This window comes from Zea mays, chromosome 8, assembly GCF_902167145.1.
Source record: "Zea mays cultivar B73 chromosome 8, Zm-B73-REFERENCE-NAM-5.0, whole genome shotgun sequence".
Taxonomy (NCBI): Eukaryota; Viridiplantae; Streptophyta; class Magnoliopsida; order Poales; family Poaceae; genus Zea; species Zea mays.
The window spans coordinates 22,938,121-22,999,068 of record NC_050103.1 but is presented as its reverse complement, the minus strand read 5'-3'; the positions used below and the strand labels follow the sequence as shown (position 1 = coordinate 22,999,068).

General features: G+C 50.3%; 1 protein-coding gene across 2 annotated transcripts; it reads left to right on the top strand.

Moving 5' to 3' along the window:
- The first annotated feature begins 356 nt into the window (after positions 1–356).
- Positions 357–15,521, top strand: LOC103634938 (casein kinase 1-like protein HD16). 2 transcript variants are annotated; one of them, XR_002264153.3, is made up of 17 exons: positions 357–840; positions 8,736–8,870; positions 8,952–9,025; positions 9,132–9,201; positions 9,343–9,398; positions 9,482–9,553; positions 9,642–9,736; positions 9,834–9,900; positions 9,990–10,119; positions 10,229–10,447; positions 10,965–11,107; positions 11,182–11,356; positions 11,691–11,781; positions 14,039–14,196; positions 14,378–14,566; positions 14,665–14,850; positions 15,235–15,521. XR_002264153.3 is itself a non-coding variant. In XM_020542546.3 (16 exons), the coding sequence occupies exons 1-16, from the start codon at positions 733–735 to the stop codon at positions 14,722–14,724; spliced, it is 1,842 nt and encodes a 613-aa protein (XP_020398135.2). In that variant the 5' UTR covers positions 360–732; the 3' UTR covers positions 14,725–15,060. The 2 variants fall into 2 exon arrangements, 1 of the variants encoding a protein (XP_020398135.2); XM_020542546.3 differs by lacking the exon at positions 15,235–15,521 and having other exon boundaries at positions 360–840; positions 14,665–15,060.
- Positions 15,522–60,948: the final 45,427 nt, after the last annotated feature.

Genomic DNA, 60,948 nt, shown 5'->3' with positions numbered 1-60,948 from the left:
TCGCGAGCCGCTCCGAGCTCGAGCCGGCTCGCGAGCCTCGAGCTAATTTTCCAGCCCTAGTCCGAACAACTGTCTTTAAAGCGATCAACGATGTTTTATTTAAGAGTCTTATTTTATATCATTCTACTAATCTATATCTACAGCTATAGCAATATAAATATTTATTTCTATATTCATATCTGTACCTATAACTTTGACAATCTTAAAAAAAAGGAAAGAACGACGATAACTCGACAAATCATGGACCTGCGGAAGTAAATCTTACAAGTAGACGTAAATTTTGTATCATACGTAAGCTCTTGGGTCAGGCGGAATCACAAAAAGCACGAAACAGGGCGTGGAATAGTAGGAGACTAGGAGGCGAGAAATATTTTTTCCCGTTCCCCTTGCTGCTGTCTGCGTGCCGTGAGCTCTCCTCGTCCTCGACCACCGTCCCCGAGGCCCCCCTCCCGCCGACCGCCCCATCCGCCGCCGGGGACCAATCCTAACCCAGCGCGCTCGCGTCTCTCCCGGTATCCGCTCGCCGCCCGTCCCGATCTTCTCTCCGGACGCGGGCCGGCCCTGGAGCTGAGTCCGTGACGGATGCCAGCGCCCCGCGGTTGCGCGCGACGAGGCCGTGGAGGTGGAGGGCGCCAGCAGCGGAATCCAGTAGCCGGACCGTGACCTGCGTGGTGTCTGGTGCTGTAGCAGTAGCAGTCGCAGCGACAGTAGCGGGAGGAAGGGGAGGGAGGCATGGACGAGTTCGACAGCGGCGGCCGGAGCGGGGACAGGGCGGCCGCCGCCGCCGCCGCCGCCGCCGCCGGGGGCGACGACGGGGCCGCTCCGCCGTTGCCTCAGACGGTAAGCCCAAGATGTCTCCTGGTCTCTCCCTTCGTAGTTTAGATGCTTATTAAGTTATTTTGGAAATTTCTGGGCCCTTAGTGTCCTGTTGCTTGATTAAACGTTGCCGGCCGTGGACTGCAGCCGAATTCGGTTCAATTGATAACCCAATGATGATGAGATAGTATGTTTGTTGCACACTGAGTTGGTTAGTGGTTGTTGCTAGGCAAATTAGCACCTATGAGAATCTGAGAGCCTAAAAAGGATCAACAAATGTATATACTATGTACAATCTCTCCAACTGGTTTTATCCTAGATGGAACAATTCTAAAGTTAGGGTACGTTTGAAGTTTCTAAACTGTCCTAGAGATCTGACTGGTGAGCTATATATATGGTGTATCATGAGAGTTGCAATTTTAACTGCTGGATTTGGCACGGAATGTGTTCGCTAGTTTGAAGTGGTTACTTGTCACTATATATGATGTCTGGCCAGTTGCAGTAGTTGTAGGATATGTTACTCACGTGGATGGAATTTATTGAATCCGTTATTTTGGAAGCGGTTATGTATGATGCATGCATTATTTTGGAAGCGGTTATGTATGATGCATGTACCTTTTTGTCATTGCTTGTTTCTTTTAGTTTGTCTCAAGTCAAGTGGGACAAATTCTGCTTCATCATGTCCCAATATGTCATTCTTTTAGTAGCATCTGCTTGCTGCTTTCTATGGACATACATGTATTGTGGAGTTTACTATTGATCATGACTTTGAAGGAGATGATTGGCTATTAACTAGTAGACTTGGGAGGGGGGGGGGGTAGTAAGGTCCTAACAATAAACCTTATTATTTGTAGTTTCAGAACCTTTTCCATGCCAGGAATGGATAAATGGCCATGCTGTCAGATATACTGATCCTGCTGTATAGGTGTTGGTAGTGAGTGAAATTGGATCATCTTTATCTTTTTGATTTTTGTTTCTTTGCACTCTTTCTTCTATGTTTGGCTGGGCTCACACATCTCTGTAGTCTGTAAAACTAAAGTGGTTAAATGAACAGTCTAGATTGCCATGCATGCCAATGTTAGCAGCATTTATAGTTTTATGCAACATCCATAATGTATTTTTCCACATGCCATTTGGCATTGATTGTATTTAACACTTTAGGAAACAAAAACAGCGAGACGGCTATGTGTTGGACATCATTTTGTTTGCAGGATAAGCTTTTGAAAATTTGTTAATGTGCACTACTATCACAATATATAAGCAATTTGCACATGTTTTAGGAGACTTGGTTCCCTTGGTTTCAAAGTATCCTTTTCTCTGCCTTGTCCTGTGATGGATCTTTGTTACATTTATGAACCCTCATTTTCAGAGGTAGTAGGCCTTGAATTGGGGGCTCTGCTGTTTTGATTCTATCACTCTGTTCTCAGTTGATTTTTTTTTGATGTGTGCCAGAAATATACCGTCCTTTGTTATTTCTGCATTTCAATCCATACAATGGTATGCTGGTAGAACATAGAAGGTATTTTTTGGCTAAATGGGTTTATTGCGTGCCATGGTGAGGTACACTGTAGCAGTTCTTGTAGGTATTGGAAACCCTAATACAATTCTAACACCACCCTGCAGTCGCAACTCTATCCTGTATAGATGTTGAGACTGTACCGAAAGTCTAGTAATACACTCGTCGGTAACCCCTTGGTGAAGATGTCGGCGAACTGCAGCGTGGTGGGAATGCTGAGAACCCGAACGTCACCTACAGCGACACGCTTGCGGACGAAGTGCAGGTCGATCTCCACATGTTTCGTGCGCTGATGCTGCACGGGGTTGGTGGAGAGGTAGACGGCATCACGGCGCTGATGTTGTCGCAGTAGACGAGGGTGGCGCACTGGAGGGGGCTGTGGATCTCGTGGAGGAGTTGGCGCATCCAGGAGGCCTCCGCCACGCCGTTGGCCACAGCGCGGTACTCAACCTCTGCGCTGGAGCGGGAGACGACGAGTTGCCGCTTGGCGGCCCAGGAGACGAGGTTGGCACCCAGGAATACAGCATAGCCGGAAGTGGATCGGCGTGTGTCGGGGCAGCCGGCCCAGTCTGCGTCGGTGTAGATCACGAGCTCCGACATCGGGGATGGTTGGAGGAGCAGACAGTAGTCGAGGGAGCCGCAGAGGTAGCGCAGGATCCGCTTGAGAGCGGTGAGATGGGGCTCCCCGTGGGGTGTGCATGTGGAGGCACAGCTGCTGGACGACGTAGGCGATGTCGGGTCAGGAGTGTAAGTAGAGGGACTCTAACTCTCATCAAGAGGATGACACTATGAGTTGGGGCAATTTTCTGTTTATTTCCTCAAACACTACACAATGCCATACCCATCTAAGGGTTGGAGACCCATATTTATAGCCTTAGAGGCTGCACTACCACACCTTCACACACACTACACAACAGGATTGTCCTATAGATGCTAAAGAGACTACAGAGGACAGCCAAAAAAGCGACTGTTGTCCTCTAGATGCTAAAGAGACTACAGAGGACAGTCAAGCTGTCCTCTAGATGCTAAAGGACTACAGAGGACAGTCAAAAGCGACTGCTGTCCTCTAGATGCTCAAGGACTACAGAGGACAGTCAAAAGCGACTGTTGTCCTCTAGATGCTCAAGACTTATTCCATCAAGGAGAAGGTGAGGTACTGAAGCGCGCCAGTGAGGCTCCGGTAAGACGACGTGTCGCCGACCGGGGGCCCATCGTCCTCAGAGAGCTTCGGCTGAGTGTCGACAGGCGTGGAGTAGGGCTTGTATTCGGACATGCCAGCCCGCTCTAGAATGTCGATGGCGTACTGGCGCTGGTGCAGGAAGAGACCCTGGGGCCGACGTTCGGCGGTGATGCCAAGGAAGTGATGGAGAAGCCCCAGGTCCTTCATCGCAAACTCCCTCTAGAGGGCGATGATTGTGCGCTGGAGAAGATCGGCGATGGATGCCGTGAGCACGATGTCGTCGACGTAGAGGAGGTAGACGATGTCATCGCCACGACGGTAGATGAAGAGGGACGTATCCGACTTGGACTCGACGAAGCCGATGGAGGCCAAGTAGGTGGCGAAGCGGCTATACCAGGCCCGCGGCGCCTGCTTGAGGCTGTAGAGGGAACAGTTCAGCCGACAGACCAGATCCGAGTGAGTGACGTCGACGAAGCCGATGGGCTGGCTGCAGTAGACAGTCTCCGTTAGAGCGCCATGTAGGAAGGTGTTCTTGACGTCGAGCTGTTGGATCGCCTAGTTCCGGGAGAGGGCGAGGGAGAGGATGGCGCGAACGGTGGCGAACTTGACGACGGGGCTGAAAGTCTCGTCGTAGTCTACTCCGGGGCGCTGGGTGAAACCCTGAAGGACCCAGCGGGCCTTGTAGCAGTTGAGGGAGTCGTCCGAAGTCTGCTTGTGGCGAAAGAGCCACTTGCCGGTGACCACATTGGTCCCAGGAGGACACGGCACCAGGTCCCAGGTGTGGTTAGCCAGCAGGGCCGCGTACTCCTCCTCCATGGCCCGACACCAGTGAGGGTCAGCGAGGGCGGTGCGAACGGAGGAGGGGACCGGGGAGGCGTCCGGGGGAGTGTTGGTCGTGTCAGCGGCCAGGATCAGCCTGTCGACTGGTGAAGGATGCCTGCGACACGGCGAGTCACCATCGGATGGATGTGCCCGGGCTCGCGGTGAATGGCGACCGGGTGGTACACCGACAGCTCAGAGTGAGGCGCCGAGACGGCGGGAGCCACGGGCGTGGCTGATTCGCGGCGATGATAGACGACCACGGGGTCGGCGAAACGGACCACACACGTTGAGGGACCCGGGTTCGTGGGCGTCGAGGGAGGAGTGCTCCCGCGGCGGCGGTAGACGAGGGCGGGGTCAGCGAAGCGAGTCCCGCTTGTGGACGGGGCCGGGGTCGCCGGGGCCGCGCGTGGCGCAGACGCAGATGACGGGGCTACACGTGGTGCGGGTAGAAGGGCGAGCGGGGGCGTCGGAGCCGCGTGAGGCACGAGCGGTGTCGACGGTGCCGCACGCGAGGATGGTGAAGCCGCGTGGGGCGCGGACAATGGTGCGAGGCGAGGTGCCTGGGGGAATGGGTACTCGGATCAGACTCAAGGAGGGACTTGAGATCGGTGGGTGGGGAGGAGTTAGCAAGGGGAAACACATCTTCGTCGAAAACGACGTGACGAAAGATGATGATGCGGTGGGATGCGAGGTCAAGACAATGATACCCCTTGTGGTCAGGGGTGTAGCCAAGGAAGAGGCAGCGAGTGGAGCGTGGAGATAGCTTATGAGGGGTAGTAGCGGAAGTGTTGGGATAGCAGGCACAGTCGAACACGCGAAGGTGGTCGTAGGAGGGGTCTGTGCCGTACAGGGCGAAGTAGGGGGTGGGGTGGCGCACCGCCTTCGACGGGAGGCGGTTGAGGAGGTGGGTGGCGGTGTGCAGGGCCTCTGCCCAGTAGCTGGCAGGGAGGGACGCTTGGAAGAGAAGGCAACAGATCATATTGGTGGTGGTGCGAATCATGCGCTCGGCCCGACCGTTCTGGGCAGAGGTGTAGGGGCACGAGAGACGTAGCTGAACGCCACTGGTGAGGAAGAATGATCGAGCGGCGTGGTTATCGAACTCGCGGCCGTTATCACACTGCAGTGCACGGACCGGACGACAGAACTGGGTGGAGACCCAGGCAAAGAAGTGAGTGAGGGTGGTAAAAGTGTCAGACTTCAAACGAAGAGGAAAAGTCCATAGAAAGTGGGAAAAATCATCCAAAATTACTAAATAGTATATGTATCCAGAGAGACTGAGTACATGGGAGGTCCAAAGATCACAATGAACCAGGATCTAAAGTACTGGAAGAAGATGTAGAAAAAGGGAGGCGAGTATGTCGGCCAAGTTGACAAGCATGACAGAGGCCCTCAAAATGTCCCCTTATACAAGGATCTAAAGTACTGGAAAGCTTGGTCAAGACGTCAGGTCCTGGGTGGTCGAGACGACGATGCCAAGTGATGGAGGTGGTGGTGCAGACTAGGGCTGGAGGCAGGGGCGGATCCAGAATTTTTCTATGACCCAGGCCAAATCTACCAAATTTTCTTCTCTTCATTTTATCTTAACTATTTTATACCATATTAAATATAGACTTATATAGAGTTACATGGATCAAGCCCCGGGCCACGGACCGGGTGGCTCGGGGTGTAGATCCGCCACTAGCAGGAGGTGGAGACGCGTTGGTGGAAGAAGGCCAGAGCGTGTAGAGGGGCCCGACGCTGACACATCGGGCGAGTGGGGTCCTGGTGGCCAGATCCTTCACAGAAAAACCAGAAGGGTCAAACACAATGGAACAAGAATTGTCGGTGGTGAACCAACAGACAGAAAGGAGATTGTGGGTAATGTGAGGGGCTACGAGAACGTCGTTGAGGTAGAACGGTCCAGGGAGTACCGAGGCATCTACTGAGGTGACTGGAAGATTGGAACCGTTTCTAACGACGATCGAGGTAGGGTGTGTGGAAGGGGATGGGTGGGAGCGAGATAGCATGCCTATGGTGGGGGTGGTGTGGTAGGCTGCACCGGAGTCAATGACCCAGTTAGAGGGTGGTGGAGCCAACACCATAGTGCTGTAGGCGGCGGCAAGAGAAGCTGGGTCCCAGCCTCCAGCGAACGGGGACCAGGGTGTCGTGGTGGGGGTCCCCGTAGGCGGGAGCTGAGGCGGGGCGTAGGGTGGTGCCGTCAGGAGAGCCGGCGCCGCGCCGGAGGACGCGAGGCATTGGGGGCCTGACCCGGCCACATGGAGATGGTGCCGGTCCAGGGGTTGTAAAACGATGGCCAACCCTGGCCGCCATCCCGGCCGGTGGAACCTCCACGGTTGGAGCTGCCGTCCCCCACGTCCGCCCTTGCGGTGGCGACGACCTCCGTCGACGGTGGAAGCCGGACGAGGGGCCGCAGGTGTCGCGGCAGGGGCCCGAGCGGGGGCCCCGGTCGATGGAGTGCGGGGGGTTTGTCCCCCGGAAGACGCCTGTGCACCAGGGGTGGCGCTGTAGAGTGCTGGGGCAAAGTGGGAGCCTCAATCGTCATGATGAGCTCCTCGAGAAGTTCATTCCGCACGACATGGAAGATGGGAAAAGGCACACCAGGGGTGGCGCTCTAGAGTGCTAGGGCCGGAGTGGGAGCCTCAATCGTCATGGTGAGCTCCTCGAGGAGAAGTTCATTCCGCACGGCATGGAAGGTGGGAAAAGGCACAGTCCGCTTGATGAGAGCCTTCAGGTGGCCGTAGCGGGGGCTGAGGCCACGCAGAAGGTTCAACACAAGGGTACGGTCCGCCACCGGCTCGCCGAGGTCGCGGAGGGAGTCCGCCAGGCCCTTCATCTGGCGGCAATACTCTCCCACGGAGAGGTCCCCCTGGAGAACTGGTGGAACTGGGCGTCGAGGTGGAGGGCTCAAGCGCCTCGGTTCCCAAGGAACTGTTCCTCGAGAGCGAGCCACGCCTGGCGGCCCGTGTGTGCCTGGTCGCGGATGATGTCCTGGAGCTGGACAGTGATGGTGCCGTGGAGCAACGAGAGCACCACGGTGTCCATCAGGGACCAGGTCGGGGACGCGGGGCGACGATGTCGTCGAGAGCATAGCGCCGCAGGGTGAGGAGGACCTGCCCTCGCCAGCGAGGGTAGTGGGAGGATGTCTGGTCCAACACGATGGATACGAGGGACCGAATGTTGTGGAGACCGACGACCTGGGCGTGGAGAGCGGCGATGTGGTCGGCGTCGAGTCCAGAGGCGTGGGGAGCCTCTGGGGTGCGCGGTGGTGTCTCATGAACGACCGGAGGGGGGCTGATGATGAGACGCTGTGCAGTAGCCATCTGGGCAGTAAGAGTGGCTCCCAATGTGTGCTCCTGCTCTAGTGCGCGGGTCGCGGCGCGCTCGCGCTCCTTCGAGGCCTCCAGGCAGCCTGGATGGTGGTGATGGCAGACGCCAGCGCGGAGTCGGTAGAAGGCGTCGCGGAAGTCCAGGTGGCGTCGGCAATGAGCGGACGAGTGGTGGAGAACCCAGGGGACAGCTGCCTGGGGAGGCGGGTCAGCGATAGAAGACCGGTAAGGGCGCCTGTGCACGCCAGGTAGCCCGGTAGGCCAAGCCTGAAGGGGACGAGGCCGGCGGCGCGTGCGCTGGCCACAACAGTGGCGGCGGCGCTGGGAGAGGAGAGGCTAGCGAGCAAGGGCGCAACCAGACGCGTGTCGGCGGCGGCCAGGGGCGCGGCTGCGCTGGCGGCGGTGTGGTCCGTCGCGTCCGCGGCAAGGACAGGCGCGGCAGCGCCGGTGTGGGCGTTGGCGTCCGGCAGGGCGGCGTGGAGGGGATCCATCGCCGCCGAGGGTGTGGGCGCTGGCGACCGGCAGGGCGGCGCAGGTGACCAGAAGGGCCGGCGGCGAGGTTGGGCGGCGTGAGCGCGACAGGAAGGAAGTGGGGGGGGGGGCTCCGGTGAAGCAGGGTCGCGCGGCTCCGGTGGAGCTGGGGTGCGGAGGAGGTGGTCCGGCGGCGCGGACGCAGCAGGACGTGGGGCGCGCGCTCCGCCGGAGCAGGGGCGCGGTGGAGGCGGCCGGCGCAGTCAGGTGGTGGCCAGCGGCGGCTGAGAGGGGAGGGAGCAGAGGAAGGTGGCGGCGGCTGTGGGAAGAGAGAAGGAAAAAAACTGGCTCTATACCATATTGGAAACCCTAATACAATTCTAACATTAGGCACTGGTTAAATATATTAGTATGATTCCAATGATTAATATAAGATATTCTCAATTGATTCCATGTACATCTTCATGACTCATGCTATATAATGTTACCTGGATTTAAATTAGGGGAAGATACTTCAGTTATTGGTGTGTTTTGTTTGTGGTTGCATGATTTGTTCTGCTATCTGTTCATTTGCTCCAGAAGCTCACATACGTGCTTGAAACAGGTACAAATTGGGAATTCACCAACCTATAGACTTGAAAGGAAGCTTGGAAAGGGAGGATTTGGACAAGTATATGTTGGTCGACGAATTTCGGCTCCTCGTCTCAGTGACCGTAACCCTGGTTCAAATGCTTTAGAGGTCACTATGTCTCCATAAATGCTTAGTGTTGGAACTGGAAAAACATAGTTCCATCAATTTTCATGCTTCTATATTTGCTAGGTTGCACTGAAATTTGAACACCAAACCAGCAAAGGTTGCAACTTTGGAGCTCCTTATGAGTGGCAAGTTTACAAGTAAGTACTGAGTTGTTAATATCCTTTCAATCAGTGTAATTCATTATGGTTCTAGTTACTTCTTGGGGTACATTAAACTTGTCTTGCTTATGTGTCCCTTTGGCAGCACTCTTAGTGGAAACCATGGTGTCCCACGGGTACACTACAAAGGAAAGCAGGGAGAGTTTTACATCATGGTATAGGCAATGAACCTTCTTATATTTGTTTCACTAGTTGTGCACATAGTGAATATATATTGTATACACAGATGGTATTGGTGCAAATCTTCTTTTGGTTCTCTTTCGTTGATACTATTAACAAACTTGGTTTGCATGTAGGTTATGGACATATTGGGACCAAGCTTATGGGATGTTTGGAATAATAATTCCCACTCGTGGGTATCTGCACATTCTTTGTAACTAAACTTTACTGTTTCTATTTGACCTTTTGAATCATTCCTGGTCTTGTCTTTTACAGGATGTCTGTTGAGATGGTTGCATGCATAGGTATAGAGGCAATCTCCATACTGGAAAAGATGCACTCTAAAGGGTGATTTGCTTTCTGTTGTTGGGATGGAACTTTGTTTCTTATATGGTTGGTTTAAAACTGGATCTCATAAGGTGTGTATATGACACAGGTATGTCCATGGTGATGTGAAGCCTGAGAACTTCTTGCTTGGCCCTCCTGGTACCCCAGAAGAGAAGAAGCTTTTTCTTGTTGACCTTGGATTGGGTAAGTTGTAATCTGATTCAACTTTTGTATTACGTCTGTTTGGTGTCAGATATTTATGTTGTTTCTTTTTAATTTATTATTTTGTATACTATTGCAGCAACTAAGTGGAAGGATGTTGGTACGGGGCATCATGTTGAATATGATCAGAGACCTGATATTTTTAGGTTCGTTTGGGAATATTAGTTTGATGTGCTTTACTACTCACATTATTTCATTGGAATACTTTTGACATTTGTATTTGCTTCATAAACAGGGGAACTGTTCGCTATGCTAGTGTGCATGCTCACTTGGGAAGAACTGGGAGTAGGAGAGATGATCTTGAATCCCTTGCATACACGCTTATTTTTCTTCTACGTGGCCGCCTCCCTTGGCAAGGATACCAGGTTAGTTTAGTTGATGTTCTGGTCACCTTTATTCTTACTCCTACTTTTTTGTTTTTATATAAATGCCCATAGATTGTTTGTATGTTATTTCACTCTTCAATCAATTTAGGGAGAGAACAAGGGTTTTCTTGTCTGCAAGAAAAAGATGGCGACATCTCCGGAGTCTTTGTGTGGAATCTGTCCACAACCTTTCCGGGATTTTGTTGAGTATGTGGTGAACTTGAAATTTGGTGAAGAACCAAATTATGCGAAGTGCATCTCTCTTTTTGATGGCATTGTTGGCCCAAATCCAGACATAAGACCGATAAACACAGATGGTGCCCAAAAGGTACATTAATCCTCTGGACTGTGATCTCTTTATTTTCGTTACCTCTAAGGATTTACAGCCATGCCCTTAGTATTTGATAGTTTACGATTCCATTAGTTATGGAGCAATATATGTTTAACCAAGAATCCCTTTTTTCTGTTCACTACATTGGTACAATCCTGTTACCCTGTGACTTAAACTTTAGGGCCTTAGGGGGAATCTGCTATGTCATACATATAAAATCAATTTTGATCTGATGTCGATAGTGTGATGTGCTAAATATTGTCTATGACTTATGTGATATTGCAAATACAATATTGCTGTTACGGGTCGTATGGTCGCATTTGACTTTTAGAGTAAAGGACACTCCCCTTCAGTGCCTAACATGTCATGCAATGGAAAAGATAGTGAATTGGCAAAAGTACAATAGTTTATCCCACATTTTCAATTTTGACTGCATGTTATAAATCATATCTTTCTGCATACATGTAACAAAAGTTATCTGCCTAATAACTATGCTCGGTCGGATATCTGCCAGCTAATATATCAGGTTGGCCAGAAGAGAGGCCGGTTAATAGTGGATGAAAATGATGATGAGCAACCTAAGAAAAAGATCAGAATGGGGATGCCGGCAACTCAGTGGATTAGTGTCTACAATGCCCGTCGACCCATGAAACAGAGGTCTGCATGATGCACATATCTGCATAATGGCAGCACCATGAATTTTCCATTGTCTTACCACATTTGTTTATCAGGTACCACTACAATGTAGCCGATAATAGATTGCTGCAGCATATTCAAAAGGGAAACGAAGATGGCTTGTTTATTAGTTCAGTTGCCTCTAGCTCAAATCTGTGGGCTTTAATTATGGATGCTGGCACTGGCTTTACATCTCAAGTATACGAACTTTCTAATTACTTTCTTCACAAGGTAAGCAATCAATTCCGTTGACTTCAAAGATCTGTAAGGGTCCTTCCCCTTTTTTCTTCTTAATATAATGATATTCAGCTCTCCTGCTTATTTGAGAGAAAAAAACCTTCAAAGATATGTAAGGGTTCTTCCTCTTTGTAATAGGGTCTTTACCCTTCCTTTTCTTCTTCTTAATATAATGATACACAATTTCTCCTGCTTATTCGAGAAAAAAATTGAGAGAAAAAACCTTCAAAAATTTACTGTTCTTTGTTTATGATTGTACGCCAACACTTCACTGATTATACATCCTCAATGATGTCTCATTGTCATTTGCATGCTTGTACTGTGTTAGGAATGGATAATGGAACAGTGGGAGAGAAATTTCTATATCACTGCACTGGCTGGGGCGAATAATGGAAGCTCTTTGGTGATTATGTCAAGAGGTAATTAGTGTAAATGTTTGAGCTTGATGCTTAGACTGCAGAACATACTTGGTGACAGTAAAATCATTGCATATTATCTAGTGTCAAGATGCATCTCACAAATCTCCTGTAGAAACAATGTCTCATAAATATTAGATGGGGCTACCAATGCTAAAATAGCTCAAATTAGCATTGTTTAAACATGATTAAGTATAGAACTTCAAAGCAATATGGAAAATTAGGGAGGGCCATGGCCCTTTTGGCCTCAATGAAGCTCCGCCAGTGTGTAGAAGTATGGCACCACATCCATCCTCAGATTTTTAACACCTTTGTTTTCTGATCATGGTTTTCAAGGCGTCGCCTAAACGATGAGGCATCCTGGGATTCTGGGCTTCCTGGCCGCCATGGCAAAAAAAAATCAGCAAAACAGAGGGACCGAGGGAGAAGATGGGAAGATTTTTTTTTACGCGAGAACTGTTGGGGAGCTGGCCAGCAAGGCCAAGAATTTGCAGCTTCTGTTCAGCTGTGGCATGGTTGATCTGGAAGGGGGCAGCAGCAGCAGTGGATTTTAGGGGGCAGAGCAGTGATGAAAGGGAAGGGAAGAGGCAGGGAGAAGTTGTGGGTGTCAGATGCGTTTCTGGAGATCCGACTTCCGAGAGAGAAGTAGCAAAGGTGTGGAAGGAGTGCACTGTGCATGGGAGGGGCTGAGAGGGAGCCGCGGCTCTGGCTCACCGGTATGTGTCCGTTTGGTTGCAGAGTCACAGGGGCAGAGCGGTTCTATTACAGATTTCGAGAGCGGGGCGGCTGCATTCCAGATTCTGGGAGCGGAGTGGAATCATTTCATTTTCTGTTTGGGTCCACCACAAAGAGAGAGGGAGAAGTGGAACAGTGAGATCCCACCAATTTTTTGGAGCGAGTTTGTCCCGAATTTGATGAGAATATTGCTGTTATGGTCGCTAAATCGGTGAGGGATTGGAGAGGGGTATCGATGGGTAGGAACGTTGGTCGGGAGCCTCTGCCCACGGTCGAGGGTTTCTCCCTTCTAATTCTTGTCTACTTTATTTCTCATCCATTGATTACATAAATAGGCCGGCTGACCGCCCCTGTCTAGCTAGAGATTCTTATCTCCTTAAAACTCTCCTAAAAACTCTCAACAAACTAACTGATAACATTCCTAGATAATATCAACTAATCTCCTAAATAATCTCAACTAATCTTCTAATCTTATCTCTAGCTATCCTTATCTAATCCACCTTAGAGGGCCCATAGCTGCTGCTGTCGCAGCCCCTCCGTGGTCCTCCTTAGGCCCAGATGTTATGGTTGCTAGATCGGTGAGGGATTGGAGAGGGGTATCGATGGGCAGGAACGTCGGCCGGGGGCCTCTGCCCACGACCGAGGGTTTCTCCCTTCTAATTCTTGCCTACTTTATTTCTCATCCATTGATTACATAAATAAGCCGGCTGGCCACCCCTGTCTAGCTAGAGATCCTTATCTATTCAAAACTCTCCTAAAAACTCTCAACAAACTAACTGATAACCTTCCTAGATAATCTCAACTAATCTCCTAAATAATCTCAACTAATCTTCTAATCTTATCTCTAACTATCCTTATCTAATCCCCCTTGGAGGGCCCATGGCTGCTGCTGTCGCAGCCCCTTCGTGGGCCTCCTTAGGCCCTGACAATTGCCGATGAGTCGTTCTGATCCAACTGCTCTGTTTGCTCCTCAACCAAACGCAGAATGGAGCGGCTCCATCTCACCCTGCTCCCGAACCAAACGGACAATTAAGCAATGGGAGAGGTATATGTGCTGTTTAGTTGGCTGGACAAGTCCCCTTTTCCCTCTTCATTTCTTCTTTTTCCTTATCCTTTTTCTTCTTACTACACACTGCTGTCCTAAAGTTACTTTGGTAGGCGTCGCCTTGCCTCGCCTTACAAGTGCCTAGGTGTCGCCTTGGCAATTGGAAGGTGGCTTGCTACCTCCTGTCTGACCACCTTAAGAACCTTGCATCTGATCCTTGGCATCTAAACCTTAAAGAAAATCCTTTAGCATCTATTGTAAGAGCCATGGTCACAACTGCCTCATGAAGGAGTTGCTTAAGCTTTCATCCTAATAAACTCGACCTTCTTTCCTTGATGGTAATTGATAAGCTATAGGAATATGTACTAGGCATATTTGCCTTTTGGTTCTATGCTGTCCAAAGTGGGAGTGGTAACCCTTGAATATTTGTTGCCATTGGTATATAAATAAACAAGTAATGACTGGTTCTCTGTTCTCCAGGAACACAATATGCCCAGCAGTCCTACAAAGTAAGCGATACATTTCCCTTCAAATGGATAAACAAAAAGTGGAAGGAGGGCTTCTATGTCACTGCTATGGCAACAGCTGGAAGCCGATGGGCAGTTGTCATGTCCCGCAATGCTGGTTTCACTTCTCAGGTATATGTGTTACTGCGCCCTTGGTCTTAAGTGTCCACAACCTTACAGTGGATAGAAATAGACTGGTAGATCTGCTGAAGTTAATCTGGCAAGAATTTAAGATTATATGAAAATGGGGATTGAGAATTACAAAGGTTCCATTACTGAAGCACAACACTGAGCATACCAATTTCTCTTGTAGGTAGTGGAGCTTGATTTCTTATATCCGAGTGAGGGCATCCACATGCGTTGGGACAATGGCTATCGCATCACGGCAACGGCTGCCACATGGGACCAGGCAGCCTTTATCTTGAGCATTCCAAGGAGAAAGCCTAGTGATGAAACACAGGAGACCCTTAGAACATCTGCGTTTCCTAGCCAGCATGTGAAGGTAGCTTGACCTTTGTCACTTTTTTTAGATCTGAATTTTGTGAGCTCCAGGTATAGGGTTTTGTATTTATTCCCACCTTATGATCAATCTATTTACAGGACAAATGGTCCAAGAACCTGTACCTAGCTTCCATCTGCTATGGAAGATCGGTGTCCTGAAACCCATTTTCTCGATTTGGTTTGGTTGCCGAGAGGTATATTGATATCAAAGACAGGTGGTTTTATGATATCAGATGGAGTGTTTTGAAGCTCAAAACTCTGCTAACCTACTGCAACTAACAAAAGGTAACCTATATATGAGAAAAAAAGAAAGAAAAGTCTACTGTGTTTCGCTAATCGCTTCCATTGGGCAAAGAACATTGTGGTCTGTTTTTGTGTTGTCGGGCTGTGTATAAATTATCCAAAGTATTAGGTTATGTTGTAAATGTAGAAGTGTACCTGCTGAACCGTTGCCATGTATATAAAGCTGTTTTTTTACAAGGTTGTTTCATTGTTTGCCCCCGTCTCAAAAAAAAAAAACGTTTTGAGAGCGTAAGGTGTTCCCACGCAATCGCTATCGCACATCCGATCGTGTTACTGAGATGAGATGTGGTATAGGCTGTTTAATTATTATGTGGTGGATCGTTGCTCGTTCATGTCTACTGGTTTGAATCTTTTGTTCGGTATCAGATTTCATTGGAATGTCATCGGGACTGGAGGAGACATGCTGACACAAATGAACGACGACAGGGTCGGCAGAATCGATATCAGCTGGTGTTTCGAAATTACAAAGATGGAATTTTTAGTTTTTTCTTCATCAGTTCTAAGTTACAGATCATTAGCTATGTCGTAATTCATTTTGATACATCATTCAGAAGGATACAAAATTGCTTCTATGTATATCGTTGTGCAGTTGTGCTCCAACAAGCGGCCATTCCCCCATATTGCTGACAGCTGCACGAGTTGCGGTGAATCAATATCGAATCGCAGAGTAAGAACTATTTGAAGATTAATACCTTAGCGGGGACGGACAAGCTCCCCCAAGCTTAACATTTCAAGGCGTTGCCTTTCTTTTTCAGATTTGAACAAATATAAACTCGATACGTATGCTTAGTCAAACACGACAAAAAAAATCATTCAAACCAGTTAGACTATCTCAAGCAGCCTCTCTATCCTACTTCTTATTTCAAATTTCAGTTTATAAATAGTCGACACTGCAAAATTCATATGCCGGCTCTGCTAAGCACAACCTTAGAGCACACAAAATGTCACGCTCAATATAACAAAAGTATTTGAGCAAGATACAATTTTAAATCATCTTTCTGTAGTAGCAATTGGAAGCAAATGTCTATTTACATCATAAGTATTTGGTTCTAAAATAAAAAAGCATCGTTCATATTCGCTAGCCGTGGTACATGTATAATAAAAACACTGTTACACAACTTTTCTTGTCACAAAGATCAGTAGGATAATTAGCATGTGACAGATAAATCAAAACAAGGCTCTAATATAACATCATATTTGGACAATTCCGATATATTATGTGAGCTCTTACCAAAGATTCTTACTATCACATTGTCCTCTTTATTGTGTATATGCTGCAAACTATTATTTCTAACTTGAGGCAAAGCACCATAACCTATTTGTAAAAACTTAGATTTCAATGAAGGTATTGTATCATGAAACAACCCATTTTTCGCCTAAAACACTGATTCTTCCTTCTCTTTGTCCTTAAGAGTTCTCCTTTTGAAATTTTAGCAGCGGTTATAGGTAAAAGATTAATTTTTATACCGTTGTATTTGCACAAATATTTGTGAGCAACTATATGATGAACAACATTATTGAAAGGGAAATGAGCTTAATCATTTCCTATAATCAATTTTGGTGGTTGACGTCCATCACAAACCACGTGGACTAACTAATTTGCCTAGATGTCTTTTATCTCATGTGCATAAGGTTCAACGTAAACCAACAAAGAAATTAAGTTGGGGACGCAACAAGTTTGGAGCAAAGAGATGGAATAGTGCTGCCAGTGGCGCACTGGACAGTGTCCAGTGCCCCAGGCCGAGCACCATCCAAAGAGGCCGCTCTCGGGTTTTCACTAGAGTCGCTCCGCTATAATTTATCGAAGTGTCCGGTGTGCATCAGACATGTCCGGTGAGCCAACGGAGCAATGGTCATCTGGCCTCAACGGTCGACTGCGATATCAGTACACATTGCACAGTACAGAAGTCAGATATCAGGCTGCAAAGTCAGAACGCACCGGACTGTCCGGTGCAGCTATAGGACAAAGGGTTTTAACGGTCGACCACTCCAAACCCCAACGGGCCGCTGACGTGGCACGCACCGGACACTGAACAGTGTCCTGTCCGGTGCACCACCGGACTGTCCGGTGCGCCCATCGACAGCGGAAACAGCCAACGACTAAGAAGTGGTTGGAGGCTATAAATACCCCCAACCACCTCCATTCAAGCCATCCAAGTTTTCTAAAGTTCACATTCAATACAAGAGCAATAGCATTCACTCCAAGACACATTCCAAAGATCAAATCCGCTCCAAGCCTCAAAATCAACTCAATTGCTTAGTAACATGCGAGAGGGTGTTTTGTGTTCTTTTGTTGCTCTTGTTGCTTGGATTGCTTTCTCCTTTCTATTCTCATTTCTCTAAGTGCTTTGTAAAGCTAGCAAGAGACACCTAAGTGTATGGTGATCCTTGCGGGGTCTTAGTGACCCAAGTGATTAAGGAGAAGCCTTGACCGGTCTGAGTGATCGATTGAGAGAGGAAAAGGGTTGGAATAGACCTGGCCTTTGTGGCCTCCTCAACGGGGATTAGGTTCTTTAGAACCGAACCTCGGTAAACAAATCACCGTGTTCATTTGTGGTGATCTACACTTGATTTGTTTCCCTTTCTTTCCTCTCTCTCTCTAAAAGTTCGCTGCTCACATAGTTTTGAGTTTGCTCCCAAACGTTATCCGCATTGATTGAGCAACTCTAAGCAAGGAGAACGATCTTTCAAACTCCAATTTAATTCTAACGCTAACCCCGACCTTAGTGCACGTTTAAAGTTTGTAAATTTCAGGTTTCGCTTATTCACCCCCCTCTCGGCGACTTTCAATTGGTATCAAAGCCAGTGCTTCATTAAGAGTCTAACAAACTCTAAGTGATGTCTGGAGTTCACACCAAGAGGGAGATTGTCACCGACGACAAAGCCATAGGCTCGAGAAGGACTCTATCAAGGGAGTCCGGCGACAAATACAAGGAGGAATACTCCTCCTCCATCAAGTCACATAGGAGGGGTCACAAGAAGAAAAAGAAAATGAAGAAGGTGGTCTACTATGAGACCGACTCTACATCACCTTCTACATCCGGCGCCGAGTCTACTACTTCAAAACACCAAGAGCGTAAGAAGTATAGTAAGATGCCCCTACGCTATCCTCGCATTCCTAAACGCGCTCCTTTACTTTTGGTACCCCTAGGCAAACCACCATATTTTGATGGTGAGGATTATTGCATGTGGAGTGATAAAATGAGACATCATCTAACCTCACTCCACGAAAGCATATGGGATATTGTTGAGTTTGGAGCGCAGGCACCACAGGTGGGCGATGAGGACTATGACTCGGACGAGACCGCCTAAATTAGGCATTTTAACTCCCAAGCAACTTCTATACTCCTCGCTTCCTTGTGTTGAGAGGAATATAATAAGGTGCAAGGGTTGAAAAATGCCAAAGAAATTTGGGATGTCCTCAAGACGGCGCACGAAGGGGACGAGGTGACCAAAATCACCAAGCGCGAGACGATCAAGGGAGAGCTCAGTCGATTCGTCCTCAACAAAGGAGAGGAGCCACAAGCAATGTACAACCGGCTCAAGACGATGGTCAACCAAGTGCGCAACCTCGAGAGCACAAAATGGGATGACCATGAAATGATCAAGGTTATTCTAAGATCTCTCGTTTTTCGTAATCCTACTCAAGTTCAATTAATTCGTGGAGATCCTAGATACAAACAGATGTCCCCTGAGGAAGTATTTGGCAAGTTTGTGAGCTTTGAACTCATGATCAAAGACTCCAAACATATTGTCAACTTGGAGCAAGGCGCAACCTCCACACCCATGGTGCAACCCATTGCATTCAAAGCAACAGAAGAAAAGAAAGACGAGTCTACACCAAGTAGACTCCCAATTGACGCCTCCAAGCTCGACAATGAGGATATGGCTCTTATTATTAAGAGCTTTCGACAAATCCTCAAACAAAGGAAGGTTGAAAGGGAAATAGGCTTACACCTTTTTCTAAATGATTTTGGTGGTTGAATTGCCCAACACAAACAATTGGACTAACTAGTTTGCTCTAGATTATAAGTTATACAGGTGCCAAAGGTTCACAATAAACCAATACAAAGTTCAAAGAAAGGGTTCAAAAAGAAAGGAGCAAAGCAACCGAAGGCTGCCCTGGTCTGGCGCACCGGACTGTCCGGTGTGCCACCGGACAGTCCCCGGTGCACCAACAGACAGTGTCCGATGCACCAAGGAGAATCACTCTGAACTACTCAGCTTCGGGAATTCGAGGAGGCCGCTCCGCTATAATTCACCAGACTGTCCGGTGTAGCACCGGATTGTCCGGTGTGCCAGCGGGGTAACGACTAAACAGCGCCAACGGTCGTCTGCAGAGGAACAGTGAAACGCTACAGTGCGCGCCTGCGCGCACAGAAGTCAGAGTAGGCGCAGAAGGCGCACCAGACAGTGAATAGTGACTGTCCGGTGCACCACCGGACTATCCGCGGTGGCCCCGTTGTCAGAAGCTCCAACGGTTGGAACCCAACGGCCTGGTGACGTGGCTGGCGCACCGAACAGTGTCCGGTGGCGCACCGGACTGTCCGGTGCGCCATACGACAGAAGCCTTCACCAACAGCCATATTGGTGTTTGGGGATATAAATACCCCAACCACCACACTTCAATGTATCCAAGTTTTCAGCCATCAAACCTCATACATGAGCTCTAGACTTCATTCCAAGACACAAACAAAGAGATCAAATCCTCTCCCAAGTCCGGAATCACTCCAAACAAATTAGTGACTAGAGAGAGAGAGACTTTTGTGTTCTTTTGAGCTCTTGCACTTGGATCGCTTTTCTTCTTCCTCTATTCTTGTTTCCAACTCACTTGTAATCAAAGCAAGAGACACCAAGTTGTGGTGGTCCTTGTAGTGGACTTAGTGTCCCGTTTGATTGAGAAGAGAAGTTCACTCGGTCTAATTGACCATTTGAGAGAGGGAAAGGGTTGAAAGAGACCCGGTCTTTGTGACCACCTCAACGGGGAGTAGGTTTGCAAGAACCGAACCTCGGTAAAACAAATCACCATGTTCATCCGCTCTATTTCTTTGTTGATTTGTTTTCCCTCTCTTTTGGACTCGATTATATTTCTAACGCTAACCCCGACTTGTAGTTGTGCTTAAAGTTTATAAATTTCAGATTTGCCTATTCACCCCCCTCTAGGCGACTTTCAATTGGTATCAGAGCCTGATACTTCATTAGAGCCTAACCGCTCGAAGTGATGTCGGGAGCATCCGCCATGAGGGAGATCGGGACCAGCAACAAGTCCGCAAGCTCGGGGAGAACGCATTCAAGGGAGTCCGCCCACAAGCACAAGGAGGAATCCTCTTCCTCCATCAAGTCCCAACGGAAGGGTGACAAGAAGAAGAAGATGAAGAAGGTGGTCTACTACGAGACCGACTCTTCGTCACCCTCCACCTCCGGCTCGGAATCGGCATCCGCCACTTCTAAGCGCCATGAGCGCAAGAAGTATTGTAAGATGCCCCTTCGCTACCCTCGTATTTCAAAATGCACTCCATTACTTTCCGTCCCATTAGGCAAACCACCTATGTTTGAAGGTGAAGATTATTCTATGTGGAGTGATAAAATGAGGCATCACCTAACCTCACTCCACAAAAGCATATGGGATATTGTTGAGTATGGAGCGTAGGTACCGAAGAAGGGGGACAAGGATTATGATTCGGAGGAGGTCGAACAAATCCAACACTTCAACTCCCAAGCCACTACTATACTCCTCGCCTCTCTAAGTCGAGAGGAGTATAATAAGGTGCAAGGGTTGAAGAGTGCCAAAGAGATTTGGGACGTGCTAAAAACCACGCACGAAGGAGACGAGGTGACCAAAATCACCAAGAGGGAAACGATCGAGGGGGAGCTCGGTCGCTTCATGCTTCACCAAGGGGAGGATCCACAAGCCATGTACAACCGGCTTAAGACCTTGCCATGACAGGGGCGACGACAAGAAGGGAAAGAGAAGAGAAAAGAAGAGGTACTACAAGAAGAAGGGCGACGATGCCCATGTTTGCCGGGAGTGGGACTCCAACGAGAGCTCCACCGACTCCTCCTCCGGCGAGGATGTCGCAAACATCACCGTCAACAAAGGTCTTCTCTTTCCCAACGTCGGCCACAAGTGTCTCATGGCAAAGGACGACAAGAAGAAGAAGGTAAAATCAAGATCCTCCACTAAGTATGCAACTTCTAGTGATGAGGATAATTCTAGTGATGATGAGGACAACTTGCTTACTCTTTTTGCCAATCTTAACATGCAACAAAAAGAAAAATTAAATGAATTGATTAGTGCTATTCATGAGAAGGATGAACTCTTGGATAGCCAAGAGGATTTCCTTATTAAGGAAAACAAAAAGCATGTTAAGACTAAAAATGCTTATGCTCAGGAGGTAGAGAAAAATGAAAAATTAACTAGTGAGCTTAGCACTTGCCATGACACTATTTCTAACCTTAGATTTGAAAATGATAAATTGATTGCTAAGGTTGAGAAATTAAATGTTAGTGATGATTCTCTTGTCAACCTTAGAAATGATAATGCTAATTTGATTGCTAAGATTGACAAATTGAATGCATCCCTCTCTAGCCTTAAAATTGAGAATGAAAAATTAATTGCTAAGGCTAAAGATTTAAATGTTTGCAATGCTTCTATTTCCAATCTTAGAGATGAGAATGCTATTTTACATGCTAAGATTGTTGAATTAAATACTTGCAAACCCTCTACATCTACCGTTGAGCATGTTACTATTTGCACTAGATGTAGAGACATTAATGTTGATGCTATTCATGATCACCTAGCTTTAATTAAACAACAAAATGATCACATAGCTCAACTTAGTGCCAAAATTAATGAGCATGACTTAGAAAATGAAAAATTTAAATTTGCTAGAAGCATGCTCTATAGTGGGAGACGCTCTGGCATTAAGGATGGCATTGGCTTCCAACAGGGAGGCAATGTCAAACTCAATGCCCCTAAGAAATTGTCCAACTTTGTTAAGGGCAAGGCTCCCATGGTTCAAGATAACAAGGGTTACATTTTATACCCTGCCGGTTATCCCGAACACAAAATTAGGAGAATTCACTCTAGGAAGTCTCACTCTGGCTCTCATCATGCTTTCATGTATAAGAGTGATGCATCTAGTTCTAGGCAATCAACTCATGCTAAATTGCCTAAGAAGAAAACTTCTATTGCATCAAATGAACCTAATATTTCATTTAAGACTTTTGATGCATCTTATATTTTAACTAACAAATCAGGCAAAGTAGTTGCCAAATATGTTGGGGGCAAAACAAGGGGTCAAAGACTTGTGTTTGGGTACCCAAGGTGCTTGTTTCTAATGTGAAAGGACCCAAGACCATTTGGGTACCTAAGAACAAGGTCTAAAATTGTTTGTAGGTTTATGCATCTGGGGGCTCAAGTTGGATCATTGATAGCGGGTGCACAAACCACATGACTGGGGAGAAAAGGATGTTCTCCTCCTATGAGAAAAACCATGATCCCCAAAGAGCTATCACATTCGGGGATGGAAATCAAGGTTTGGTCAAAGGACTGGGTAAAATTGCTATATCACATGACCATTCTATTTCCCATGTTTTTCTTGTAGATTCCTTAGATTACAATTTGCTTTCTGTCTCTCAATTATGTAAAATGGGCTACAACTGTCTTTTTACAGATTTATGTGTTACCGTCTTTAGAAGAAGTGATGATTCAATAGCTTTTAAGGGAGTTTTAGAGGGTCAGCTATACTTAGTTGATTTTAATAGAGCTGAACTCAACACTTGCTTAATTGCTAAGACTAACATGGGTTGGCTCTGGCATCGCTGACTAGCCCACGTTGAGATGAAGAATCTTCATAAGCTTCTAAAGGGAGAGCACATTTTGGGACTAACCAATGTTCATTTTGAGAAAGACAGGGTTTGTAGCTCATGTCAAGCAGGAAAGCAAGTTGGTGTTCATCATCCACACAAGAACATCATGACGACCGACAGACCATTAGAGTTACTCCACATGGACCTATTCGGCCCGATAGCTTACATAAGCATCGGCGGGAGTAAGTATTGTCTTGTTATTGTGGATGATTATTCTCACTTCACTTGGGTGTTCTTTTTGCAGGAAAAATCTCAAACCCAAGAGACCTTAAAGGGATTCTTGAGACAAGCTCAAAATGAGTTCGTCTTAAGGATAAAAAAGATTAGAAGCGACAACGGGACGAAGTTCAAGAATTCACAAATAGAAGGCTTTCTTGAGGATGAGGGCATCAAGCATGAGTTCTCTTCTCCCTACACACCACAACAAAATGGTGTAGTGGAGAGGAAGAATAGAACTCTACTTGACATGGCGAGGACCATGCTTGATGAGTACAAGACTTCGAACCGGTTTTGGACGGAAGCAATCAACACCGCTTGCTACGCCATCAACCGTCTCTACCTTCACTGAATCCTCAAGAAGACATCATATGAACTCCTAACCGGTAAAAAGCCAAATGTTTCATATTTTCGAGTCTTTGGTAGCAAATGCTTTATTCTTGTTAAAAGAGGTAGAAAATCTAAATTTGCTCCTAAGGCTGTAGAAGGCTTTTTACTTGGTTATGATTCAAACACAAGGGCATATAGAGTCTTTAACAAGTCCACTAGACTAGTTGAAGTTTCTTGTGACATTATGTTTGATGAGACTAACGGCTCTCAAGTAGAGCAAGTTGATGTTGATGAGCTAGATGATGAAGAGGCTCCATGCGTCGCACTAAGGAACATGTCCATTGGGGATGTGTGTCCTAAGGAATCCGAAGAGCCTCCACAAGCACAAGATCAACCATCTTCCTCCATGTAAGCATCTCCACCAACTCAAGATGAGGATCAAGCTCAAGAGGATGAAAATGAAGATCAAGAAGATGAGCCACCTCAAGAGGAGGGCAATGATCAAGGGGGAGATTCCAATGATCAAGACAAGGAAGATGACGACGGTCCAAGACCACCACACCCAAGAGTCCACCAAGCAATACAACAAGATCACCCAGTGAACTCCATCCTCGGCGATATTTATAAGGGGGTAACCACTCGATCTCATGTTGCTCATTTTTGTGAACTTTACTCCTTTGTGTCTTCTATTGAGCCATACAGGGTGGAAGACGCATTAAGGGATTCAGATTGGGTGTTGGTGATGCAAGAGGAACTCAACAACTTCACAAGGAATGAGGTATGACATCCTGTTCCACGTCCTAACCAAAATGTTGTAGGAACCAAGTGGGTTTTCCGCAACAAGCAAGATGAGCATGGTGTGGTAACAAGGAACAAAGCCCGACTTGTGGCCAAGGGATATTCACAAGTCGAAGGTTTGGATTTCAGTGAAACCTATGCACCCGTAGCTAGGCTTGAGTCAATTCGCATATTACTTGCCTATGCTACTTACCATGGCTTTAAGCTTTACCAAATGGACGTGAAAAGTGCCTTTCTCAATGGACCAATCAAGGAAGAGGTCTATGTTGAGCAACCTCCCGGCTTTGAAGATAGTGAGTACCCTAATCATGTTTATAAACTCTCTAAGGCGCTCTATGGGCTCAAGCAAGCCCCAAGAGCATGGTATGAATGCCTAAGAGATTTTCTTATCGCTAATGGCTTCAAAGTCAGAAAAGCCGATCCTACCCTCTTTACTAAAACAATTGCTAATGATTTGTTTGTTTGCCAAAGTTATGTTGATAATATTATATTTGGGTCTACTAACAAATCTACTTGTGAAGGGTTCAGTAGGATAATGGTTCAAAAATTCGAGATGTCAATGATGGGGGAGTTGAAGTATTTCTTAGGATTTCAAGTCAAGCAACTCCAAGAGGGCACTTTCATTAGCCAAACAAAGTACATTCAAGACATACTCACCAAGTTTGGAATGAAGGACGCCAAACCCATCAAGACACCCATGGGAACCAATGTGCATCTTGACCTCGACACGGGAGGTAAATCCGTAGATCAAAAGGTATATCGGTCGATGATAGGATCTTTACTCTATTTATGTGCATCTCGACCGGATATTATGCTTTCCGTATGCATGTGTGCAAGATTCCAAGCCGATCCTAAGGAAGTTCACCTTAGGGCTGTGAAACGAATCTTGAGATATTTAGTCTATACTCCTAAGTTTGGCCTTTGGTACCCCAGGGGATCCACTTTTGATTTAATTGGATATTCAGATGCTGATTGGGCAGGGAGTAAAATTGATAGAAAGAGCACATCAGGGACTTGCCAGTTCTTGGGAAGATCTCTGGTGTCTTGGGCTTCTAAGAAACAAAATTCTATAGCTCTTTCTACCGTCGAAGCCGAGTACATTGCCGCAGGCCATTGTTGCGCGCAATTGCTTTGGATGAGACAAACCCTTAGGGACTATGGTTACAAATTAACCAGAGTTTCTCTTCTATGTGATAATGAGAGTGCAATCCGCATGGCGGATAATCCTGTTGAGCACAGTCACACTAAGCACATAGCCATTCGGTATCACTTTTTGAGGGATCACCAACAAAGGGGGGATATCGAGATTGCTTACATTAACACCAAAGAACAATTAGCCGATATCTTTACCAAGCCACTAGATGAGAGAACATTTACCAAACTTAGGCATGAGCTAAACATTCTTGATTCTAGGAATTTTGATTGATATTTTGCACACATAGCTCATTTATATATCTTTGATCATATCCCTCTCATGTGCTATGACTAATGTGTTTGTCAAATATATTTCATACCAAGTCATAGAATTGAAAGGAAAATGGAGTCTTCGGCGAAGACAAGGCTTCCACTCCACTCCATCGAATTATTCTTCCTTCATCGACACTCTGCATCACTCTCCAATTTGGTATAATCTTCACTCCTACATTATTTACCAAAGGGGGAGATAGTTTGAAAGAGGGCTTATATTTCACTCACAAGTATCCGTTTTTGGCGATTCATGCCAAAGGGGGAGAAAGTATTAGCCCAAAGGAAAAGGACCGCACCACCACCATTTTAGTCTTTCAAATTTGTATTAAAAGAAGGTTTTTCAAATGGTATCTTATTTTTGATAGAATTTCAAATTGGTATAACCCCTTTTAAAATTAATATCTAAAACCCTCTTGAACACTAAGAGGAGAATTTCATTAAGGGGGAGTTTTATTTAGTTAAAGGAAAAGCATTTGAAACAGGGGGAGAAAATTTCAAATCTTGAAAATGCTTCTCAAAATATTATTCATTTACCTTTGACTATTTGCAAAAAATACTTTGAAAAGAATTTCCAAAAGAGTTTGCAAAAACAAAACAAGTGGTGCAAGCGTGGTCCAAAATGAAGAAAGCATCCATGCATATCTTATAAAATGTATATTGGTTTCATTCCAAGTAACCTTTGCACTTTCATTATGCAAACTAGTTCAATTTTGCAATTATATATTTGCTTTGGTTTGTGTTGGCATCAATCACCAAAAAGGGGGAGATTGAAAGGGAAATAGGCTTACACCTTTTTCTAAATGATTTTGGTGGTTGAATTGCCCAACACAAACAATTGGACTAACTAGTTTTCTCTAGATTATAAGTTCTACAGGTGCCAAAGGTTCACAATAAACCAATACAAAGTTCAAAGAAAGGGTTCAAAAAGAAAGGAGCAAAGCAACCGAAGGCTGCCTTGGTCTGGCGCACCGGAAAGTCCGGTGTGCCACCAGACTGTGTCCGGTGCACCAGGGAGAATCACTCTGAATTGCTGAGCTTCGAGAATTCGGGGAGGCCGCTCCGCTATAATTCACCGGACTGTCCGGTGTAGCACCGGACTATCCGGTGTGCCAGCGGAGTAACGGCTAAACAGCGCCAACGGTCGTCTGCAGAGGAACAGAGAAACGCTACAGTGCGCGCCTGCGCGCGCAGAAGTCAGAGCAGGCGCAGAAGGCGCACCGGACTGTCCGGTGGCCCCGTTGTCAGAAGCTCCAACGGTCGGAACCCAACAACATGGTGACGTGGCTGGCGCATCGGACTGTCCGGTGCGCCATACGACAGAAGCCTTCACCAACAGCCATATTGGTTGTTGGGGCTATAAATACCCCCCAACCACCACACTTCAATGTATCCAAGCTTTCAGCCATCAAACCTCATACAGGATCTCTATACTTCATTCCAAGACACAAACAAAGAGATCAAATCGTCTCCCAAGTCTGGAATCTCTCCAAACAAATTAGTGACTAGAGAGAGAGAGACTTTTGTGTTCTTTTGAGCTCTTGCGCTTGGATCACTTTTCTTCTTCCTCTATTCTTGTTTCCAACTCACTTGTAATCAAAGCAAGAGACACCAAGTTGTGGTGGTCCTTGTAGTGGACTTAGTGTCCTGTTTGATTGAGAAGAGAAGCTCACTCGGTCTAAGTGACCATTTGAGAGAGGGAAAGGGTTGAAAGAGACCCGGTCTTTGTGACCACCTCAATGGGGAGTATGTTTGCAAGAACAAAACCTCAGTAAAACAAATCACCGTGTTCATCCGCTCTATTTCTTTGTTGATTTGTTTTCCCTCTCTTTTGGACTCGATTATATTTCTAACGCTAACCCCGGCTTGTAGTTGTGCTTAAAGTTTATAAATTTCAGATTTGCCTATTCACCCCCCTCTAGGCGACTTTCAAAGGGGAAGGACTACAAGCCCCGTTCCTAGAGGGTGTGTTATAGGTGTGGTAAGTCCGGTCACTTTATTGCTAAATGTCCATATACAAGTGACAGTGACAGGGACGACAACAAGAAGGGGAAGAAAAGATGGAGAATAAAAGATATTACAAGAAGAAGGGTGGCGAGGCACACATGGGGCAGGAATGTGACTCCGATGAGAGCTCCACCGACTCCTCTTCCAATGAGGACGCCGCCAACATCGCCATCAACAAAGGCCTCCTCTTCCCCAACGTTGGCCACAAGTGCCTAATAGCTAGGGACGGCAAAAAGAAGAAGGTACATTCTAGAGATACTCCAAATACACTACTTCCGATGATGACGGTAGCTCTAGTGATAATGAAGATGATTTAACATCTCTTTTTGCTAACCTTACTAATGATCAAAAGAAGAAAATAAATGAATTGATAGAATTCATTAACGAAAAGGATGATCTCTTGGAATGCCAAGAGGACTTGCTCGTTAAGGAAAACAAGAAATTTGTTAAATTGAAAATGTTTATGCTCTAGAAGTAGAAAAATGTGAAAACTTATCTAAAGAGCTTAACATTTGCAATGATTCAATTTCCTGTCTTAGAATTGAAAATGATAATTTAATTGCTAAGATTGAAGAATTGAATGTTTGCAAACCATCTACATCTACTGTCGAGCATGTCACCATTTGCACTAGATGTAGAGATATTAATGTTGAAGCTATTGATGATCACCTTACCATGATTAAAGAACAAAATGATCACATAGCTAAATTAAATGCTAAAATTGCCGAACATGAATTAGAAAATGAAAAGTTTAAATTTGCTCAAAGCATGCTTTATAATGGGAGACGCCTTGGCATTAAGGATGGTATTGGCTTCCAACAAGGGAGCCAAAGCAACACCAAACTGAATGCCCCCAAGAAACTATCTAATTTTGTTAAGGGTAAGGCTCCCATGGTTCAGGATAGAGAGGGTTACATTTTATATCCTAAGTACTATCCTGAGCATAAAATTAGGAAAATCCATGCTAGAAAACCTCATATTGTTTCTCATCATGCTTATCTGTATAGTAATGAGGCATCTAGCTCTAGGCATTCCACACATATCAAAATACCTAAAAAGAAAATTCCTAATGCATCAAATGAGCATAGCATTTCATTTAAAACTTTTGATGCATCTTATGTATTAACTAACAAATCAGGCAAAGTAGTTGCCAAATATGTTGGAGGCAAACACAAGAGTCCAAAGACTTGTGTTTGGGTACCCAAGGTGCTTGTTTCTAATGTGAAAGGACCCAAGACCGTTTGGGTACCTAAGAACAAGGCCTAAATTTGTTTTGTAGGTTTATGCATCCAGTGGATCAAGTTGGATAATCGATAGTGGGTGCACAAACCACATGACAGGGGAGAAAAGGATGTTCTCCTCATATGAGAAAAATGATGATCCCCAAAGAGCTATCACATTCGAGAATGGAAATCAAGGTTTGGTCAAAGGTCTGGGTACAATTTCTATATCTCCTGACCATTCCATTTCCAATGTTTTTGTTGTAGATTCTTTAGATTACAATTTGCTTTCTGTTTCTCAATTATGTAAAATGGGCTACAACTATCTGTCGGGGACCATAATTAGGGGTACCCTCAAGACTCCTAATTCTCAGCTGGTAACCCCCATTAGCATAAAGCTGCAAAGGCCTGATGGGTGCGACTAAGTCAGGGATCAGTCCATTCGAGCGACTCGATCACGCCTCGCCCGAGCCTAGCCTCGGACAAGGGCAGCCGACCCTGGAGGATTTCCGTCTCGCCCGAGGCCCTGCCTTCGCTAAGAAGCAACCCTGACTAAATCGCCGCACCGACCGACCAAGTCGCAGGAGCATTTAATGCAAAGGTGGCCTGACACCTTTATCCTGACGCGCGCCCCCCGGCAGAGCCGAAGTGACCGCCGCTCCACTGACCGGCCTGACAGAAGGACAGCGCCTCCTGCGCCACTCCGACTGCGGTGCCATTTGACAGAGTGAGGCTGACAGGCAGTCAGGCCTCGCCGGAGGCACCATAGGAAGCTCCGCTTCGCCCGACCCAGGGCTCGGACTCGGGCTTAGCCTCGGAAGACGGCGAACTCCGCTCCGCCCGACCCAGGGCTCGGACTCGGGCTCAGCCCCGGAAGACGGCGAACTCCGCTCCACCCGACCCAGGGCTCGGACTCGGGCTAAGTCCCGGAAGACGACGAACTCCGCTCCGCCCGACCCAGGGCTCGGACTCGGGCTAAGTCCCGGAAGACGGCGAACTCCGCTCCGCCCGACCCAGGGCTCGGACTCGGGCTAAGTCCCGGAAGACGGCGAACTCCGCTCCGCCCGACCCAGGGCTCGGACTCGGGCTAAGTCCCGGAAGACGGTGAACTCCGCTCCGCCCGACCCAGGGCTCGGACTCGGGCTAAGTCCCGGAAGACGGCGAACTCCGCTCCGCCCGACCCAGGGCTCGGACTCGGGCTAAGTCCCGGAAGACGGCGAACTCCGCTCCGCCCGACCCAGGGCTCGGACTCGGGCTAAGTCCCGGAAGACGGCGAACTCCGCTCCGCCCGACCCAGGGCTCGGACTCGGGCTAAGTCCCGTAAGACGGCGAACTCCGCTCCGCCCGACCCAGGGCTCGGACTCGGGCTAAGTCCCAGAAGACGACGAACTCCGCTTCGCCCGTCCCCAGGGCTCGGACTCCGCCCTGGCCTCAGCCGACGACCTCTGCCTCGCCCGACCCAGGGGCTCGGACTCGGCCTCGGCCACGGAAGACAGACTCGACCTCGGCTTCGGAGGAGCCTCCGCATCGCCCAACCTAGGGCACAGGCCAGCCACGTCAAAAGGAGGCGCCATCATCACCCTACCCCGAGCTGACTCGGGCCACAGGGAACCAGACCGACGTCCCATCTGGCCAGCTCCGCCAGATAGGCAATGATGGCGCCACGCATGCTCTGTGACGACGGCGGCTCTCAGCCTCCTTACGGAAGCAAGAGGACGTCAGCAAGGACCCAACCGCTCCGACAGCTGTCCCTCCGCCAGGCTCCATCGCTCCTCCGACGGCCACGACATCACACCAGCTGGGTGCCAAAATCTCTCCGGCTGCCACGACGGCATGTACTTAGGGCGCTAGCTCTCCCCCGCTAAACACGTAGCACTTTGCTACACCCCCCATTGTACACCTGGATCCTCTCCTTACGCCTATAAAAGGAAGGACCAGGGCCCTCTTAGAGAGGGTTGGCCGCGCGGGGACGAGGACGAGACAGGCGCTCGCTTGGGGCCGCTCGCTCCCTCTCCCGCGTGGACGCTTGTAACCCCCTACTGCAAGCGCACCCGACCTGGGCGCGAGACGAACACGAAGGCCGCGGGATTCCCACCTCTCTCACGCCGGTCTCCGGCCGCCTCGCTCTCCCCCTTCGCGCTCGCCCTCGCGCTCGACCCATCTGGGCTAGGGCACGCGGCGACACTCACTCGTCGGCCCAGGGACCCCCCCGGTCTCGAAACGCCGACAGTTGGCGCGCTAGGTAGGGGCCTGCTGCGTGTTGACGAACAGCTTCCCGTCAAGCTCCAGATGGGCAGTCTCCAACAACCTCTCCAACCCGGGATGGTGCTCCGTTTCGGGAGTCTTGAGTCCATGTCCCTCGACGGCGGCTACGACATGATACTCCTTCCACCGCCGCGCGACGACGGCAATGGCGGCTGACAACCCACCCACCGGCGGCGGAATCGACGACGTCTTCCCCGCGTGGTGGAAGAATGACCTTCAAGCTCATCCTGCCCTTTCCCCCGCCGACGGAGGGGAAGGCAGGGCGACCAAGGCCAAGCAGGAGGCAGCGCCTCGTTGGCTGTTGAGCGAGCCGACAGCACCGGCACCCCAACGAGGGGCGCACCGGGTATCGACTTCGTGCCTGAGTCGAAGACGAGCGCCGTCTCCCCGCGACACGCCCATCCCGAGCAAGCGGACGACGCCAGCGCGCTCGCGGAGAGCTTGCTGGACGCCACCCTCGCACCTGAGACGACGGTGCAGTCGGTCCCCGACGTGACTTCATCGTCGCTCGTCGACCAAAAGGTACCGACCGATTCCCATCCTACGTCATTTGGATTCAGCCTCAACCCGCCTAGCGACCTCGCTTTGGCGGACGATCTCGTAGAGGCGAGTCCAAACCCTCTGGGGTTTCGCATGCGGTCGCCTTGGGACCGGCTGACGGACGTCTCGACCTATGGGCCCTCTGGGTCCGAGGAAGACGACGGGCCCAGCATCTGTTGGGATTTCTCTGGACTTGGCAACCCCAGTGCCATGCTGGACTTCATGACCGCATGTGACTACTGCCTTTCTGACTATTCCGATGGTAGCCGCAGCCTCGGCGACGAGGATTGCAGCCCAAGCCGCGAATGTTTCCACGTCGATCTAGGGGGTCCCTCCGAAGGCAATCATCTCGGCATGCTGGAGGACGGTGATCTCCCTAGGCCAGTGCCCCACGTCGACATCCCACGGGAGCTAGCTGTGGTCCCTGTTCAGGCGGGGGGCCATGACCCACAGCTCGAGCAAATCCGGGGGCGCAGGCCAGGTTCGATGAGGGAGCAGGGGCGCTTGAGCCGATCCACCGGGACGTCGGGCAGGCATGGGCGGGCCAACCCCCGGCCGGAGAAATACGTCATCTGCCCCAGGGTTTCCAGCACCGCGTCACCGACGACGCCAGGGTCAGGCCGCCACCCGCATCTAGTGGCGTCGGCCAGAACCTGGCTGCAGCAACGATGCTTCTCCGCGTGATGCCGGAGCCATCAACCACCGAGGGCCGACGAATCCAGGGGGAGCTCAAGAATCTCCTGGAAGGCGCCGCGGTCCGACGGGCCGAGAGCTCTGCCTCCCGAAGGCAGGGATACCCCTCGGAACCTCATGCCGCGACTTCCCGATTCATGCGGGAAGCCTCGGTCTACACCGGGCGCACGCGCAACACCGCGCCTGCGGCCCCGGGTCGCCTCGGCAACGAGCACCATCACCGCGACCGTCGGGCCCACCTCGATGAGAGGGTGCGCCGAGGCTACCACCCCAGGCGTGGGGGACGCTACGACAGCGGGGAGGATCAGAGTCCCTCGCCCGAACCGCCCGGTCCGCAGGCCTTCAGCCGGGCCATCCGACGGGCACCGTTCCCGACCCGATTCCGACCCCCGACTACTATCACAAAGTACTCGGGGGAGACGAGACCGGAACTGTGGCTCGCGGACTACCGCCTGGCCTGCCAACTGGGTGGAACGGACGACGACAACCTCATCATCCGCAACCTCCCCCTGTTCCTCTCCGACACCGCTCGCGCCTGGCTGGAGCACCTGCCTCCGGGGCAAATCTCCAATTGGGACGACCTCGTCCAAGCCTTTGCTGGCAATTTCCAGGGCACATATGTGCGCCCCGGGAATTCCTGGGACCTCCGAAGCTGCCGGCAGCAGCCGGGAGAGTCTCTCCGGGACTACATCCGGCGATTCTCGAAGCAGCGCACCGAGCTGCCCAACATCACCGACTCGGATGTCATTGGCGCGTTCCTCGCCGGCACCACCTGCCGCGACCTGGTGAGCAAGTTGGGTCGCAAGACCCCCACCAGGGCGAGCGAGCTGATGGACATCGCCACCAAGTTCGCCTCCGGCCAGGAGGCAGTCGAGGCTATCTTCCGAAAGGACAAGCAGCCTCAGGGCCGCCCGCCGGAAGATGCTCCTGAGGCGTCAACTCAGCGCAGCGCCAAGAAGAAGGGCAAGAAGAAGTCGCAAGCGAAACGCGACGCCGCCGACGCGGACCTTGTCGCTGCCGCCGAGTACAAGAACCCTCGGAAACCCCCCGAAGGTGCCAACCTCTTCGACAAGATGCTCAAGGAGTCGTGCCCCTATCATCAGGGGCCTGTCAAGCACACCCTTGAGGAGTGCGTCATGCTTCGGCGCCACTTCCACAGGGCCGGGCCACCCGCGGAGGGTGGCAGGGCCCGCGATGATGACAAGAAGGAAGATCACCAAGCAGGAGAGTTCCCCGAGGTCCGCGACTGCTTCATGATCTATGGTGGGCAAGCGGCGAACGCCTCGGCTCGGCACCGCAAGCAAGAGCGCCGGGAGGTCTGCTCGGTCAAGGTGGCGGCGCCAGTCTACCTAGACTGGTCCGACAAGCCCATCACCTTCGACCAAGCTGACCACCCCGACCACGTGCCGAGCCCGGGGAAATACCCGCTCGTCGTCGACCCCGTCATCGGCGACGTCAGGCTCACCAAGGTCATTATGGACGGAGGCAGCAGCCTCAACATCATCTACGCCGAGACCCTCGGGCTCCTGCGCGTCGATCTGTCCTCCGTCCGAGCAGGCGCTGCGCCCTTCCACGGAATCATTCCCGGGAAGCGCGTCCAGCCCCTCGGACGACTCGACCTTTCCGTCTGCTTCGGAATGCCCTCCAACTTCCGAAGGGAGACTCTGACGTTCGAGGTGGTCGGGTTCCGAGGAACCTACCACGCGGTACTGGGAAGGCCATGCTACGCGAAGTTCATGGCCGTCCCCAACTACACCTACCTGAAGCTCAAGATGTCGGGCCCCAACGGGGTCATCACCGTCGGCCCCACGTACAAGCACGCGTTCGAATGCGACATGGAGTGCGTGGAGTACGCCGAGGCCCTCGCCGAGTCCGAGGCCCTCATCTCCGACTTGGAAAGCCTCTCTAAGGAGGCGCCAGACGTGAAACGTCATGCCGGCAACTTCGAGCCAGTGGAGACGGTTAAGGCCGTCCCCCTCGACCCCAGCAGCGACGCCTCCAAGCAGATCCGGATCGGCTCCGGGCTCGATCCCAAATAGGAAGCAGTGCTCGTCGACTTCCTCCGCGCGAACGCCGACGTCTTCGCGTGGAGTCCCTCGGACATGCCCGGCATACCGAGGGATGTCGCCAAGCACTCGCTGAATATTCGGGCCGGAGCCCGACCCATCAGGCAGCCTCTGCGCCGATTCGACGAGGAGAAGCGCAGAGCCATAGGCGGGGAGATCCACAAGCTAATGGCGGCGGAGTTCATCAAAGAGGCAAAAAGCGCCAAGCTCAATCCTGGTCTTGGGGTTTATCACCTCCAGGCGGGGCATCGAAGCCCACCCGGAGAGGATTGCGACCATCGCACAGCACCCCGAGCCCTTGTTGGGGGCACCCGGGGCTACACGCACCCCCGGGAAAGATCCGCTACCCACAAGTTCAGAAGCTGCTATATGCAGTGATCCTGACCCGGCGGAAGTTGCGACACTACTTCGAGTCTCATCCGGTAACTGTGGTGTCATCCTTCCCCCTGGGGGAGATCATCCAGTGCCGAGAGGCCTCGGGTAGGATCGCAAAGTGGGCGGTGGAAATCATGGGCGAGACGATCTCGTTCGCCCCTCGGAAGGCCATCAAGTCCCAGGTCTTGGCGGACTTCGTGGCCGAATGGGTAGACACCCAGCTACCGACGGCTCCGATCCAACCGGAGCTCTGGACCATGTTTTTCGACGGGTCGTTGATGAAGACAGGAGCCGGCGCAGGCCTACTCTTCATCTCGCCCCTTGGGAAACACCTACGCTATGTGCTACGCCTCCACTTCCCGACGTCCAACAATGTGGCTGAGTATGAGGCTCTGGTCAACGGGTTGCGAATCGCCATCGAGCTAGGGGTCCGGCGCCTCGGCGCCCGCGGTGACTCGCAGCTCGTCATCGACCAAGTCATGAAGAACTCCCACTGCCGCGACTCGAAGATGGAGGCCTACTGCGATGAGGTTCGGCGCCTGGAAGACAAGTTCTACGGGCTCGAGCTTAACCACATCGCTCGGTGCTACAACAAGACTGCGGACGAGCTGGCTAAAATAGCCTCGGGGCGAACAACGGTTCCCCCGGACGTCTTCTCCCGGGATCTGCATCAACCCTCCGTCAAGATCGACAACACGCCCGAGCCTGAGGCGACCTCGGCCCAGTCCGAGGTACCCTCGGCCTAGCCCGAGGTACCCTCGGCACGTCCCGAGGCGACCTCGGTTCAGCCCGAGGTACCCTCGGCCCCCGAGGGTGAGGCACTACGCATCGAGGAGGAGCGAAGCGGGGCCACGCCTGATCGGAACTGGCAGACCCCGTACCTGCAATATCTCGACCAAGGAGAGCTACCCCTCGACCGAGCCGAGGCTCGTCGGGTGGCGCGGCGCGCCAAGTCGTTCGTCTTGCTGGGCGATGAGAAGGAGCTCTACCACCGCAACCCCTCAAGCATCCTCCAGCGATGCATCTCCGTCGCCAAAGGTCAGGAACTCCTGCGGGAGATACACTCGGGGGCTTGCGGCCATCACGCAGCGCCTCGAGCCCTTGTCGGGAATGCCTTCCGACAGGGCTTCTACTGGCCGACGGCGGTGGCCGACGCCACAAGAATTGTCCGCACCTGCGAAGGGTGTCAATTCTACGCGAAGCAGACCCACCTGCCCGCTCAGGCTCTGCAGACAATACCCATCACCTGGCCCTTTGCTGTGTGGGGTCTGAACCTCGTCGGCCCCTTCCAGAAGGCACCCGGGGGCTACACGCACCTGCTGGTCGCCATCGACAAATTCTCCAAGTGGATCGAGGTCCGACCTCTGAACAACATCAGGTCCGAGCAGGCGGTGGCGTTCTTCACCAACATCATCCATCGCTTCGGGGTCCCGAACTCCATCATCACCGATAATGGCACCCAGTTCACCGGCAGAAAGTTCTTGGACTTCTGCGAGGATCACCACATCCGGGTGGACTGGGCCGCCGTGGCTCATCCCATGTCAAATGGACAAGTAGAGCGTGCCAACGGCATGATCCTACAAGGGCTCAAGCCTCGGATCTACAACGACCTCAACAAGTTCGGCAAGCGATGGATGAAGGAACTCCCCTCGGTGGTCTGGAGCCTGAGGATGACGCCGAGCCGAGCCACGGGTTTCACGCCGTTCTTCCTAGCCTATGGGGCCGAGGCTGTCTTGCCCACAGACCTGGAATACGGCTCCCCGAGGACGAGGGCCTACACCGACCAAAGCAACCAAGCTAGCCGAGAAGACTCGCTGGACCAGCTGGAAGAGGCTCGGGACAAGGCCTTACTACACTCGGCGCGGTACCAGCAGTCCCTGCGACGCTACCACGCCCGAGGGGTCCGGTCCCGAGACCTCCAGATGGGCGACCTGGTGCTTCGGCTGCGACAAGACGCCCGAGGGAGGCACAAGCTCACGCCCCCCTAGGAGGGGCCATTCATCATCGCCAAAGTTTTGAAGCCCGGAACGTACAAGCTGGCCAACAGTCAAGGCGAAGTCTACGACAATGCTTGGAACATCCAACAGCTACGTCGCTTCTACCCTTAAGATGTTTTCAAGTTGTTCATATACCTCGCACCCACGCAAAGTTTAGTCATCAAGGAAGGGTCGGCCTCGCCTCGGCAAAGCCCGACCCTCCCTCGGGGGCTAAAAGGGGGGGAACCCCCTCTGCGTTGAAATTTTCCTCAAAAAAAGATCTCTTCTGCCAGAATGTCTTTCGTGCTTTTTGACTACTTCGAAAAGTGGATCCTGAAAACGACGGAGTACACGTAAGCAGCCAAGGCTGACCGAGCCGAGGGACTCCTACGCCTCCGGGATACGGATACCTCACTCATCACCTTCTGCGATAAGTAACTCACGTTCGGATAAGTGGTTCCGCGGACCGAACAAGTCTTCACGTTCGGAAGTTCTTCTGCCGAAGTGATCCTTCGAGCCTTCTCGACTGAGTCGGTGACAGAGCCTCATGGACGGGTAAAAGTGCGCGTAAGCAGCAAGGCCGACCGAGCCGAGGGACTCCTACGCCTCCGGGATACGGATACCTCACTCATCACCTTCCGCGAGAAGCAACTCTCGCTCACACAAACATCCCTGTTGCCGACAAAAAAGTCCAGATACTCGAAACAAGAAGAAAAGAGACGCAACTTTACAACACAGCGAGGGTGTGTGTTCTGGCCTCGGCGGCCGCAGGAGACACACGCTACAAGACGATCTAATCCTGCAGGCTTGGGTCTTGACGCTGGAAGGGGGCAGCAGCACCCTCGGCATCGACGACACCTTCGGCGAGGTCCGACCTAGCCTCGAACGGCGACACGGTCCAAGGATCTCCGCTCTAAAGGACGACGTCATCGCCACACCCGGGCAATCGCTGCCAGGGTCTTCTCCGGAAATCTGGCCCGAGCAGGCGGCTCGGCCGGTCACTCTGGGGCCTCGGCCAACCATCTTCCAAGGGCGCCAGCCCGACCCGAGGCCTCGGCTAGTCAACTTCGGCGTCGGTCCCGCTAACGGACGACCCGGCTGGGCTCCGGCCAACCAGGTTTCATTTTCGAGCCAACTCTGCCCCTGTTCATGCTGATATCGCTACCCCTGGCCTCGGCTCATCGAAGAGCGGCCAAGGGGTCCCTTTAACTAAGCTAGAGAAGCCTCAGACAACAAGGCCGACCGAGCCGAGGGACTCCTACGCCTTCGGGATACGGATACCTCACTCGTCACCTTGACACGGGGCGACTCACGCTTGGTGAAGCGGTTCAGACGACCAACAGGCGAGTCCTAGTGCTCGAAAATGAGGAAAAAACACGGCTCCATTACATACATGTTCAGGCCTCGACAGCCACAATGAACAAAAAACACTGGCATTCAAAGTGCCATTACAAACGGAACTCCGGTTCCCCCTCCGCAGGTACGAACAACCCCACTCGATGGGGGAGGGCCTGCGGAGCAACAGAAGACTGACGGGCGGCTCGCCGCCGCTCGCTCTGACGGCAACCACAACGACCCCCGCTCCGGGTGGCCGAACTGCAGCAGCGCAGGCCTCAGGGTGGGTGCTGCTGCAATCTTGCCCTCGCCCACGTCGGCACTCGAGGGGCGAGGACAAGTACAAAGAGCCGGAGGCCCGAAGCGCGGATGGTGGCGGTGGTCCCGTCGGCGACGGGGACTTCTCGAACCGCCTCCACCTTGGCACCGACGACAGGAGCCGCTCCCGGCAGATCCCCACTCAGATCCTCCCGGACGAGTGGGGCACCGACCTCCGCGTGGAGGCGCCATACCGGTGCAAAGGCAGGACCGCCCCATAACACGAACGCCGCCCTAGCAGCGCGCGACATCTTGGGCGGTCCTCCCGTGCACACGGCGCGGCAGCCGCCTTCCGGCAGGAGGGGCCGCCGGGAGCCAAGCCGATGAGCTCGACACGCTGGGGCTGACGACGCCCGCCGTTGACCAGCCCCGCGTTGTCGAAGTCCGGCCCGCCCGCAGGGCCAGCGAGCGCCCTCTCCCTCGAACATCGCGGGAGAGGGTGACCCACGAACCCGCGCGGGAGGTAGAGCTCCGGCTCAGCCCGGCCTCCACCCCAGCGAGGATGATGAACATCCTTGAAGCTGAGGGTGGGACCAAGATCGCAGCCCGGCTTACTTCTCCCCACCCAGGGGCTGGTAGTCGCCGTCTTGGGTGACTGCCGGTGGGGGGGGGGGGGGTACAGCCGGGCTAGCTGATGAAAATCCTTGAAGCCGAACGATGGCTGAAAGGTACCAACTCCCATGGAGTTGCGTTCCTCCAACGATGAGGCGAAAAGACGGCGGGTATCCCCCATCCGGGGGCTTGGAAAGTGGAAAGACACGATGCATAAGGGAGCGCGAAGACATGGTCGCCTTCCAAGGGGGTCACCCTCCTTTTAAAGGCGACTATCCCTACTCGCGTCCCCAGCCGTCACGGGCTGAGTCTTCTCCAACACGCTCCAAGGCCCTCCCCTACGGCGCGGGGGCTGGGTCCCACATGTCATGCAAGCCGACTCAGAGCAGAAGAAGCCAAACCACCGCGCGCGGTGCACACGACCGCCCAGCGGTTACAAGTGACCCTCCACTTTTGCCCCGACCAACGGGCGAAAGGGGCGGGCAGCCATGCAGGCGGCATGCAACCGCGCCAAGTGGGCGCGCTTCTCCGACTCCCAACACGCCCAGCCTGGAGGCCCAGGCCCACGCGTCATGCAACCGGCGCGCCGAACGCTTCGTGCATGCAACCGCATCGCCACCTGCGCCACCACCACGCCTCCTCGACTGCGGAACCAATACCGCGATTCGAGGCCACCCAACGCACGGCCCAGCGGCTCCAGCCTGGCACGACGGTCAATACGGCCGAAGACGGGCCGGCAGTAATGGCAGCGGCAGGCGAGCAGGTGCAGCGGTCACGTCGTCAGCCAAGCTTACGTCCCATCCGGGGCAGCGAGAGAACCCTCTCCCACGGCGTGAAGACAACGCGCCCATGTTCCGTTCCTCGAGCGGCTCGCGCACGCGCAACGACCGCCCCGCCAACCACTCGCCCCGTCGCATTAACTCCACGGTGGGACAGGCGGCGCCTCTGGCAGGAGAAGCGGGCGACGCTTCGCCATCGCCATAATGATCGCGCCAGTAAAGGTACGCCGCGTCATTCGATTTCGTATTCTTTTCCTTTTTTCTTCTTTCTCTCTCTCTTGCAACAGGGACCGGGAAAGGGGGATACCCTGAAAAGGGTCCTTCCCCGTGAAAGAACCAGGCTCCGAGCCTCCCTACTGATCAAAGGTTCGAAGGCTGGCCCCCCGAAGGGTTCGACAGCCGCCTCAGATCGCGTGGGCTCTACACCCACTACTGGTCAGAGGTTCGAAGGTCGGCCCCCCGAAGGGTTTCACGGCCGCCTTAGGCTACTCGGGCTCCGTGCCCATTACTGATCAGGGGTTCGAAGGCTAGCCCCCGAAGGGTTCACAGCCACCTCAGACGCCGAGCGAGGGATGACCATGGGTACGTTCGATACATAACCAAGGCTCGGGCTGCGCTCCCGAGGTACCCTAGGACATTTCCGAGACCAGCGGGAGCGATCTTGTAACGGAATCCCATCAGAGGGAGGCATCGAGCCCTCGGACCCCGTCGCCAGGGGACCGGGTCCGGCAGATCACCCGCAGGTACTTTTGGGCGTGCCTTTGGGCCCCTAGCCGACCCCTAACGAACGGGGCACAGACGTCCACTCGGATTGCCCGCTTGCAGCTCACCGGAGACACCATGTTCGGCGCCCATCGAGGGCAACATGGCGCTTTCCCCCCCTCCTCCTTGCGGAAAGGCGACGCAGGGGCGTATGTAAAAAAGCCGAGTCTGTCCCTGATCGCCCTCTAGCCCTGTGCAGAGGCTCGGGGGCTGCTCTCGCAAACCCGGCTCCGGCCGAACCGTTGACAACGTCAACATACCAGCCCGAGAACTTGGGACCCGACCGTACACCCGGGCTACGGCCAGCTCGCATGAGGGAACAACCAGACCAGCTGAAGCATTACGCGAGGCATTAAGACCTCGGAGGAGTGAAACCACTCCTCAGAGGCCTCGGGGGCTACACCCGGCGGGTGCGCTCGCGCGCACCCACCGGAACAAAACGCAACCGAGAAAGGCTGGTCCCCTTGCAAAAAAAGTGCGACGAAAGCCTCCAAGCGAGTGCTAACACTCCCTTCGAGGCTCGGGGGCTACTGTCGGGGACCATAATTAGGGGTACCCTCAAGACTCCTAATTCTCAGCTGGTAACCCCCATCAGCATAAAGCTGCAAAGGCCTGATGGGTGCGACTAAGTCAGGGATCAGTCCATTCGAGCGACTCGATCACGCCTCGCCCGAGCCTAGCCTTGGACAAGGGCAGCCGACCCCGGAGGATTTCCGTCTCGCCCGAGGCCCCCCTCCAACGGCGAACATATTTCCGGCTCGCCCGAGGCCCTGCCTTCGCTAAGAAGCAACCCTGACTAAATTGCCGCACCGACCGACCAAGTCGCAGGAGCATTTAATGCAAAGGTGGCCTGACACCTTTATCCTGACGCGCCCCCCCCGGTAGAGCCGAAGTGACCGCCGTCACTTCACCGCTCCACTGACCGGCCTGACAGAAGGACAGCGCCGCCTGCGCCACTCCGACTGCGGTGCCATTTGACAGAGTGAGGCTGACAGGCAGTCAGGCCCCGCCGGAGGCACCATAGGAAGCTCCGCTTCGCCCGACCCAGGGCTCGGACTCGGGCTCAGCCCCGGAAGACGGCGAACTCCGCTCCGCCCGACCCAGGGCTCGGACTCGGGCTCAGCCCCGGAAGACGGCGAACTCCGCTCCGCCCGACCCAGGGCTCGGACTCGGGCTAAGTCCCGGAAGACGGCGAACTCCGCTCCGCCCGACCCAGGGCTCGGACTCGGGCTAAGTCCTGGAAGACGGCGAACTCCGCTCCGCCCGACCCAGGGCTCGGACTCGGGCTAAGTCCTGGAAGACGGCGAACTCCGCTCCGCCCGACCCAGGGCTCGGACTCGGGCTAAGTCCCGGAAGACGGCGAACTCCGCTCTGCCCGACCCAGGGCTCGGACTCGGGCTAAGTCCCGGAAGACGGCGAACTCCGCTCCGCCCGACCCAGGGCTCGGACTCGGGCTAAGTCCCGGAAGACGGCGAACTCCGCTCCGCCCGACCTAGGGCTCGGACTCGGGCTAAGTCCCGGAAGACGACGAACTCCGCTCCGCCCGACCCAGGGCTCGGACTCGGGCTAAGTCCCGGAAGATGGCGAACTCCGCTCCGCCCGACCCAGGGCTCGGACTCAGGCTAAGTCCCGGAAGATGGCGAACTCCGCTCCGCCCGACCCAGGGCTCGGACTCGGGCTAAGTCCCAGAAGACGGCGAACTCCGCTCCGCCCGACCCAGGGCTCGGACTCGGGCTAAGTCCCAGAAGACGACGAACTCCGCTTCGCCCGACCCTAGGGCTCGGACTCCGCCCTGGCCTCAGCCGACGACCTCCGCCTCGCCCGACCCAGGGGCTCGGACTCGGCCTCGGCCACGGAAGACAGACTCGACCTCGGCTTCGGAGGAGCCTCCGCATCGCCCAACCTAGGGCGCAGGCCAGCCACGTCAACAGGAGGCGCCATCATCACCCTACCCCGAGCTGACTCGGGCCACAGGGAACCAGACCGGCGTCCCATCTGGCCAGCTCCGCCAGATAGGCAATGATGGCACCACGCATGCTCTGTGACGACGGCGGCTCTCAGCCCCCTTACGGAAGCAAGAGGACGTCAGCAAGGACCCAACCGCTCCGACAGCTGTCCCTCCGCCAGGCTCCATCGCTCCTCCGACGGCCACGACATCACACCAGCTGGGTGCCAAAATCTCTCCGGCTGCCACGACAGCATGTACTTAGGGCGCTAGCTCTCCCCCGCTAGACACGTAGCACTTTGCTACACCCCCCATTGTACACTTGGATCCTCTCCTTACGCCTATAAAAGGAAGGACCAGGGCCCTCTTAGAGAGGGTTGGCCACGCGGGGACGAGGACGAGACAGGCGCTCGCTTGGGGCCGCTCGCTCCCTCTCCCGCGTGGATGCTTGTAACCCCCTACTGCAAGCGCACCCGACCTGGGCGCGGGACGAACACGAAGGCCGCGGGATTCCCACCTCTCTCACGCCGGTCTCCGGCCGCCTCGCTCTCCCCCCTTCGCGCTCGCCCTCGCGCTCGACCCATCTGGGCTGGGGCACGCGGCGACACTCACTCGTCGGCCCAGGGACCCCCCGGTCTCGAAACGCCGACACTATCTTTTTACTGATATTAGTGTTATTGTCTTTAGAAGAAGTGATGATTCAATAGCATTTAAGAGAGTGTTAGATGGTCAACTATATTTAGTTGATTTTAATGATAACAAGGCTGAACTAGACACTTACTTAATTGCTAAGACTAATATGGGCTGGCTCTGGCATCGCCGACTTGCCCACGTTGGGATGAAGAATCTTCACAAACTTCTAAAGGGAGATCATATTTTAGGACTAACAAATGTTTATTTTGAGAAAGATAGGATTTGTAGCGCATGTCAGGCAGGGAAGCAAGATGGAACTCATCATCCACACAAGAACATCATTACGGCCGACAGGCCGCTTGAGCTACTCCACATGGATCTATTCGGCCCGATCGCTTACATAAGCATCGGCGGGAGTAAGTATTGTCTTGTAATAGTGGATGACTATTCTCTCTTCACTTGGGTATTCTTTCTACAGGAAAAATCTCAAACCCAAGAGACCTTAAAGAGATTCTTGAGACGGGCTCAAAATGAGTTCGGATTGAAAATCAAAAAGATTAGAAGCGACAATGGAACGGAGTTCAAGAACTCTCAAATTGAAGGATTTCTTGAGGAGGGCATCAAGCATGAGTTCTCTTCTTCCTACACACCTCAACAAAATGGTGTAGTGGAGAGGAAGAATAGATGTCTTTTATCTATAATCAATCACCAAAAGGGGGAGATGGAAAGGGAAATGGGCTTAATCATTTCCTATAATCAATTTTGGTGGTTGACGTCCATCACAAACCACGTGGAATAACTAGTTTGACTAGATGTCTTTTATTTCAGGTGCACAAGGTTCAACATAAACCAAGAAAGAAATTAAGTTGGGGACTCAATAAGTTTGGAGCAAAGAGATGGAATAGTGCTGCTAGTGGCGCACCGGACAGTGTCTGGTGCCCCAGGCCGAGCACCATCCAAAGAGGCCGCTCTCGGGTTTTCACTGGAGTCACTCCGCTATAATTCACCGGACTGTTCGATGTGCACCGAACATGTCCGGTGAGCCAACGGAGCAACGATCATCTGGTCTCAACGGTCGACTGTGATGTCAGTACACAGTGCACAGTACAGAGTCAGATATCAAGCTGCGAAGTCAGAACACACCGGACATGTCCGGTGTGCCACCGAACTGTCCGGTGCAGCTACAGGACAAAGGGTTTCAACGGTCGACCGCTCCAAACCCCAACGGGCCGCTGACGTGGCACGCAACATACACTGAACAGTGTCCTGTCCGATGCACCACCGGACTGTCCGGTGCACACATCGACAGCAGAAACAGCCAAAGGCTAGGAAGTGGTTGGAGGCTATAAATACCCCAAACACCTCCATTCAAGCCATCCAAGTTTTCTGAAGTTCATATTCAATACAAGAGCAATACCATTCACTTCAAGACAAATTCCAAAGATCAAATCCACTCCAAACCTCAAAATCAATTCAATTGCTTAGTGACTTGCGAGAGGGTGTTTTGTGTTCTTTTGTTGCTTGGATTGCTTTCTCCTTTCTATTCTAATTTCTCTAAGTGCTTTGTAAAGCTAGCAAGAGACACCTAAGTGTGTGGTGATCCTTGCGGGGTCTTAGTGACCCAAGTGATTAAGGAGAAGCCTCGACCGGTCTGAGTGATCGATTGAGAGAGGGAAAGGGTTGGAATAGACCCGGGCTTTGTGGCCTCCTCAACGGGGACTAGTTTCTTTGGAACCGAACCTCGGTAAATAAATCACCGTGTTCATTTGTGTTGTTCTACACTTGATTTGTTTCCCTTTCTTTCCTCTCTCTAAAAGTTCGCTTGCTCACATAGTTTTGAGTTTGCTCCCAAACATTATCCGCATTGATTGAGCAACTTTAAGCAAGGAAAACTATCTTTCGAACCCCGATTTAATTCTAACGCTAACCCCGACCTTAGTGCACGTTTAAAGTTAGTAAATTTCAGGTTTCGCCTATTCACCCCCTTCAGGCGACTTTCAGTTATTTTTATATATCTATAGTTTACCAAATAATTAAAGTCTAATAACAAGCCCAACATCACCCAAGTGCCTAATATGTACACAAAGAGTTTTACACCCTAATTTCAACCCTATGCTATCATGGCAATTCTAGGAATATAAATACTTAAAAGTAAATTGTACAAATCTAATTGCAAAAAGTAAAGTAAGAGTTTAGAAGACTCCTAAGTTTTTTTAGGTCTCGAAGAGTCAACACTCTCCACTAATCCTCATTAGAGCACCCACGCAAGGGTATCACTCCCCTTGGTTTGTGCGATGACCAAGTTCTCTCTATGAGCTTGTTCTTTGCTGCTCTAGCATGGTGAACTAGAACCACTGACAACCATGTACAAATCCTAAGTCTGGTGTCCACAAACTCTCTAGGTGATCACCTCACTTCTATTCACCACTAGGTGATGTCGATAACTAAGAGTAATATAAGCACTAGACTCTCACTTGACCATGACAAACCTAATGCGGTTGGTGGATGCACACAAGTCTCTCTCTATGCACTAAAGAGGAGTGTAAGGAAAGGATGTTCTTTTTCCATCTCTTTGTGGCAATGGAATTAGATGTGTAATCAAAGGTCCGATTCAGAAAGGAAAGGTGATATTGATTGAGAAGAGATCAACAAATACTTGAGTTAGCCAAAGCTAACTTGAGTAGCTACAAGTACAAAAAGAATTGGTTGAAGCGAAACTATCTCTCAAACGAGGTATGATACCCGTCGAGGCTGTCAATTGGATTCCCCGAGAAAGCCTCTTCTTTCTAATACTATATACTATTTTTATCATGGATTTCTACAGACGATTTTCTTAATAACGAACCGCCTATAGAAATATGATTTGTAGTGGTGGTTTTCTTAAGGATCCGCCACTAGAAATAGCACTGCGCGGTTGATAACCAAATCCATCTATAAAAATTAAATCTCTCAACAGTCTTTGAGCTCTTTTCTACTAGTGGCTTCCTCTAGTTATTAAAAGCACATGACTTGTAATATAATATAAGACTACTAGTTTAAACTCTTTTGAAGGTGTGTGCGGTGTTGGGGAGGGATAATACTTAATATATATATAATGATTGAATTAAATTATACCTTCGTTTTAAATTATAATATATTTTAGCTTTTCAATATATAGTTTTTATTATATATTTAGATACTATATACATACTCTGTTTAAATGTATAGTAAAACTCTATATATATGTATATGTAGAAAAGTTAAAACATCTAAGCAGACCACATCGGGCTAGCTACGACATACAGTACATACACATTAGGTAAAAGTGATGAGGTCGCATTTTTCCAACACCGATGGATTGATATAGATTGTCCTTTGTCCAGCAGTAGTAGTACGTGTAAGTAGCCATCGTTTGCGATCCGACACCGATCTCAGCTCTACTCTCAGCATCCAGGCAAGATCTCGCAGGACTGAAACGGACGAGAACAGAGATCACGGATGGGTGATCTCGACGGAACCTGTCGGCTAGCTGTGGCGTGCATGCATGGCCATCTCTTCGAATGAACTGCTGCTCTGCAAGTGCTGAAGTGCACGTGATGCGTCACCTCGAACTGAAGCTAGCTAGGAGATAAGCTCGTGGACTGGAATGGCAAGTGCGAAGACTACGGCGCCGCTGCGTTGAACGAGAGTACATGGCATGGATCCGGATCCGATTCGCCCCCTTCGTTATTCAGCTGCCGCTGCCGGCCGGAGAAGACGTGTCCTAGCGCTAGCTAGCGTAGTAGCGAGCTTGACCGACAAGCTAGGTAGCCCGGATTCAGTTGGATACGAGCGATCGAATCTTGGACGAAACGTGTATATTATTATTGGCAGGAGAGCGGAGGGGGACAGTGACAGTGAGCCTGAACCTCATCTATATAGCCGATCGACGATCGATCTTGACGGATTCTTCACGAGCGCTGTCGTCTGTGTGTCTCTGGCCTTGATTTTGCTTCTAGAGAACCGGCGGCGGCCACGCAGGTGTCGAAAGGGAGTTGCTTTAATTTGACGACCTATGAGTTCAATCGTGTCATTCTTTATCATATACTAACATTCACTAGCTAGCTACTGACGACATATATAGATTTCGTGTCGTGTGCATGTACTGTCGTCAGGATGGCTTGGAGATCCAGGCTAGCTTCTGATGATCCGGACCATCAGGTTGGTGTTCAAATCGAATGGAAACACCTGCGTCGAGTACGTACTAGAGTAGTGGTCGTCTTTCTCTGATATGGGATAGAGATACGCGAGCATCATCATCCACGATCCTATTTTTTTTATAATATAATGTATACGACAAGATCACGCAGCACAGAGAAAACGCGACACAGCTGATCTATGGCTTCTCTACTTGTAGTGCTTCGACGTCGACGTATGCTGCATTTTGTTGGGTCATGGTACGGTTGAGATATCACACGTACAGCTAGCTAGTCTCAGTGTCGATCTCGCCTTTGATGTCTCTGACGTTAATTCTGTAGTATCGTAGCAGAGTTCGTCGTCGTCATTCCTCATGGTCAAGCTACTGCATGCATGGTCCCGTGCAAGATCTATCCCGTGCCGTCGTCAGGACCCTGCAGCACGCGAGCTCCTGAGTCATATAGAATAATGCATACAAATGATATTGGCATGATGACAAAATCAAACATTTTCTTACTTCCTCCTGTGGTGCGCAATGCTACTCCCTCTCTCTCCCAAATTAAAATTCGTTTTGGGATTCATACATACAAGACTTGGTGTACATATTTTACATATACATCTAGATTTATCACCATCTAAGGGCTATAGTTTGGCAACTCTATTTTTCCTAATGGATTTTTATTTTTCTAATGTCCCGTTTGTTTCCTTTCATTTTGAGGAATTGGAATCTTACTATTGAAATATGCTATTTTTTTAGAGTGTGACATTCCATCACTTTCCAAAGTTATCATATAAGCCTATCTTAAATTCATGAGGTGAGAGATGAAAATTGATTCCATAGATTTACATGCTATTTTTTCGATGTACAACTTATAGCCCACTCTTCTACTTAGATTCGTTATAACATGAATGTAGTATATAACTATCTCTCTCATATAATTTAAGATAATATATAAATATATTACATATATAAATATATGAACTTAATTAGTTTTGTCTAAATTATAATTATTAAAATGGAATTCAATTCTAACGAAACAAAAGGAGCATAGGAAAATAAACTAAATTTTCTTAGAAAAATAGGTTCTCAAACTAGCCCTAATTGAATATAGATATAAAATGAATACTAATCTGGCACGGATGAAGTATTATATTCATGTTATATGTATATTTTTTTTTCAATCAAAGCTCCCCCTCCTACGTCAACATTTGAGTCGATCGACCGAGATTCATATCCATGATTCGATGCGGATGTGTACAAATCTGCAGATGTGGATCGCGCGCGAGATCGATCCATGACTACCTAGCTAGCTAGCTAGGGTACTACTCCTTCACTCTTGACACGTCGTCAGAGCTCTTTCTCTCTCTCTCACTCACTCTGCAGATATGGATGTCCAGATGAACTGAAACGATTCGTTTTGTTGTCTGGTTGGAAGGATGAGGCAACAGATCCATTAGGATCGATCTGTCGTATGGGTTCTTGTCGTCACACAAAAGCTTGTCGTCTAGGATCGATGCTTTTAGCTAGGTACACCAATCAACTGAATCTAGTGGACTACCATGCAGTTAGGAACTTAGGATATGCATGATTGGGTTCATGGGTTGTGTATCAGTTCAGCCTGGCTCGTATTTGGGAGGTAGGCCACCGGAGACAGGCGGTTGAGTGCATGCAGTTAAATAAACATAATGATGCTATTTATTATGAGCAACTATTTTTTGTCGCTCTAAATTCATCGTATTATTCTCTAATATTATTTTAAATATGCATTAATATCAAAAAATAATATAAAACAACTATATAATGTCAAATATTGTTCGATAGTATTTATACGAGGTAGGTAACGTGATCGATAGATGATTGTGTTGAGCAAAGCACCAGATTTAGCACCTAGATGGTTCGATGGTATGACCTTGTGCCCTGGCCGCTTCCCGGACGCTCTGATGTATTAGCCCGGACAGTCCGCGAACAAAGTTGATCCAGACTGGAGTCCTTATCCCTTGCGGGGTTATCTTAATAACTTATGATAAACTGTTGGATTTCGTCTAGCTAGCAACGGATTCAAAGCTCCCCTATATATATGAAGGGTTACATCCGATTAAAGCAACCAACCATCGATCTACAAATCAATTTTACCTTATTTACCTTATGCATTAGCCTTAAGAGTAGTTCTAGCCATAGTTTTAGCCCTAATTGTAGTTTCTCAACCTCAATCTTTACCTCTCTTCGGCTCTACATCCTTTAGAGGCACTTTGGATGGTCTGTCGATCCCAAGGCAACCCCAAAAACTTTTCTCTCGGATAGGGTCCCTTACGAGAGGCGGGATCTGGATTCTTTTTAGAGCTCTCTACGTCATCACGGATGTTAGGGCGAAGGCGAAGACGCTACCCTTCGCTCGAGGCCTTCGTCACCTCGATTCACCAACGACCCCAAGGGCGCCGATCCAATGAGGACTTCGCGACTGGACTTCGCGAGCGCCCTTCGCTCTTCTCCATCGCAAGACGAAGGCAAGACTCCGACGGTTGTCTGCGAGCCGCACGTCCTCATCTAGTTCGGAAGCCCAAGTGGGATTCAGCCCACTGTAACGGGCCCCGCAGGAGTAAGCGTGTTACGGGCCTCATCTGTAATAGCCTTTTCTATAATGACGGTCTGTAACCTCCCTTTGGGGAAATATTCTGAGGAGACTCTAGGTTCCCGAGGGCATAAACGTCCTTGTTTGGGGACGGTAGGCACTCGGACACCTATAAATACCCCCGTAAAGTACCCTTGAGGGGTGGATTAACAAAGCTATTGCCGTTTCTCGTTGAATTTTGCAAACATTCACTCTACTTTCGCGTTGGATCTACTTGTTCACCTGAACAGGTACCAACATTCGGCGCCCACCGTTCGTGCTACGAACAAATCACCCGCGATGGCACCCAAGCGAGCTAGTTCGAAGGCAGTCCCATCCATCGACGAAGCAGCGAAGGAAGCGCTTCTGGCTAAGAAAAAAGGAAAGGCCCTCACAGACAACACCCCCAAGAAGCCTCCAAAGACAAAGCTCTCAGCAAGAGACAGCGCCAAGAACACCCCACTCCCGAAGGCACCGTACACACCTGCAGCTCCGGAGGACAACCATAAGCACCACCCCCAGGCTTCGCTCCACCAGAGGGCAAATACGCAGCAAAGGACGGTGAAGTCATCGGCATCTCAGCCGAAGAACAGCTACAGCTATGAGCCCTGCGCATCAAGAACCGCAACCTCTAAAAACAGAAAGACATCCTCGAGGCCAAGCGCCAGCGTGTCACCGCGCAAGCCAAGGTGCGCCAAATGATATGGGACGAGGAGCAGAGAGCCCGGGAGCTCGAGCAAGAGATCGCGCTCATGCAGAGCGAAAGCCAGCACGATCTGCATCATGGCCCGCCCCTCCAACAGCGCGCGCCAGCCAGAGACTTATTCATACCCCAGCACGGGCCCTTCGTCCCACATGCCGCGGCTTTCTAAGGCATCAACTACCTTGATGAGCGAAGCCCCCTGGTCCCGCAACTCCAAGCATCACCGTGGCCCGCCAACTTCAGGGCAGGGACCTACCCAAAGTACAACGGCAGCACCGACCCAGCACAATACATCATGAGCTACCAAGTCGCCGTCGCATCGGCCGGAGGGGATGACGCCACAATGGCCAAGTCTTTTATCATCGCCCTCGAGGGTCCGGCCTTGACCTGGTACACCAGGCTGCCACCGTTGTCCATCGACTCCTAGAAAGGACTCCGGGACAAGTTTCTGCTCAATTTCCAAGGGTACCGACCCGATACCGATGCCTTGGCCGAACTATCACTCTGCAAGCAGCAAGAGAAGGAAACCCTACGGGAGTACTACCGCAAGTTTGTGACTCTCAAGTCACAACTGCCTTCGGTCGATGACCACATCGCGATACATTACACCATCAACGGCCTTCAGGCTGGCGTCCTATACAGTCACTGCATCAGGGACCTACCCAAAAATCTCCAAGAGCTATATCAGCTATTCGAGAAGTATGCCAGATCCGAAGAGCTACATCAGCGAAAGGTCGAGTCCCAGAGAAAGCCCAAGGACCCCCCCGCAGTCCAGTCGAACCTAGACCAGGCCTTCGCAGTCAGACCCCGGACGGGACAGCCGCAACCAGCAGCAGGTGCACAACATAGCCAACCAGCATCCGGCCGGCGAAGCTGTTCGCCGTCAGGAATATCCCCTCAGGGCCGCGGTAATGGCATGCAAGGCCAGGGCCAGGGACGGGCGCAACAACCACGCAGATTTTACTGTTTGTTTCACGGTGAAGACTGCGCACACCCAACAAGGGACTGCCCGGAAACAAAGGCCACCAAGGACAGAATGTCTCGGGCACAACCAGCTGACAACCAGAGAGTTGTCGCACACACATATCACCACCACCATCAACAACCATACAACAACGGCCATATCCAGCACCCACCCAACCACGCATATCAGCACCATCAGGAAGTACAAGTCCTTCCACCCCCGCCTCCGCCTCCGCATCACCCAAACCCACACCACCAAAATCACCCCCAGCACCAAAGCAGGAAGACTTCGCCGATCAGCCGTATCGTGGAGTCATCCACATGATCACCGGAGGGTCCAGCGTCGACTTCGAGACGAAGCGGCAAAAGAGGGATCACTACCGGAGTGTCAACCATGTCGCCCTCACCGGCCCAGTGGTACAAACAAGGTGGTCACATGTGCCACTAACCTTCGATGCCAGAGATGTCGATCTGCGCAGCGCACCTCACGTCAACGCCATGGTAATCAACTGCAGCGTGGCAGGCTGGGACCTACACAAAGTCTTAGTTGACAACGGTAGCCAGGCGGACATCATCTTCCTGCATGCCTTCGACCGCATGGGTATCAGCCATAGCTTACTCAAGCCTTCGGACAACCCCCTATACGGCTTCGGCGGCAAGGGCACTTTCCCCGTGGGCAAGATTGAACTACCCCTGTCATTCGGTGTAGCACCCAATGCGCGGAGTGAGTAGGTTACCTTCAACATCGTCGACATGGTTTATCCCTACAATGCTATAATGGGCTGGGGCTCCATCAATAAATTTGAAGCGGCCATCCACAGACTGTACCTTTGCATGAAAATTCCAGGACCGCAGGGCGTGATTACAGTCTACGGCAACCAAGAAACTGCGCGCAACATTGAGAGAGACTTCGTTCTAGGCCAACGGAACGTACACTGCCTTACAACACAACATGAAGCCTCCGAAGTGACCCGCCCAGCCACCGTCGATAAAACAAAGGCGCAACTACAGAGCAACGATGGAACGAAGACATTTCCACTCGATCCGGCAACACCCAAGCAGACGGTCGTCATAAGCGAAGACCTGACCTCATGAGACGAGGAAAAACTCATCTCTTGTCTCTTCCGAAATAAGGACATCTTCGCTTGGTCCGCCCTCGACCTGGTCGGAGTCAGCCGCACCGTCATTGAGCACGGTCTAGGCATCGATCCTTCGGTGCGCCAAAAAAAGCAGCGACTGCGCAAAATGTCCGACGAAAAGATAGAAGCCGCAAAAGCCGAAGTGCACCACCTGCTGGAAGCTAACTTCATCGAACCAATCGCTTACCCTACGTGGCTCGCCAATGTAGTCATGGTACAAAAGAAAAGTGGCAAATGGCGCATGTGCATCGACTTCACCAGCCTCAATAAGGCCTGCCCCAAGGACAATTTCTCGCTGCCACGGATCGACAAAATAGTCGATAGCGCAGCCGGTTGCGAAGTCATGTCCCTTCTCGACTGCTTCTCCGGCTACCACCAGATATACATGAAAGAGGAAGATAAGGCCAGCACCAGCTTCATCACACCCTTCGGCACGTACTGCTTCATCAGGATGCCAGAGGGACTCAAGAACGCCGGGTCAACCTTCTCTCGCCTCACCAAGACGGTGCTAGAAAGCCAAGTGGGCCGCAATGTTTTCACGTACGTGGACAACATTGTTGTCGCGAGAAAAAATAAAGAAGATCACTTGGCTGACCTCGCAGAGACGTTCGCTAATATGCGGGACGCACGACTTCGCCTCAACCCCGAGAAGTGCGTCTTCGAAGTTCGCCAGGGGAAGATACCTGGCTACCTGGTGTCGCACCATGGGATCGAGGCCAACCCAACCAAGATTCAAGCAATCATCAACATGACACCCCCGTAGTCAACCAGGGACATCCAGCGACTGACATGCAGATTGGCCGCCTTGACCAGATTCATTTCCAAGTCCGCAAAGCGGAGTCTACCCTTTCTCAAGACACTGCACGGTGTAAAAGACTTCGCATGGGGACCAGAGCAGGCGGCAGCCTTCGAGTCACTCAAGCAACACCTATCAGACTTGGCAATTCTTACCAGTCCCGACCCCTTGCTGCCTCTGCTGCTCTACATTGCAGCTTCGCCATGTGCAGTCAGTGCAGCGCTGGTCCAAGAGCAAGACATAGAGGGCATGACCCGGCAGTGCCCAGTCTACTACGTCTCTAAAGTCCTCATGACCTCCAAGTGCAACATGACTGAACTAGAAAAAAATCTCATACGTAGTTGTCATGGCATCGCGCAAGCTGCACCACTACTTCGAGGCATTCAAGGTGCGGGTCACCTCGGATAGGGGCCTGGGAGAACTGTTCAGAAACCCGGAGGCGTCCGTCCTAATCACCAAATAGGCAGCCGAACTCTCCGGGTACCACATCACCTTCGAACCCAGGACATCAATCAAGTCACAGGTCCTGGCAGACTTCGTCGCTGACTGGACAGGGCCAGCATGGTAGCAAGAAAGGTCTCCAGAGAAGGTGTGGGCCATCAACTGCGATGGCGCATGGTGCCATGCGGGGGCAGGTGCAGCGGCAATTATCACATCACCCACAGGTGTCAAGCACAGATACGCGGCATTCCTTAGCTTCGGCTTGGAGTCCGATAGATGCACCAACAACATAGCAGAATATGAAGTCGTCATGGGCCTTCGCAAACTGCGAGCACTAGGCGTCACCACATGCATCGTCAAGATAGATTCCAAGGTAGTTGCTGGCCAAGTCGAAAAGGAATATTCAGCGAAGGACCCCACGCTCATGTAGTATCTCACGGATGTTCGCAGTCTCGAGAAACAGATCAAGGGCTTCACCCTACAGCATGTGGACCGTGCCAAGAACGAAGAGGCCAACGCGTTGGCTAAGGTAGCGGCCAAAGGCGATACCTTGCCCTCCGACGTGTTCTACCACGTCATCGGAACACCAGCTGTCCGCAACCCTGAAAGTCGCCTAGAGGGGGGGGGTGAATAGGTGGAATCTGAAAATTATAAAATTAAGCACACACTACAAGCCAGGGTTAGCGTTAGAATTAAAATCGAGTCCAAAAGAAAGGGCGAAAACAAATCACAAGCAAATGAAGAGTGTGACACGGTGATTTGTTTTACCGAGGTTCGGTTCTTGCAAACCTACTCCCCGTTGAGGTGGTCGCAAAGACCGGGTCTCTTTCAACCCTTTCCCTCTCTCAAACGGTCACCTAGACAAGTGAGCTTTTCTCCTCAATCAATTGGGACACTTAGTCCCCACAAGGACCACCATAACTTGGTGTCTCTTGCTTTGATTACAAAGGTCTTGAGAACAAGAATGGGGAAGAAGAAAAGCGATCCAAGCGACAAGAACTCAAATGATATCTCTCTCTCACTAGTCACTAATTGTTTGGAGTGATCTTTGGACTTGGGAGAGGATTTGATCTCTTGTTTGTGTCTTGGAGTGAAGTCTAGAGCTCTTGTATTGAATGCAATGGCTGAAAACTTGGATGGCCTGAATGTGTGGTGGTTGGGGGTATTTATAGCCCCATCCACCAAAATGGTCGTTGGGGAGGTTGTCTGTCGATGGGCGCACCGGACAGTCCGGTGCGCCAGCCACGTCACCCAACCGTTAGAGTTCGACCGATGGAGCTTCTGACAACTGGGCCACCGGACAGTCCGGTGGTGCACCGGACAGTCCGGTGGTGCACCGGAGAGGTACTGTTCACTGTCTAATGGGCCTTCTGGCGCCTGCTCTGACTCTGCGTAGTCCGCACTGTTCACTGTTCACTATTCATTTTGCAGTCGACCGTTGGCGCTGTAGCCGTTGCTCCCGCTGGCACACCGGACAGTCCGGTGAATTATAGCGGGGAGCGATTTCTAGAAACCCAAAGGTGGCAAGTTCGGAGTTGATCTCCCTGGTGCACCGGACACTGTCCGGTGGTGCACCGGACAGTGTTCGGTGCACACCAGACAGTCCAGTGCGCCAGACCAGGGCAGCCTTCGGTTGTCTTTGCTCCTTTCTATTTGAACCCTTTCTTGGACTTTTTATTGGTTTGTATTGAACCTATGGCACCTGTAGAACATATAATCTAGAGCAAACTAGTTAGTCCAATTATTTGTGTTGGGCAATTCAACCACCAAAATCATTTAGGAAAAGGTTTGACCCTATTTCCCTTTCAATCTCCTCCTTTTTGGTGATTGATGCCAACACCAACCAAAGCAAATATATAAGTGCAAAATTGAACTAGTTTGCATAATGTAAGTGCATAGGTTGCTTAGAATTAAACCAATATAATTATTTCAATAGATATGCATGGATTGCTTTCTTTCTTATTTAACATTTTGGACCACATTTGAACCTCTTGTTTTGTTTTTGCAAATTCTTTTGGAAATTCTCTTCAAAGTCTTTTTGCAAATGGTCAAAGGTATATAAGTAAGATTTCGAGAAGCATTTTCAAGATTTTGAAATTTTCTCCCCCTATTTCAAATGCTTTTTCTTTGACTAAACAAAACTCCCCCTTAATGAAATTCTCCTCTTAGTGTTCAAGAGGGTTTTACCAACTGAGATAGAATTTCTTAGAGGAATGCTACTTTCAAAGATACCAATTGAAAAAAATATTTAAAAACTTAAACTTGTTTTGAAAATTTTTGAAATTGGCGTGGCAGTGCGGTCCTTTTGCTTTGGGCTAAACTTTCTCCCCCTTTGGCATTAATTGCCAAAAACGGATACTATGAGCCCTTAGTAACTTCTCTCCTCCTTTGGCAAACAATATATGAGTGAAAGATTATACCAATGTGGAGAGATGGTGGAATACCGACAAAGAGTAGATAATACCGATGGAGTTGAGTGGAAGCGTCGTTTTTGTCGAACACTCCATTTCCCTTTCAATTCTATGACTAAGCATGAGAATACACCTGAAAACACATTAGTCATAGACATAAAAGAGATATGATCAAAGGTATATAAATGAGCTATGTGTGCAAAGCATCAATCGATGTTCCGAGAATCAAGAATGTTTAGCTCATTCCTAAGTTTGGTAAAGGTTTTCTCATCTAGTGGTTTGGTAAAGATATCGGCTAGTTGTTCTTTGGTGTTAATATAGGCTATCTCGATATCCCCGCTTTGTTGGTGATCTCTCAAAAAGTGATACTGAATGGCTATGTGCTTAGTGCGGCTGCGTTCAACGGGATTATCCGCCATGCGGATTGCACTCTCATTATCACATAGGAGAGGGACTTTGCTAAATTTGTAGCCATAGTCCCTGAGGGTTTGCCTCATCTAAAGCAATTGCACGCAACAATGGCCTGCGGCAATATACTCGGCTTCAGCGGTAGAAAGAGCTACTGAGTTTTGTTTCTTTGAAGCCCAAGACACCAGGGATCTCCCCAGAAACTGACAAGTCCCTGATGTGCTCTTCCTATCAATTTTACATCCTGCCCAATCAGCATCTGAATATCCTAATAAATCAAAAGAGGATCCCTTGGGGTACCAAATGCCAAACTTAGGAGTATAAACTAAATATCTCAAGATTCTTTTCACGGCCCTAAGGTGAACTTCCTTAGGATCGGCTTGGAACCTTGCACACATGCATACGGAAAGCATAATATCCGGTTGAGATGCACATAAGTAGAGTAAAGATCCTATCATCGACCGATATACCTTTTGATCTACGGATTTACCTCCCATGTCGAGGTCGAGATGCCAATTGGTTCCCATGTGTGTCTTGATGGGCTTGGCATCCTTCATTCCAAACTTGATGAGTATATCTTGAATGTACTTCGTTTGGCTGATGAAGGTGCCATCTTAGAGTTGCTTGACTTGAAATCCTAGAAAATACTTCAACTCCCCCATCATAGACATCTCGAATTTTTGTACCATGATCCTACTAAACTCTTCACAAGTAGATTTGTTAGTAGACCCAAATATGATATCATCAACATAAATTTGGCATACAAACAAATCTTTTGTAATAGTTTTAGTAAAAAGAGTAGGATCGGCTTTGCCGACTTTGAAGCCATTAGTGATAAGAAAATCTCTTAGTCATTCATACCATGCTCTTGGGGCTTGCTTGAGCCTATAAAGCGCCTTTGAGAGTTTGTACACATGGTTAGGATACTCACTGTTGGGCACCAAAATGAGCGGACGGTCCAGCCCTTGGGCCCGGACGGTCCGCGTGTCCCGAGATTAGATTAACTCGGATATTTATCCTTATCTCGTGCGTGGTTATCCATCTAATCACGTGGGAGTTTGTTGGCTATCTCTTAGGAAAAGGTCCAGACCTCCTCCCCTATAAATATAAAGGGGTACGGCCGATTGAGAACCCCCGAACACATTCCAATCGAACCAATTACCTTGTTTACTTTTCCTGCCCTAGGAGTAGATGTAGCATAGTTCTAGTTGTAGTCTTCCACATATACACCTCCACCCCTATTCGACTCTACGTCGTCTAGATCCGTCTTGGGTGGCCTGCCGATCCCAAGACGACCCTAGGATCTCACCCCTCTGTTAGAAATATGCCCTAGAGATAATCATAGAGATGAGCATATTTCTTTGTATCCATGATATATATATATTGCTTAATTGAATATCCATGGAAGGCACCTTGTATTGATTAGCAATTATGTGAATTGTTTGTGAGATTCTTTACTTATATGGTTATTCTAAATGATGTCCCTAGTCAGAGTCGATGACTAGCATATGTATTAGTTGATGACTATATTTCACAAGTCATGAACATGGAGATGTTAAACTAATAATGTGGGTGCATGTATGACATGAGGCTGGACCGACCCAACGTGAGATATTGTAATATAGTTCTCTTCTTGCAACATGAATACTGTATCCTTAGACCTGAGATTGTCGCATGTTCTCAAGATGTGAATTGACTTACTTAGGGACTATCAAACGCTATCCCGTAACTGGGTAGTTATAAAGGTAGTTTTGGGTTTGTCAGGAAGCATGCTATGAGGCATGGTCAGTCAAGATGGAATTTGTCCCTCTCTTTGTGAGAGAGATATCTCTGGGCCCCTCGAGTGATTGGATCAAGAAATGCATGGCCGTGCTAGGGTTAAGAGTTAACCATTGAAAGCATTCCAATTCAAAGTATCGAGAAAGAGAGGTCAGCTTAGAGCCAGACCAAATATCGTGAGACAAAGGGAACAACATGTACGTAATGTCGTAATGGTTCGTCTGATATGATCTTTACGTACACATAGGAGTTGACATGTCTTGCTAGAGGCCGCTGTCAATTATTGGACCAAGTAAGAGTACTCGGGCTATGTCTATTTGTACGTGAACCTATAGGGTCACATACTTAAGGGGAAGGAAGACTAATTCGGATTAGATCCGAAATTAGACTGGGCTTTAGGGTTAATGATGGGCCTCGGCGTCAGAAGCCCACCATAACGCCTATATAATGAGGGGCGGGGGCGCGGTTAAGAGATAACCTAATTCGCCACCTGCAAACCAGCAGCCGCCGCTCGCCTCTCGCCCTCGCCAAGCCGTCGTCGCGAACCTAGCAGTTCGGTACGCGACGCTTCCTCCCTGTACGTGTGGATACCTCGGAGGTGCTGCATCTGGAGCACTTGGATGAACCGTGCGAGGACGTGAAGGACGCCGGCGACTGCACGACACTGCTCGACGCGTTCGTCTACATCGAGACGTCTTCCGCTGCTCTGCGCGTCTAGTGGTAATTCCATGACCTATAACCGCAGTAGTTCTTGGTATTATGGGGTTGAAAATTTTGTTTTGCGCTAGTGTAGCATCCCCGTAATCCTACACCCTCCCGGGGGCAAGATCTAGTTGTCCATCCAAGACCTCTTCCTCGAATTGATCTCTTAATTCCTAGGCGACTCCACGTCGTCTGGGGACGCCCCGGGTGACCTGTCGACCCGGAGCACCATTAAGATCTCTTCCCCTCAGGGGACGAGATCTAGATTCCAGCAAGGAGGAGGAAGACGACCCTGTCGCCAGGTCGCGGACCGTCCGGCCGTCAGGCAGGGAAGACACCGCTCCTGCGCCCAGGTCGCGGGACCACCGTGGCTATCTGATGAAGTGGCGAACGTATAGAAATGTGTTTGTCTAACCTGTTTTTGCAGGACATCTTGTGATCGGTATGGCTATTGTGTATATGATGCATGTTAATAAATTATTCATGACCTGCGTGTCGTGACGAGGGCAATACGGCTGGAGCCACATGTATTGTCCAAATTTAATGTAATGACCTGCGTGTCAACATGTGATGATCCAAAGCGTATATGTAATTTGTTTACCAGCATACGTTAGATAGGTCTTGAAGGACTCATCACCTGGAGGATGGCATACCTATATCATGGAGATGGATATCATCGTGATGGACAGATTATTGGAGATGGGGATCACCATGTGACAGCAAGCCATACCGAATCACAACTGTTGTGTGAATGCCATTCTTATTGTTCTACTTGTTTATATTGCATATATGTCCTTGCGTGCGATGTTATAAGTAGGACGATCCCTCATAAATGTTTAAGCTTTAATGCCTCTCCAAACCTTGCACTATCATAAGTCTTGTACAATTGGTGGTGGGTCTATGAAATTAGGGTGCCACCAGTTTTCCTTGACTAGATAGGTTTGTATCGGATACGAACTGCAGAAAGGGTTGGTTAACTTGAACAAAGTCAGCTTAATGGTTAAGGACTTTGAGGCATAAGGTTGGGAGCCGAGACATAGAGATGTCACCCAACAACAGGAGTCATATATATGATATGATTAGCAAGGAGTTGCTTACCGATCTACCTTGTCTTCTAGCGGTGATGCTAAAGCTCACTAGTAGACTTGTTAGTTGTGGGTTCTGAATCACTAAGTATCAATCGAGGGATATTGATTTTAGTGGGAGTAGACTATTAAATGTTTAATATGATTTACTCTGTCATGGATATTTTTGTCTTAGTATTTTGCATTATTTTGTTGTAGATAAATGGCACCTAGCACACCAACATTTACTTTGCGATCAATTCTTGAAAAGGATAAGTTAAATGGAACAAACTATACGGATTGGATCCGTAACCTGAGAATTGTTCTCAGGGTTGAAAAAAAGGAAGACGTTCTAGACACCCCACTACCAGAGGATCCTGGTGAAAATGCAACTGCTGCAGCTAAAACCGCTTACAAGAAAGCAATGGATACTAATCTTGAAGTGAGTTGCCTAATGCTTGCTTGCATGGAGCCTGAGCTGTAGATGCAGTTTGAGACAAACCATGAGGTACACGATATGATCGTGGCACTCAAGGATATGTTCCAGACTCAGGCTAGGACTGAAAGGTTCAATGTGTCCAAAGCCTTTCTGGAATGCAAGCTAGCAGAAGGCGCAGCAGTTGGGCCACACGTAATCAAAATGGTTGGTTACAGTCAGAGGTTGGAGAAGCTAGGCTTCCCAATAAGCCAAGAGTTGGCCACTGACTTCATTTTGGCATCTCTTCCGCCCAGCTATGGAAACTTCATCACGAACTACCATATGC

Coding starts and splice junctions, on each gene's coding strand:
- LOC103634938 (XM_020542546.3), top strand. CDS start 733: ATGGACGAGTTCGACAGCGGCGGCCGGAGCGGGGACAGGGCGGCCGCC. Junction 9,901..9,989: donor CAGAGACCTGATATTTTTAG/GTTCGTTTGGGA, acceptor CTTCATAAACAG/GGGAACTGTTCGCTATGCTA. Junction 14,197..14,377: donor ATGCTGGTTTCACTTCTCAG/GTATATGTGTTA, acceptor TTTCTCTTGTAG/GTAGTGGAGCTTGATTTCTT.